This window comes from Lolium rigidum, chromosome 2 (genome assembly GCF_022539505.1).
Source record: "Lolium rigidum isolate FL_2022 chromosome 2, APGP_CSIRO_Lrig_0.1, whole genome shotgun sequence".
Classification (NCBI taxonomy): domain Eukaryota; kingdom Viridiplantae; phylum Streptophyta; class Magnoliopsida; order Poales; family Poaceae; genus Lolium; species Lolium rigidum.
In genome coordinates this window covers 44,292,884-44,364,972 of record NC_061509.1, presented here as the reverse complement: position 1 = coordinate 44,364,972, position 72,089 = coordinate 44,292,884, and the positions used below count along the sequence as shown (strand labels likewise).

The following is a 72,089-nucleotide window of genomic DNA, read 5'->3' as shown; positions in this document are numbered from 1 at the left end:
AAAATTCGTCTTTACGGACTGTTTTGTTTTGATAGATTCTGCCTTTTATTTCGCATTGCCTCTTTTGCTGTCTTGGATGGATTTCTTTGTTCCACTGACTTCCAGTAGCTTTGGGCAATGACCAGAAGTGTTAAGAATGATTGTGTCACCTCTGAACATGTGAATTTTTGATTATGCACTAACTAGATCTGGCCATGGGCAGCCCGGCCCGAGCGGCCCGGCCCGACCCGGCCCGAAAAACTCGGGCCTGTGCCGAGATATGTTGGCCCGAGACCCGGGCTGGGCCGGGCCTGGGTAGCCCGAAAAGTGAGATTAAGCCTACGGCCCGGCCCGCGGCCCGACGGCCCGGTGGGCTTGGTGTGTTTTTGGCCGGGCCGGGCCGGGCTTGGGCCGAATTTTTTTGCGTCGGGCCTACCTCGGGCCGGCCCGAGGCCCGGCCCGGCCCGACACATGCCCAGGTATGGCACTAACCCTCTAATGAGTTTGTTTTAAGTTTGGTGTGGAGGAAGTTTTCAAGGGTCAAGAGAGGAGGATGATATACTATGATCAAGAAGAGTGAAAAGTCTAAGCTTGGGGATGCCCCCGTGGTTCATCCCTGCATATTTCAAGAAGACCCAAGCATCTAAGCTTGGGGATGCCCAAGGCATCCCCTTCTTCATCAACAATTTATCAGGTTTCTTCTCTTGAAACTATATTTTTATTCGGTCACATCTTATGTGCTTTACTTGGAGCGTCTGTTTGTTTTTGTTTTTGTTTTTGTTTGAATAAAATCCGATCTTAGCATTCTTTGTGTGGGAGAGAGACACGCTCCGCTGTTGCATATGAACACATGTGTTCTTAGCTTTATTCTTGATGTTCATTGCGAAGGTTGAACTACTTCGTTCATTGAGATATGGTTGGAAACGGAAAATGCTGCATGTGGTAATTAGTATAATGTCTTGAATAATTTGAAACCTTCCAGAGCCGCCGCCATTGCGAAGCCAAGATCTGGGGGACAGGAGTCTCTGTTCCAGCACGCCGTCGGGACGGGGAAGTGCCCCCGGAAGGCATCTCCATCGACACCACCGCCATCTTCATCACCGCTGTTGTCTCCCATGAGGAGGGAGTAGTTCTCCATCGAGGCTAAGGGTTGTACCGGTAGCTATGTGGTTAATCTCTCTCCTATGTACTTCAATACAATGATCTCATGAGCTGCCTTACATGATTGAGATTCATATGAGCTTTGTATCACTATTCATCTATGTGCTATTCTAGTGATGTTATTAAAGTACTCTATTCCTCCTTCATGATGTAATGGTGACAGTGTGTGCATCATGTAGTACTTGGCGTAGTTTATGATTGTGATCTCTTGTAGATTATGAAGTTAATTATTACTATGATAGTATTGATGTGATCTATTCCCCCTTTCATAGTCTGTCGGTGACGGTGTGCATGCTATGTTAGTACTCGGTATAATTGCAATGATCTATTATGCACTCTAAGGTTATTTAAATATGAACATCGAATGTTGTGGAGCTTGTTAACTCCGGCATTGAGGTGCTCTTGTAGCCCTACACAATGAATGGTGTTTGTCATCCAACAAGAGAGTGTAGAGAAAGTAGTATTTGTTTATTCAGTTATGTGATCAATGTTGAGAGTGTCCACTAGTGAAAGTATGATCCCTAGGCCTTGTTTCCAAGCACTGAAACTCCATTTATTTACTGTTCTGTTGCATGTTTACTCGCTGCCATCTTTATTTCAGATTGCTATTACCACTCATATTCATCCATATTACTTTTATTTCACTATCTCTTCGCCGAACTAGTGCACCTATACATCTGACAAGTGTATTAGGTGTTGTCAACACCCGGATTTTTAAGTCCAGATGCCTGTTATGCCATACATCGCAATCCCAGGAATATTGTTGTTGCGAGACATAACAGTTGAATATCATAAGTCATCATTCATTACATACCATAGTCGTCTTACAAATAGATCATATGATTCAATATTACACAATAGTTGATCTATTGATCAACGAACATCACAAATACATAGCGGAAGCGTAGATAGAAGGGGACTCTATAGTCCACAGGCCAACGCTTGACGTCAGGAGTAGTCCTAGTTGTCGTAGACGTCCTGCTGTCCATCATCTTCATACTGCTGCTCCTCTTCATAGTATGGCCATTTGAATAGCCAGGGACACAGCCGTGAGTACTTTAAAGTACTCGCAAACTAATACTAGTGTAAGTACTATCAATTCTAGTAAAGGGGTGCTAAGCTCTAGTTTCTTTTGCATAAAGCCAATTTTAGTTCACAAGTGTTTGAAATAAAGACTCTTCATGTGCTAACTAACTCAAGTGGGAACATTAGTGTCATTCCCACAACTCTGTTGTGATTCAAGTCAAATTCACCATTCACCTTTCCAGCTCAAGTCACAAATCATATGTCACATTTTTGAAAATGGTCTCGATGACGGAACAAGTATGGCCTTTCCAACCGTCCATAACCGTGGACGCGGCTATTCGAATAGTTTTACACTTCGCAGAGGTTGCACACTTGTGCAACAACATTTGATTACATCCGTCGAGAATAACCCCGAATAATCGTAACTCAAGTACGCGGATCATCAACCATAACCTTTCACTTACATACCCTAGTATAGGCACCTCTCCCCATGAGCTTGGCCTCCCAGTGAAGACCAACCGTCAACCTGGGAACTGCACATGGCTTGGGCCGGACATTCACCTCGTTTCACGTCATTTCTCATCATTTCTTTTGTTGTAGAGGCAGCTTTCGGCATAACCCCGATGACGCTTGTTTAGAGGGAACCCATACTAAGATACATAAACTTCCAGTTAAGCCCTACCCATAATCAGGTATTGTGGGGGTACTTGTAAATTGGAATGGTATCGCATCCGAACCCAACCATCAGTTTTTGTAAAGTTCACCATGTCATTCACCAGTCATATTCACCTTCAAAATCTTTCAATAGAATGAATCATCATTCCAAGGTTTTCAAAGTCATTTCCTTTCACCTGTTCCCATCTAGAGTAGTCAATTTTATTTGTTAGCACTAGCAACTAGTCATGAGGGGTGCTAACTAGCTTTGATGGCCATAGGCTAACCTTGATGATCTTGTTCTACTCTAGACCAAGTGAATCATGAATCAAAAAGTAACTTTGATAAATTAAAACCAAATAAAACTTGTAAAGTAAAACTTGTAAGTAAAAACTTGGGATGGGCTTGTGGTAAGAAAGGTAAGAATCATGGTGCCTTGCCCCAAAGGGCTTTGCACTTTGTAAGAATATTAGCTTACAACAATAGAGCTTGCAATGGTGTTAGCTTGCCTTGGTTGGTGTAATGATCAAAATGTTCCTCCTTCTTCTCCGTAGATGTTCTCGTCGTCTCCTTCGTAGCCTTCGGTACTAGCGTCTATAAACGAATACGAGGATACAATCACCACACAAAACTTGCATGCTAGACTAAACACACTAAAGATTCACACAAACCTATGCTAGCATCACATCTCATTAGCATGGTGATTTACTTTGTTTTATTTTAAAGAAAAATAATTTCCTCTCATTATAATTTGTAAATGATAGTTTCCATTTAGTTTTTGAGGAATAATTTCCTCTCATTATAATTTGTAAATGATAGTTTCCATTTAGTTTTTGAGGAATAATTTCCTCTCATTGAATCTTCTTAAGATTTAATTTCTCAAACAATCAGGCGTGAAATAATGTTGACCTAAGTCAACCATTCATCATCATCCTTTGAGAAAATGATTTAAATGAGGTAGAATACCTCATACTATTTAACAATGCTTAATATGATTTAAAATCTCCAAGTATTTCATGTGAGAGTATTTGACCAGGGGTCCAAACTTCATATGAAAGTACTTGGGACAAGATTTAAATGAAGTGAAACACTTCATATAATTTGCATAATAGTTTTGGACAATATCAACTAACTAAAATAGCCATATAGTCCTTTATTTAATTTGGGCCATGATCACTCAAGGTAACCATACCATATTTTTGCATAAACAATTAGTGTAAGTGAAATGTGAATTATAGCCATTGGATTTACTTCAAAATTCAAATTGGTTGATTTTTAAGATTTATTTGAAGTCACAAAAGTCCCTGCCTTGTTATTTTTTCTATTCAAAATCTACACAAGCTATAAGATTGAATCCAGTGGGGTTAGTTAGATAAATTTATAAGGCTTCCAGAACATTTTGATTTACTAAATTTGGACTTGTAGATTTGAAACTATTCAAAAAATGGCAAAAGGTCAGTATTGAAATCTCACTGAAACAATTTAATTTGAAAATTGCTAATGGGCTAGGCGGGAAAAGGAACGGGCCGATTTGGTTTGAAACTGAGGAAACCAGCCTAGTAGCGCTGCGGGCCAGCTGACAAAGGGGCCCGCACGTCAGCGACTTACTCTTACCGAAACGGTACCGGTGATCGTGAGCCGTAGGATTAGAGGAAGATCCGACGGCCGATCGTCGTCGTCGTCGTCGACGAGAGGGGCGGTGCTGGCACGGCGGAGTAGGGGGTCGGCGGCGATCCTGGGCTCCGGCGAGCGGCGGCGTTGACGCGAGGCGACGTTGTCGACGACGGCGAGCTCAACGGTGGTCGTGGGAGCTCCGGGGATGGACGAAATCGACGGCGCCCTCTGCAGCTCCGCCGCGGACTTGAGCGAGGAATTGAGGAGCTACCGGCGACAATGCGGTGAGGTAAGGGGTGGAGGAGGATCAGAGAGAGGAGGGAGATTGATTGGTGTGAGAAATGGAGGTGGGATCGTCCTCCTTTTATAGGTGCGCAAGGTGGCCGTGGGGTGTGCGGCGTGGTCAACAGCGGCGCGGCGGCTCCGGCGAGGGAAGGGGGTCGGCGAGATCAGCGCTAGGTAGACGATGTCAGGGCGGTGCTAGGGCGCTAGCTAGCTAGGTGGGGGACGGTCTGGCGAGCGAGCGTGATGACGATCTCTAGCGGCACGGGCGCGGGAGAAACGGCGATGTGGTCGTCGGTGCCAGGCGGCGCGAGAGCACGGGCGCGTGTCTGGCGGTCTTGTGTCGCTGCGGCGAAGCTCGACGTGCAACATGGGGGTCCGGGGGAGGCGCAAAGGGATGGGGCGGCGCGTGGCCGTGGTGCGCGCCGGCAGACACGGGATGGCATGGCCATGCCGCTCGTGTCGCGCCAGGACATCGCGGGCATGGGCATTGTGGTCCACCATTTGATGTTTGGCGCCCATGAGCATGATCTGGGATCAAGGGGAGTCAAATTGACATGGTGGCAGGGTTTGGTGGTGAGGGAGAGGGAGAGAGGCATGTGCACTTGCAAGGGGGCCGGCATGGGCATGGACATGGCTAGGTGTGGCCTCCTCTTAGGTTTTCGTGCATGGTGTAGGGAGAGAGGGGACAGGGGAACAGGTAGGGGCCTAGTGGTGGTCAAGGTTGGACAAGAAACACTATTTCAAATAGTGTTTGCAATTATGCCTATTTGCAAATTGCAAGTTTTGTCAAAATTTGGTTTGTGCACTTTGGTTCAAAAATTTGAAAATGGAGGATTTGGATAAGTTGCAATTGACCAGAGACAAACATGTGTGGTGGTGGAATTTAAAAAAATCAAAGAATAGCAAAAATTGGCAAAGTGAGATTGTTGTAGTTGATAAAAAGTCTCAACTTTGCATGAGTACAGAATTTGATCCAAGATGAATTTGGCATGGTGGTCTTTACCAAAGTTGTTCACCTTGATGTGTTCTTGGATGACATGCAAAGAATTGGGAAAGTTTAGTTTGAAAAACTTGAAATGCAAGGGCTCAAAGTAGTGACCAGAATATAAATGGCAGATTTGACTATTATTGTATGTGAGCCAATTTTGAATTTGAATTGGATTTGATTTGTGTTTCTTTGATTCCAAAAGTTGTAATATGTGTTTAGTAGCATAATACAACTAATGGTGAAGGCCAAATTGGTCTAGGTCCAAGATTTGGAAAGATGGCATAAGCCATATGTGAGGGTTTTGTGATTTTCTAACTTTTATTCTTTTCTTCTCCTTGTCTTCTCTTTGAAAAGAGTGAGGTTTAGTTGGTGTTAGATTGAGTTGGGTAAAAGGTTCAAACCAATTTAGGACAATGGGGGTGCCTAGGTTAATATTTGATATTTTGGCTAAGTGCCACATATACCTCTATGCATATGTTTGATTTTATTTTGTTTCTCACTTGAATTGGTTGGTAAGTACTTGATTGAGTGTGTTGAGGTATTTCCAAACCATCTACCAAGGTAGACAAACAAAGTTTTAGCATTTGCAAAAACATAGCCATAGGCTTGCATATGCCTTTTTCTTAATTAAGACCATTTCTTTTTTTACTTTGTTTTTCAAAGATTGGTGACAAGGGGGATGAGGTTTAGGGTTTGGTAAGTTTTGCAATGGTTCACCACCATTTAGCAAAGTAAGAAAGGTAGGGTTAAAAATTTACACATTAAGGCTACATGCCCACATATGTCTTTTTATTTTGGTTTCTCAACATAGATCCAAAAGATTTTTTTGAGAAGGTTAGGGTTTAGGTTTTTTCTTATTTGATTTCTTTCTCTTTTATTTTATTTGGTTGGTGATCTTCACTTGATCACTTTAGGGTTTTAGGGTTTAGCACATAAGCATAATAACACTCATCATGGCAAAACACAAGTATTAGGTATGAGCACTCTATGTAAGAAAAGTTTTTGTTGGTTCTCATTTTTGGAAAAAAGGAAATTCATTTTCTCTTTGTTTTAAAATTTGGGGTGTTACAAACCCTTCCCCCTTAAAAAAATCTCGTCCCGAGATTTTAAGAAAAGTTAGGTTCCTAAGAGAGATTGGGCGATATGATTGAACAGAAAAACATACTTGGCATGGCCTGAGGTGCTTCTTGGGCTTCTGTGGCAGTCATGTTGTAGAGGCGGCCGTTGTTGTTGTTCTGGTTCCTTCTTGCGGCAAAGCGGCGCTGGTTCTGAGCAGGTGTAGCGGTGTTGGCGGCAATCTTGGCTAACTTCTTGGGGCATTCATTGGAGTAATGACCTACAGTTCCACATTCATAGCAGGTTACCGTTGACTTGTCCTTTTGGGCAATGGGTACAGCATTGCTTCCAGTCCTTGGGGCATTGTTGGCGGCTTTCATCGGGCACTTTTTAGAGTAATGACCAGTAACACCACATGCATAGCAAGTCACCGTGGACTTGTCTCTGGGGGCATGGTTGGGTATTGGGATGAGCTGCTCCAGGGTTGCTATCCTCACGCGGAGGCGAGCAATGAAGTAGTCCTTCTTGGCGTGCTGATGGCAAAGTGCCTTGCGCTCCATTGCAAGAATGTTGATGGTGTCAATGATCTTGGCGTGCTCAATGTGCAGCTGGTTGGCCTGGGCACGGGAGTTGTTGCGGGTTGGTGGGGCCATCTGAACATCGAGGTAGATGATAAGATAAGAGGGAAATTTCTAGGGTTTGTTTGGTTTAACGTTCAAAAAGTTCAAAACTTGAAAACTTGAGTAGTGTTGAGGGGGTAAAAACCAGCAACACTTTTTCATTCATACCAAACATCACACATTACAAAGCTAACACACCGTTGGTTTTAAGAACCATTCATTCGCTCTACGATACAAGGGGATCCTGATACAAACTCACACCTACTCAAGTGATCAAGTGAAACTACTACTCATCATCCACCTCTATCGGGATGTGGTCATCCTCTCCGGCTTCCAGAAACTCGTAGTCTTCCATATCCGTGTTCTCATCTTCTTCGAAGTCCTCCTCATCACTCAGGAAGGTTGCTCCTCCCTGAATGTCTTCACCTTCTTCTGCTAGCTCCATCAGCTGGTCCTCTTGGGCCTTGACAATTGCCTCCAAGGATACTATCTTTGCGCGGAGGCGCACAATGGTAGCGTCCTTCTTGGCACGCTGCTTGCAAAGTGTCTTGCGCTCATAGGCAAGGATCCTGACGGTATCAGTCCGCCGTGCTAGGTGGACGCGAATCTGGTTGGCGTAGATGCGATAGTTGTCCAGCTCCTTTTGGGTGTCGTGCAGCATAGTATCCAGGTGCTCCACGTGATATTTCAGCTCCGGGTGGGGTGACAGTGCCCTGGGTCCTCCAATGGAGTCATGCCTTGCAAAGTGAGCAAAGCGAGTCCCATAAAGCGCAGTCACATGCTGCTCACACAGACGGGCAAGTGCTTCCTGCATGGCTCTAGCTAGTCCATCTAGCCAGTTGCTTTCCATGACAGAGAAATGGATCCTCATAGAAATAGGAGACTCCTTCTTGCCTCTGGAGATCCGCAGTGATAACCCACTGCAGCTTCCCTTCCGGCTGGTGGTCCATTTGAGTTCCAAGGAACTCCGGGTGCGAGCGCCCTAGATACTCGGACAAAGCGTCTAAGTCCTGCTCGAAGCGCATGTTGCCACCATTCCCCAACCGGTAAAACTTGGTGTTGTGGGGCAACGCCATCTGAAAGAGAATTGGATGAGTAAGTTAGAGATGTGAACAAGTGTGACAAAATTTTATGTAGGTTCATAAGGAAGAGCATGGCTTCTTATTTCAAAAAGGATCTCAAAGCTAAGAGTGAGAATAAGTTTTCATAAATATTCCCTTCATTTGTTTTGGAAACTAAGTTTTTTAGACGTCCATTCTAACTAGGGTCTCCTAAGGTCAAATAATGGCTCTGATACCAACTTGTCAACACCCGGATTTTTAAGTCCAGATGCCTGTTATGCCATACATCGCAATCCCAGGAATATTGTTGTTGCGAGACATTGATACGTCCCAAACGTATCTATAATTTCCTATGTTCCATGCTACTTTTATGATGATACTCACATGTTTTATACACATTATATGTCATTATTATGCATTTTCTGGCACTAACCTATTGACGAGATGCCGAAGAGCCGCTTGTCGTTTCTGCTGTTTTTGGTTTCAGAAATCCTAGTAAGGAAATATTCTCGGAATTGGACGAAATCAACGCCCAGGGGCCTATTTTTCCACGAAGCTTCCAGAAGTCCGAAGAGGAAACGAAGTGGGGCCACGAGGTGGCCACACAACAGGGCGGCGCGGCCCAAGCCCTGGCCGCGCCGGCCTACTATGTGGGCCCCTCGTGACGCCCCCTGGCCTGCCCTTCCGCCTACATATAGTCTTCGTCGCGAAACCCCCTGTACCGAGAGCCACGATACGGAAAACCTTCCAGAGACGCAGCCGCCGCCAATCCCATCTCGGGGGATTCAGGAGATCGCCTCCGGCACCCTGCCGGAGAGGGGAATCATCTCCCGGAGGTCTTTTCATCGCCATGATCGCCTCCGGATCGATGTGTGAGTAGTCCACCCCTGGACTATGGGTCCATAGCAGTAGCTAGATGGTTGTCTTCTCCTCATTGTGCTATCATGTTAGATCTTGTGAGCTGCCTATCATGATCAAGATCATCTATTTGTAATGCTACATGTTGTGTTTGTTGGGATCCGATAAATATTGAATACTATGTCAAGTTGATTATCAATCTATCATATATGTTGTTTATGTTCTTGCATGCTCTCCGTTGCTAGTAGAGGCTCTGGCCAAGTTGATACTTGTGACTCCAAGAGGGAGTATTTATGCTCGATAGCGGGTTCATGCCTCCATTAAATCTGGGACAGTGACAGAAAGTTCTAAGGTTGTGGATGTGCTGTTGCCACTAGGGATAAAACATCGATGCTTTGTCTAAGGATATTTGTGTTGATTACATTACGCACCATACTTAATGCAATTGTCTCGTTGCTTGCAACTTAATACCGAAGGGGTTCGGATGATAACCCGAAAGTGGACTTTTTAGGCATAGATGCATGTCGGATAGCGGTCTATGTACTTTGTCGTAATGCCCCGATTAAATCTCATAGTACTCATCATGATATTTGTATGTGCATTGTTATGCCTTCTTTATTTGTCAATTGCCCAACCGTAATTTGTTCACCCAACATCTGTTTATCTTATGGGAGAGACACCACTAGTGAACTGTGGACCCCGGTCCTATTCTTTACATCCGAAATACAATCTATCGCAATTGTTCTTTACTCGTTCTTCGCAAACAAACATCATCATCCACACTATACATCTAATCCTTTGTTTACAAGCAAGCTCGGTGAGATTGACAACCTCACTGTTACATTGGGGCAAAGTACTGTGATTGTGTTGTGCAGGTTCCACGTTGGCGCCGGAATCCCTGGTGTTGCGCCGCACTACACTCCGCCACGATCAACCTTCAACGTGCTTCTTGGCTCCTACTGGTTCGATAAACCTTGGTTTCTTACTGAGGGAAACTTGCTTCTATACGCATCATACCTTCCACTTGGGGTTCCCAACGGACGTGTGCTTTACGCGTATCAAGCTAAATTTCTGGCGCCGTTGCCGGGGAGATCAAGACACGCTGCAAGGGAAGTCTCCACTTCCAATCTCTTTACTTTGTTTTTGTCTTGCTTTATTTACTACTTTGTTTGCTGCACTAAAACAAAACACAAAAAAATTAGTTGCTAGTTTTACTTTATTTACTGTCTTCTTTGCGTTCTCTATATTAAAAACAAAAAAAAATTAGTTACTTGCACTTACTTTATTTAGTTTGCTTTATTTACTACTGTTAAAATCAATACTCCTGAGAACACTAAGTTGTGTGACTTCACTAGTTAGGCTTAATGGAAAACAACAAAAATATTAGAGATCTTTATAGTATTTATCTTGAATTAGGACATGATGTGTTTGAAGAGAGAATTAAAAAACCCATGGAACTTTATATGCATGCTAATGGGAATGTTATTAGTATGAATGCTTTGAACACCATTTTGCTAATGCTATGGAAATTTCTAAGCTTGGGGAAGCTGGTTTTGATGAGCATGACATTTTTAGTCCCCCAAGCATTGAGGAGAAAATTTTCTTTGATGATACTTTGCCTCCTATTTATGATGATTATAATGATAGTGGTCTTTTGGTGCCGCCTACTATGGAGAGTAAATTTTATTATGATTATACTATGCCTCCTACACTTGATGAGAATAATAATGATAGCTACTTTGTTGAATTTGCTCCCACTACAACTAATAAAATTGATTATGCTTATGTGGAGAGTAATGATACTTTCATGCATGTGAATAAGAATGTTTTATGTGATACTTATATTGTTGAGTTTTTTCATGATGCCACTGAAAGTTATTATGAGAGAGGGAAACATGGCTATATGCATCTTAATAATATTAAGTTTCCCCTCTTTGTGTTGAGAATTTTGAAGTTACTCGTGTTTTATCTTCCTATGCTATTCACTTTGTTCTTCATGAATTTATTTGTGTACAAGATTCCTTTTCATAGGAAATGGGTTAGGCTTAAATGTGTGTTTGAATTTGCTTCTTGATGTTCTCTTTTTCTTCAACTCTTATTTCTTGCGCGAGCATCATTAAAATTGCTGAGCCCATCTTAATGGCTATAAAGAAAGAACTTCTTGGGAGATAACCCATGTCTTTATTTTGGTACTGTTTTGTTGTGTCTTGGAAGTTGTTACTACTGTAGCAACCTCTCCTTATCTTTATTTTATTGCATTGTTGTGCCAAGTAAAGTCTTTGATAGTAAAGTCAATACTAGATTTGGATTACTGCGCAGAAACAGATTTCTTGCTGTCACAAATTTGGGCATGGTTCTCTGTAGGTAACTCAGAAAAATCTGCCAATTTACGTGCGTGATCCTCAGATATGTACGCAACTTTCATTCAATTTGAGAATTTTCATCTGAGCAAGTCTGGTGCCTCTAAAAAATTCGTCTTTACGGACTGTTCTGTTTTGACAGATTCCGCCTTTTATTTCGCATTGCCTGTTTTGCTATGTTTGATGGATTTCTTTGTTCCATTAACTTTCAGTAGCTTTGTGCAATGTCCAGAAGTGTTAAGAATGATTATGTCACCTCTGAATGTATGAATTTTCAATTATGCACTAACCCTCTAATGAGTTTGTTTCGAATTTGGTGTGGAGGAAGTTTTCAAGGGTCAAGAGAGGAGGATGATACAATATGATCAAGAAGAGTGAAGAGTTTAAGCTTGGGGATGCCCCCGTGGTTCATCCCTGCATATTTTAAGAAGACCCAAGCGTCTAAGCTTGGGGATGCCCAAGGCATCCCTTCTTCATCGACAACTTATCAGGTTCCTCTAATGAAACTATATTTTTATTCAGTCACATCTTATGTGCTTTACTTGGAGCGTCTGTTGTTTTTGTTTTTGTTTTTGTTTGAATAAGATCGGATCCTAGCATTCTTTGTGTGGGAGAGATACATGCTCCGCTGTTTCGTATGAACACATATGTTCTTAGCTTTATCTTTAATGTTCATTGCGAAAGTTGGACTATTTCATTCATTGTTATATGGTTGGAAACGGAAAATGCCGCATGTGGTAAATGGTATAATGTCTTGAATAATGTGATACTTGGCAATTGTTGTGCTCATATAGATCATGTTTAAGCTCTTGCATCATGTACCTTGTACCTATTAATGAATAACTACATAGAGCTTGTTAAAATTTGGTTTGCATGATTGGTCTCTCTAGAGTCTAGATATTTTCTGGTTAAGGTGTTTGAACAACAAGGAGACAATGTAAAGTCTTATAATAGTTACAATGTGTTCATATGTGTGCTTTGCTGCACCTTTTATACTTGAGTTTGCTTCAAACAACCTTGCTAGCCTAGCCTTGTATTGAGAGGAATTCTTCTCGTCCATCCAAATCCTTGAGCCAAAAAACCATGCCATTTGTGTCCACCATACCTACCTACCACATGGTATTTCTCCGCCATTCCAAAGTACATTACTTGAGTGCTACCTTTAAAACTTCTATTCTTTGCCTTTACAATATATAGCTCATGGGACAAATAGCCTTAAAAACTATTGTGGTGAAGAATATGTACTTATGTATCTTATTTCTTAATAAGTTGCTTGTTGAGCGGTAACCATGTTTCTGGGGACGCCATCAACTTTTACCTTTGTTGAATATCATGTGAGTTGCTATGCATGTTCGTCTTGTCTGAAGTAAGAGCAATTTTCATGATCAAATGGTTTGAGTATGCATACTGTTAGAGAAGAACATTGGGCCACTAACTAAAGCCATGAATCATGGTGGAAGTTTCAGTTTGGACACAAAACCTCAATCTCTTATGAGAATATTATCTGTTGTTGAATGCTTAAGCATTAAAAGAGGAGTCCATTATCTGTTGTCTATGTTGTCCCGGTATGGGTGTCTAAGTTGAGAATGATCAAAAGCGAGAAATCCAATGCGAACCTTCTCCTTAGACCCTTGTACAGAGCGGCATAGAGGTACCCCTTTGTGACACTTGGTTGAAACATATGTTATGCAATGATAATCCGTGTTAATCCAAGCTAATTAGGACAAGGTGCGAGCACTATTAGTATACTATGCATGAGGCTTGCAACTTATAAGATCTCTTATACATAACACATATGCTTTATTACTACCGTTGACAAAAGTGTTTCTTGTTTTCAAAATGAAAAGCTCTAGCACAAAAATAGTAATCCATGCTTCCCTCTGCGAAGGGCCATTCTTCTACTTTATTGTTGAGTCAGTTTACCTACTTCTTTCTATCCCAGAAGCAAACACTTGTGTAAACTATGTGCATTGATTCTTACATGTTTACCTATTGCACTTGTTATATTACTTTGTGTTGACAAATATCCATGAGATAAATATGTTGAAGTTGAAAGCAACCGCAGAAACTTACATCTTCCTTTGTGTTGCTTCAATGTCTTTACTTTGAATTTATTGCTTTATGAGTAACTCTTATGCAAGTCTTATTGATGCTTGTCTTGAAAGTATTATTCATGAAAAGTCTTTGCTATATGATTCATTTGTTTACTCATTATCTTCATCATTGCTTCGAATCGCTGCATTCATCTCATATGCTTACAATAGTATGATCAAGATTATGATAGCATGTCACTACAGAAATTATCTTTGTTATCGTTTACCTACTCGAGGGCGAGTAGGAACTAAGCTTGGGGATGCTTGATACGTCCCAAACGTATCTATAATTTCTTATGTTCCATGCTACTTTTATGATGATACTCACATGTTTTATACACATTATATGTCATTATTATGCATTTTCCGGCACTAACCTATTGACGAGATGCCGAAGAGCCAGTTGTTGTTTTCTGCTGTTTTTGGTTTCAGAAATCCTAGTAAGGAAATATTCTCGAAATTGGACGAAATCAACGCCCGGGGGCCTATTTTTCCACGAAGCTTCCAGAAGTCCGAAGAGGAAACGAAGTGGGGCCACGAGGTGGCCACACAACAGGGCGGCGCGGCCCAAGCCCTGGCCACGCCGGCCTACTGTGTGGGCCCCTCGTGATGCCCCCTGACCTGCCCTTCCGCCTACATATAGTCTTCGTCGCGAAACCCCCTGTACCGAGAGCCACGATACGGAAAACCTTCCAGAGACGCAGCCGCCGCCAATCCCATCTCGGGGGATTCAAGAGATTGCCTCCGGCACCCTGCCGGAGAGGGGAATCATCTCCTGGAGGTCTCTTCATCGCCATGATCGCCTCCGAATCGATGTGTGAGTAGTCCACCCCTGGACTATGGGTCCATAGCAGTAGCTAGATGGTTGTCTTCTCCTCATTGTGCTATCATGTTAGATCTTGTGAGCTGCCTATCATGATCAAGATCATCTATTTGTAATGCTACATGTTGTGTTTGTTGGGATCCGATGAATATTGAATACTATGTCAAGTTGATTATCAATCTATCATATATGTTGTTTATGTTCTTGCATGCTGATACGTCTCCAACGTATCGATAATTTCTTATGTTCCATGCCACATTATTGATGTTATCTACATGTTTTATGCACACTTTATGTCATATTTGTGCATTTTCTGGAACTAACCTATTAACAAGATGCCGAAGTGCCGATTGTCGTTTTCTCGCTGTTTTTGGTTTCGTAAATCCTAGTAAGGAAATATTCTCGGAATTGGACGAAATCAACGCCCGGGGGCCTATTTTGCCACGAAGCTTCCGAAGACCGAAGACGAAACGAAGTGGGGCCACGAGGTGCCCAAACCCTAGGGCGGCGCCCCCCGGCCGCGCCGGCCTATGGTGTGGGGCCCCTGTGCCCCCTCCCGACTTGCCCTTCCGCCTACTTAAAGCCTCCGTGACGAAACCCCCGGTACCGAGAGCCACGATACGAAAAACCTTCCGGAGACGCCGCCAACGCCGATCCCATCTCGGGGATCCGAGGAAATCGCCTCCGGCACCCCGCCGGAGAGGGGAATCATCTCCCGGAGGACTCTACGCCGCCATGGTCGCCTCCGGTGTGATGAGTGAGTAGTCTACCCCTGGACTATGGGTCCATAGCAGTAGCTAGATGGTTGTCTTCTCCCCATTGTGCTATCATTGTCGGATCTTGTGAGCTGCCTAACATGATCAAGATCATCTATCCGTAATTCTATATGTTGCGTTTGTTGGGATCCGATGAATAGAGAATACTTGTTATGTTGATTATCAAAGCTATGTCTATGTGTTGTTTATGATCTTGCATGCTCTCCGTTATTAGTAGATGCTCTGGCCAAGTTGATGCTAGTAACTCCAAGAGGGAGTATTTATGCTCGATAGTGGGTTCATGTCTCTGTGAATCTGGAGGGGTGACAAGAACCTCTAAGGTTATGGATGTGCTGTTGCCACTAGGGATAAAACATTGGTGCTATGTTCAAGGATGTAGTCACTAGTTACATTACGCGCAATACTTAATGCAATTGTCTGTTGTTAGCAACTTAATACTCGGAGGGGGTTCGGATGATAACTCTGAAGGTGGACTTTTTAGGCATAGATGCATGCTGGATGGCGGTCTATGTCCTTTGTCGTAATGCCCAATTAAATCTCACTATACTCATCATGATATGTATGTGCATGGTCATGCCCTCTTTATTTGTCAATTGCCCAACTGTAATTTGTTCACCCAACATGCTGTTTGTCTTATGGGAGAGACACCTCTAGTGAACTCGTGGACCCCGGTCCAATTCTCTTTACTCGAAATACAATCTCATCGCAATACTTGTTCTACTCGTTTTCTCGCAAACAATCATCTTCCACACAATACGGTTAATCCTTTGTTACGAGCAAGCCGGTGAGATTGACAACCTCACTGTTTCGTTGGGACAAAGTACTTTGGTTGTGTTGTGCAGGTTCCATGTTGGCGCCGGAATCCCTGGTGTTGCGCCGCACTACATCCCGCCGCCATCAACCTTCAACATGCTTCTTGGCTCCTCCTGGTTCGATAAACCTTGGTTTCTTTCTGAGGGAAAACTTGCTGCTGTGCACATCATACCTTCCTCTTGGGGTTCCCAACGAACGTGTGAGTTACACGCCATCAAGCTAAATTTCTGGCGCCGTTCCCGGGGAGATCAAGACACGCTGCAAGGGGAGTCTCCACTTCTCAATCTCTTTACTTTGTTTTTGTCTTGCTTAGTTTTATTTACTACTTTGTTTGCTGCACTAAATCAAAATACAAAAAAATTAGTTGCTAGTTTTACTTTATTTGCTATCTTGTTTGCTATATCAAAAACACAAAAAAATTAGTTACTTGCATTTACTTTATCTAGTTTGCTTTATTTACTACTACTAAAATGAGTAATCCTGAAGTTGAAGTTCGTACGTTTAAGCAACGAGGGGGAGAATGTTTGAGAGATGCTTGGTATAGAATTAGCGATGCCCATAATAGATGCACTAAGAAACACTCCGCCATTATTTTACTCAGGAATTTTTATGTTGGAATCTCTAGCTGGAATAGATATGTTCTTGATAGTCTCGCAAAAGGTGACTTCCTAAGTACTCCTGCATTAGAAGCTAGTTGCATTATTGAGAGTTTATTTGGAATACCCCCTGTTGATAAAGTTAAAACTGAAATCTCTCTTGAAGATGTTATGAAAAAATTGGAAACCATAGAGAAAATTTTTCCAAGTATTGAAGCTGAATTGGGAATGTTACTTGATAAAACTGATAAACTTGATAAATCCTTAGGAGGAATTGATGAAAGAATTAGTGTCCTAGGAACTTGTGTTGTCCATGATGATCAAATTAATAGGATTGATGAACTTGAAAAGGCTATGGGAACCTTGGGTTCAACATTTTCTTCTCTTAAATATAAGGAGAAAGCTTATGTGGGTAAGGAGCAAAAGTTTATGTATGTCTCTAAAGTGCCTAAACCAAAGAAGTATTATTATAGGCCTAAAATTGACAAAGCCCTTAGTACCACTGCGGATGGGGGAGCTCATAATAACGACACACCACCCTTTGATAATACTTGATGCACACTTTCTGCGCCTAGCTGAAAGGCGTTAAAGAAAAGCGCTTATGGGAGACAACCCATGTTTTTACCTACAGTACTTTGTTTTTATTTTGTGTCTTGGAAGTTGTTTACTACTGTAGCAACCTCTCCTTATCTTAGTTTAGTGTTTGTGCCAAGTAAAGTCTTTGATAGAAAAGTAAGTACTAGATTTGGATTACTGCGCAGTTCCAGATTTCTTTGCTGTCACGAATCTGGGTCTACCTCCCTGTAGGTAGCTCAGAAAATTAAGCCAATTTACGTGCATGATCCTCAGATATGTACGCAACTTTCATTAAATTTGAGCATTTTCATTTGAGCAAGTCTGGTGCCATTTTAAAATTCGTCAATACGAACTGTTCTGCTTTTGACAGATTCTGCCTTTTATTTCGCATTGCCTCTTTTGCTATGTTGGATGAATTTCTTTGATCCATTAATGTCCAGTAGCATTATGCAATGTCCAGAAGTGTTAAGAATGATTGTGTCACCTCTGAATATGTTAATTTTTATTGTGCACTAACCCTCTAATGAGTTGTTTCGAGTTTGGTGTGGAGGAAGTTTTCAAGGATCAAGAGAGGAGTATGATGCAACATGATCAAGGAGAGTGAAAGCTCTAAGCTTGGGGATGCCCCGGTGGTTCACCCCTGCATATTCTAAGAAGACTCAAGCGTCTAAGCTTGGGGATGCCCAAGGCATCCCCTTCTTCATCGACAACATTATCAGGTTCCTCCCCTGAAACTATATTTTTATTCCGTCACATCTTATGTGCTTTGCTTGGAGCGTCGGTTTGTTTTTGTTTTTGTTTTGTTTGAATAAAATGGATCATAGCATTCACTTTATGGGAGAGAGACACGCTCCGCTGTAGCATATGGACAAGTATGTCCTTGGTTTCTACTCATAGTATTCATGGCGAAGTTTCTCCTTCGTTAAATTGTTATATGGTTGGAATTGGAAAATGATACATGTAGTAATTGCTATAAATGTCTTGGGTAATGTGATACTTGGCAATTGTTGTGCTCATGTTTAAGCTCTTGCATCATATGCTTTGCACCCATTAATGAAGAAATACATAGAGCATGCTAAAATTTGGTTTGCATATTTGGTTTCTCTAAGGTCTAGATAATTTCTAGTATTGAGTTTGAACAACAAGGAAGATGGTGTAGAGTCTTATAATGTTTTCAATATGTCTTTTATGTAAGTTTTGCTGCACCGGTTCATCCTTGTGTTTGTTTCAAATAAGCCTTGCTAGCCTAAACCTTGTATCGAGAGGGAATACTTCTCATGCATCCAAAATACTTGAGCCAACCACTATGCCATTTGTGTCCACCATACCTACCTACTACATGGTATTTTCCGCCATTCCAAAGTAAATTGCTTGAGTGCTACCTTTAAAATTCCATCATTCGCCTTACAATATATAGCTCATGGGACAAATAGCTTAAAAACTATTGTGGTATTGAATATGTAATTATGCACTTTATCTCTTATTAAGTTGCTTGTTGTGCGATAACCATGTTTATCGGGGACGCCATCAACTATTCATTGTTGAATTTCATGTGAGTTGCTATGCATGTTCGTCTTGTCTCGAAGTAAGAGCGATCTACCACCTTATGGTTAAGCATGCATATTGTTAGAGAAGAACATTGGGCCGCTAACTAAAGCCATGATCCATGGTGGAAGTTTCAGTTTTGGACATATATCCTCAATCTCAAATGAGAAAATTATTAATTGTTGTTACATGCTTATGCATAAAAGAGGAGTCCATTATCTGTTGTCTATGTTGTCCCGGTATGGATGTCTAAGTTGAGAATAATCAATAGCGAGAAATCCAAATGCGAGCTTTCTCCTTAGACCTTTGTACAGGCGGCATAGAGGTACCCCTTTGTGACACTTGGTTAAAACTTGTGCATTGTGATGATCCGGTAGTCCAAGCTAATTAGGACAAGGTGCGAGCACTATTAGTACACTATGCATGAGGCTTGCAACTTATAAGATATAATTTACATGATATATATGCTTTATTACTATCGTTGACAAAATTGTTTCATGTTTTCAAAATCAAAGCTCTAGCACAAATATAGCAATTGATGCTTTTCCTCTATGGAGGACCATTCTTTTACTTTCAATGTTGAGTCAGTTCACCTATTTCTCTCCACCTCAAGAAGCAAACACTTGTGTGAACTGTGCATTGATTCCTACATATTTGCTTATTTCACTTATTATATTACTCTATGTTGACAATATCCATGAGATATACATGTTACAAGTTGAAAGCAACCGCTGAAACTTAATCTTCTTTTGTGTTGCTTCAATGCCTTTACTTTGAATTATTGCTTTATGAGTTAACTCTTATGCAAGACTTATTGATGCTTGTCTTGAAGTGCTATTCATGAAAAGTCTTTGCTATATGATTCACTTGTTTACTCATGTCATATACATTGTTTTGATCCCTGCATTCACTACATATGCTTTACAAATAGTATGATCAAGATTATGATGGCATGTCACTCCGAAATTATCTTTGTTATCGTTTTACTCTGCTCGGGACGAGCAGAACTAAGCTTGGGGATGCTGATACGTCTCCAACATATCGATAATTTCTTATGTTCCATGCCACATTATTGATGTTATCTACATGTTTTATGCACACTTTATGTCATATTTGTGCATTTTCTGGAACTAACCTATTAACAAGATGCCGAAGTGCCGATTGCTTTGTTTTCGTCGTTTTTGGTTTCAGTAAATCCTAGTAAGGAAATATTCTCGGAATTGGACGAAATCAACGCCCAGGGGCCTATTTTGCCACGAAGCTTCCAGAAGACCGAAGACGAAACGAAGTGGGGCCACAGGGTGCCCAAACCCTAGGGCGACGCGGCCCCCCCTGGCCGCGCCGGCCTATGGTGTGGGGCCCCTGTGCCCCCTCCTGACTTGCCCTTCCACCTACTTAAAGCCTCCGTGACGAAACCCCCAGTACCGAGAGCCACGATACGAAAAACCTTCCAGAGACGCCGCCAACACCGATCCCATCTCGGGGGATCCAGGAGATCGCCTCCGGCACCCTGCCGGAGAGGGGAATCATCTCCCGGAGGACTCTACGCCGCCATGGTCGCCTCCGGTGTGATGAGTGAGTAGTCTACCCCTGAACTATGGGTCCATAGCAGTAGCTAGATGGTTGTCTTCTCCCCATTGTGCTATCATTGTCGGATCTTGTGAGCTGCCTAACATGATCAAGATCATCTATCCGTAATTCTATATGTTGCGTTTGTTGGGATCCGATGAATAGAGAATACTTGTTATGTTGATTATCAAAGCTATGTCTATGTGTTGTTTATGATCTTGCATGCTCTCCGTTATTAGTAGATGCTCCGGCCAAGTTGATGCTAGTAACTCCAAGAGGGAGTATTTATGCTCGATAGTGGGTTCATGTCTCCGTGAATCTGGAGGGGTGACAAGAACCTCTAAGGTTATGGATGTGTTGTTGCCACTAGGGATAAAACATTGGTGCTATGTTCAAGGATGTAGTCACTAGTTACATTACGCGCAATACTTAATGCAATTGTCTGTTGTTAGCAACTTAATACTGGAGGGGGTTCGGATGATAACCTCGAAGGTGGACTTTTTAGGCATAGATGCATGTCTGGATGGCGGTCTATGTACTTTGTCTTAATGCCCAATTAAATCTCACTATACTCATCATGATATGTATGTGCATGGTCATGCCCTCTTTATTTGTCAATTGCCCAACCGTAATTTGTTCACCCAACATGCTTGTTTGTCTTATGGGAGAGACACCTCTAGTGAACTGTGGACCCCGGTCCAATTCTCTTTACTGAAATACAATCTCATCGCAATACTCGTTCTACTCGTTTTCTCGCAAACAATCATCTTCCACACAATACGGTTAATCCTTTGTTACAAGCAAGTCGGTGAGATTGACAACCTCACCGTTTCGTTGGGACAAAGTACTTTGGTTGTGTTGTGCAGGTTCCACGTTGGCGCCGGAATCCCCGGTGTTGCGCCGCACTACATCCCGCCGCCATCAACCTTCAACGTGCTTCTTGGCTCCTCCTGGTTCGATAAACCTTGGTTTCTTTCTGAGGGAAAACTTGCTGCTGTGCACATCATACCTTCCTCTTGGGGTTCCCAACGAACATGTGAGTTACACGCCATCACATGCTCTCCGTTGCTAGTAGAGGCTCTGGCCAAGTTGATACTTGTGACTCCAAGAGGGAGTATTTATGCTCGATAGTGGGTTCATGCCTCCATTAAATGCGGGACGGTGACGTGAAAGTTCTAAGGTTGTGGATGTGCTGTTGCCACTAGGGATAAAACATCGATGCTTTGTCTAAGGATATTTGTGTTGATTACATTACGCACCATACTTAATGCAATTGTCTCGTTGCTTGCAACTTAATACCGGAAGGGGTTCGGATGATAACCTGAAAGTGGACTTTTTAGGCATAGATGTATGTTGGATAGCGGTCTATGTACTTTGTCGTAATGTCCTGATTAAATCTCATAGTACTCATCATGATGTTTGTATGTGCATTGTTATGCCTTCTTTATTTGTCAATTGCCCAACTGTAATTTGTTCACCCAACATCTGTTTATCTTATGGGAGAGACACCACTAGTGAACTGTGGACCCCGGTCCTATTCTTTACATCTGAAATACAATCTACCGCAATTGTTCTTTACCTGTTCTTCGCAAACAAACATCATCATCCACACTATACATCTAATCCTTTGTTTACGAGCAAGCTCGGTGAGATTGACAACCTCACCGTTACGTTGGGGCAAAGTACTCGTGATTGTGTTGTGCAGGTTCCACGTTGGCGCCGAATCCCTGGTGTTGTGCCGCACTACACTCCGCCGCCATCAACCTTCAACGTGCTTCTTGGCTCCTACTGGTTCGATAAACCTTGGTTTCTTACTGAGGGAAACTTGCTTCTATACGCATCATACCTTCCACTTGGGGTTCCCAACGGACATGTGCTTTACGCGTATCAGACATAACAGTTGAATATCATAAGTCATCATTCATTACATACCATAGTCGTCTTACAAATAGATCATATGATCCAATATTACACAATAGTTGATCTATTGATTAACGAACATCACAAATACATAGCGGAAGCGTAGATAGAAGGGGACTCTATAGTCCACAGGCCAACGCTTGACGTCAGGACTAGTCCTAGTTGTCGTAGACGTCCTGCTGTCCATCATCTTCATACTGCTGCTCCTCTTCATAGTCTGGCCATTTGAATAGCCAGGGACACAGCCGTGAGTACTTTAAAGTACTCGCAAACTAATACTAGTGTAAGTACTATCAATTCTAGTAAAGGGGTGCTAAGCTCTAGTTTCTTTTGCATAAAGCCAATTTTAGTTCACAAGTGTTTGAAATAAAGACTCTTCATGTGCTAACTAACTCAAGTGGGAACATTAGTGTCATTCCCACAACTCTGTTGTGATTCAAGTCAAATTCACCATTCACCTTTCCAGTTCAAGTCACAAATCATATGTCACATTTTTGAAAATGGTCTGATGACGGAACAGTATGGCCTTTCCAACCGTCCATAACCGTGGACGCGGCTATTCGAATAGTTTTACACTCTGCAGAGGTTGCACACTTGTGCAACAACATTTGATTACATCCGTCAGGAATAACCCTGAATAATCGTAACTCAGTACGCGGATCATCAACCATAACCTTTCACTTACATATCCTAGTATAGGCACCTCTCCCCATGAGCTTGGCCTCCCAGTGAAGACCAACTGTCAACCTGGGAACTGCACAGGGCTTGGGCCGGACATTCACCTCGTTTCACGTCATTTCTCATCATTTCTTTTGTTGTAGAGGCAGCTTTCGACATAACCCCGATGACGCTTGTTTAGAGGGAACCCATACTAAGATACATAAACTTCCAGTTAAGCCCTACCCATAATCAGGTATTGTGGGGGTACTTGTATATTGGAATGGTATCGCATCTGAACCCAACCATCAGTTTTTGTAAAGTTCACCATGTCATTCACCAGTCATATTCACCTTCAAAATCTTTCAATAGAATGAATCATCATTCCAAGGTTTTCAAAGTCATTTCCTTTCACATGTTCCCATCTAGAGTAGTCAATTTTATTTGTTAGCACTAGCAACTAGTCATGAGGGGTGCTAACTAGCTTTGATGGCCATAGGCTAACCTTGATGATCTTGTTCTACTCTAGACCAAGTGAATCATGAATCAAAAAGTAACTTTGATAAATTAAAACCAAATAAAACTTGTAAAGTAAAACTTGTAAGTAAAAAACTTGGGATGGGCTTGTGGTAAGAAAGTAAGAATCATGGTGCCTTGCCCCAAAGGGCTTTGCACTTTCCAAGAATATTAGCTTACAACAATAGAGCTTGCAATGGTGTTAGCTTGCCTTGGTTGGTGTATGGATCAAAATGTTCCTCCTTTTTCTCCGTAGATGTTCTCGTCGTCTCCTTCGTAGCCTTCGGTACTAGCGTCTATAAACGAATACGAGGATACAATCACCACACAAAACTTGCATGCTAGACTAAACACACTAAAGATTCACACAAACCTATGCTAGCATCACATCTCATTAGCATGGTGATTTACTTTGTTTTATTTTAAAGAAAAATAATTTCCTCTCATTATAATTTGTAAATGATAGTTTCCATTTAGTTTTTGAGGAATAATTTCCTCTCATTATAATTTGTAAATGATAGTTTCCATTTAGTTTTTGAGGAATAATTTCCTCTCATTGAATCTTCTTAAGATTTAATTTCTCAAACAATCAGGCATGAAATAATGTTGACCTAAGTCAACCATTCATCATCATCCTTTGAGAAAATGATTTAAATGAGGTAGAATACCTCATACTATTTAACAATGCTTAATATGATTTAAAATCTCCAAGTATTTCATATAAGAGTATTCGACCAGGGGTCCAAACTTCATATGAAAGTACTTGGGACAAGATTTAAATGAAGTGAAACACTTCATATAATTTGCATAATAGTTTTGGACAATATCAACTAACTAAAATAGCCATATAGTCCTTTATTTAATTTGGGCCATGATCACTCAAGGTAACCATACCATATTTTTGCATAAACAATTAGTGTAAGTGAAATGTGAATTATAGCCATTGGATTTACTTCAAAATTCAAATTGGTTGATTTTTAAGATTTATTTGAAGTCACAAAAGTCCCTGCCTTGTTATTTTTTCTATTCAAAATCTACACAAGCTATAAGGTTGAATCCAGTGGGGTTAGTTAGATAAATTCATAAGGCTTCCAGAACATTTTGATTTACTAAATTTGGACTTGTAGATTTGAAACTATTCAAAAAATGGCAAAAGGTCAGTATTGAAATCTCACTGAAACAATTTAATTTGAAAATTGCTAATGGGCTAGGCGGGAAAAGGAATGGGCCGATTTGGTTTGAAACTGAGGAAACCAGCCCAGTAGCGCTGCGGGCCAGCTGACAAAGGGGCCCGCACATCAGCGACTTACTCTTACCGAAACGGTACCGGTGATCGTGAGCCGTAGGATTAGAGGAAGATCCGACGGCCGATCGTTGTCGTCGTCGTCGACGAGAGGGGCGGTGCTGGCACAGTGGAGTAGGGGGTCGGCGGCGATCCTGGGCTCCGGCGAGCGGCGGCGTTGACGCGAGGCGACGTTGTCGACGACGGCGAGCTCAACGGTGGTCGTGGGAGCTCCGGGGATGGACGAAATCGACGGCGCCCTCTGCAGCTCCACCGCGGACTTGAGCGAGCAATTGAGGAGCTGCCGGCGACAATGCGACGAGGTAAGGGGTGGAGGAGGATCAGAGAGAGGAGGGAGATCGATTGGTGTGAGAAATGGAGGTGGGATCGTCCTCCTTTTAAAGGTGCGCAAGGTGGCCGTGGGGTGTGCGGCGTGGTCGATAGCGGCGCGGCGGCTCCGGCGAGGGAAGGGGGTCGGCGAGATCAGCGCTAGGTAGACGATGTCAGGGCGGTGCTAGGGCGCTAGCTAGCAAGGTGGGGGACGGTCTGGCGAGCGAGCGCGACGACGATCTCTGGCGGCATGGGCGCGGGAGAAACGGCGATGTGGTCGTCGGCGACAGGCGGCGCGAGAGCACGGGCGCGTGTCTGGCGGTCTTGTGTCGCTGCGGCGAAGCTCGACGTGCAGCATGGGGGTCCGGGGGAGGCGCAAAGGGATGGGGCGGCGCGTGGCCGTGGTGCGCGCCGGCAGACACGGGATGGCATGGCCATGCCGCTCGTGTCGCGCCAGGACATCGCGGGCATGGGCGTTGTGGTACACCATTTGATGTTTGGCGCCCATGAGCACGATCAGGGGATCAAGGGGAGTCAAATTGACATGGTGGCAGGGTTTGGTGGTGAGGGAGAGGGAGAGAGGCATGTGCACTTGCAAGGGGGCCGGCATGGCATGGACATGGCTAGGTGTGGCCTCCTCTTAGGGTTTCTGTGCATGGTGTAGGGAGAGAGGGGACAGGGGAACAGGTAGGGGCCTAGTGGTGGTCAAGGTTGGACAAGAAACACTATTTCAAATAGTGTTTGCAATTATGCCTATTTGCAAATTGCAAGTTTTGTCAAAATTTGGTTTGTGCACTTTGGTTCAAAAATTTGAAAATGGAGGATTTGGATAAGTTGAAATTGACCAGAGACAAACATGTGTGGTGGTGGAATTTAAAAAAATCAAAGAATAGCAAAAATTGGCAAAGTGAGATTGTTGTAGTTGATAAAAAGTCTCAACTTTGCATGAGTACAGAATTTGATCCAAGATGAATTTGGCATGGTGGTCTTTACCAAAGTTGTTCACCTTGATGTGTTCTTGGATGACATGCAAAGAATTGGGAAATTTTAGTTTGAAAAACTTGAAATGCAAGGGCTCAAAGTAGTGACCAGAATATAAATGGCAGATTTGACTATTATTGTATGTGAGCCAATTTTGAATTTGAATTTGATTTAATTTGTGTTTCTTTGATTCCAATAGTTGTAATATGTGTTTAGTAGCATAATACAACTAATGGTGAAGGCCAAATTGGTCTAGGTCCAAGATTTGGAAAGATGGCATAAGCCATATGTGAGGGTTTTGTGATTTTCTAACTTTTATTCTTTTCTTCTCCTTGTCTTCTCTTTGAAAAGAGTGAAGTTTAGTTGGTGTTAGATTGAGTTGGGTAAAAGGTTCAAACCAATTTAGGACAATGGGGGTGCCTAGGTTAAGATTTGATATTTTGGCTAAGTGCCACATATACCTCTATGCATATGTTTGATTTTATTTTGTTTCTCACTTGAATTGGTTGGTAAGTACTTGATTGAGTGTGTTGAGGTATTTCCAAACCATCAACCAAGGTAGACAAACAAAGTTTTAGCATTTGCAAAAACATAGCCATAGGCTTGCATATGCCTTTTTCTTAATTAAGACCATTTCTTTTTTACTTTGTTTTTCAAAGATTGGTGACAAGAGGGATGAGGTTTAGGGTTTGGTAAGTTTTGCAATGGTTCACCACCATTTAGCAAAGTAAGAAAGGTAGGGTTAAAAATTTACACATTAAGGCTACATGCCCACATATGTCTTTTTATTTTGGTTTCTCAACATAGATCCAAAAGATTTTTTTGAGAAGGTTAGGGTTTAGGTTTTTTCTTATTTGATTTCTTTCTCTTTTATTTTATTTGGTTGGTGATCTTCACTTGATCACTTTAGGGTTTTAGGGTTTAGCACATAAGCATAATAACACTCATCATGGCAAAACACAAGTATTAGGTATGAGCACTCTATGTAAGAAAAGTTTTTGTTGGTTCTCATTTTTGGAAAAAAGGAAATTCATTTTCTCTTTGTTTTAAAATTTGGGGTGTTACAAACCCTTCCCCCTTAAACAAATCTCGTCCCGAGATTTTAAGAAAAGTTAGGTTCCTAAGAGAGATTGGGCGATATGATTGAACAGAAAAACATATTTGGCATGGCCTGAGGTGCTTCTTGGGCTTCTGTGGCAGTCATGTTGTAGAGGCGGCCGTTGTTGTTGTTCTGGTTCCTTCTTGCGGCAAAGCGGCGCTGGTTCTGAGCAGGTGCAGCGGTGTTGGCGGCAATCTTGGCTAACTTCTTGGGGCATTCATTGGAGTAATGACCTACAGTTCCACATTCATAGCAGGTTACCGTTGACTTGTCCTTTTGGGCAATGGGTACAGCATTGCTTCCAGTCCTTGGGGCATTGTTGGCGGCTTTCATCGGGCACTTTTAGAGTAATGACCAGTAACACCACATGCATAGCAAGTCACCGTGGACTTGTCTCTGGGGGCATGGTTGGATATTGGGATGAGCTGCTCCAGGGTTGCTATCCTCACGCGGAGGCGAGCAATGAAGTAGTCCTTCTTGGCGTGCTGATGGCAAAGTGCCTTGCGCTCCATTGCAAGAATTTTGATGGTGTCAATGATCTTGGCGTGCTCAATGTGCAGCTGGTTGGCCTGGGTGTTACAGGTGTGTTGGAGACACAAGAGACTTCTTGTATCGTGATTGCAGGGTTGCTTGAGAGGGATATCTTTGACCTCTTCCTCCCTGAGTTCGATAAACCTTGGGTGATCCACTTAAGGAAAACTTGCTGCTGTTCTACAAACCTCTGCTCTTGGAGGCCCAACACTGTATACAGGAATAGAAGCACACGTAGACATCAAACAGCAACAACCACTAGTTGCAACTGGTGATCGAAACAATGCATGTAAAAAGGCATATGGATTTTCGTCCAATGTGCGTATTTGCAAACCCATGAAACTGACCTCTCACATTTGAGGCTCTAGCATATATCCTTGCCCTCGCAATTAAGACATAGATAAACCATGTTTGGTAAACATAGCATCCAATGCTATCTTAAGATAAGATGATGTAGTATCGGGAAACCTCTCAATCACTTCACTTTTACCATTGACATACCTACATGAAAAAATTAGTAAGTGACATTTGGTAACAAGGACGAAACGAAACATTAATACGGAGGTTTGTACCCCTCAAAATCACCTCCATTTTCTCTTTTATTGATGTATCACTAGACTCTTCAACAAGCACCGCGAAAAGATGCCCTTTCAATTCACAAATAATTATATTCCTTGTCTCATGTGCACAAGCTTTGACTAAATCGTTTTGTATTTCAGGGGCAATCATTTCACAATTCTTGGGAGCATTTACACCAAGAACACTTGCAGCTTCGGGATCTTTATTTCTGTACCATTCCAGCATCTCTAGAAAGTTTTCCTTATTTCTTGAGCTTGAGGATTCATCATGTCCACGAAAGGAAAGATCTTGCAAAAGAAGAAAACTTGCCATACCTAAAACAAGTCCACGAAAGGAAAGATCTTGCAAAAGAAGAAAACTTACCATACCTAAAACAACAATTAAACAAGCTTTATATTTCTCCTCTTTCTCTATGCTTTTCTCAAACCACACATATGCCACACTTTGTCTCTAATTTTTGAAATCAGTGGCACGCTTCCTTACCTTGTTATGAGCACTATCAGGTCCTCCAACATGATCATTTAAAGTTTCAAGTACCTGCCTCCAATTAAGATAACCATCTTAATTTAATTAGTAAATGTCTCATTTTCCCAATTACCAATCCTTGCGGATTTAAAGAGATAACAATTAAAGATATAAGCAACATCCTTTTGCACGCTATATTATAACCAATCAAATCTGCCAACCCATGTTTTTCTAAATTGCCTCATCTGACTCCCTTGCAATTTTCGTGGAAAAAACATTAGCACGTGGTTGACATGGACCCATAAATAAATATGCTCTCTTAGCTTCATCTCTAATGTTTGGATCAAAGTCATAAATTGGTTTTTCAAGCCATGGATCAGCAACAATATCATCCATATTAAGTCCAATGCGTACTCTTTTTGTGTTTTTAAATTCTTAGTAGAGGCATCTTTTCGGAATACATCTCTCTATCCTAGAAATTGACAGAATAATATGGTCAGTAAAAAGCAATTTTTCTTTTTTGCATATCCGGTAAAGATACAAGAGATTGCATCAAGCGTCATCGCCTTGGAATGGAAGACGCGCGCAACGCGCGAGCCAGATTTTTTTCGAAATGGGGATAAAAACTCCGGCTTCTGCATCGTGATGACGCACACTCGTGATGATGCACACGGCTTTTTATTAATAAGTCTCGAATTCAGTAGATATTACAACTCAAGCATGGCCAAGAATTAATAGAAAAATCAACCAGCGAAAAAAGCACAACATACTATCACTACACATCAACGTAGTCACCTAGTATGTCGCCAGCTAACCTGGCACAAGATATCACGAGCGACCATCTGGAGTCGTGTGCATCCAGAAGCCATGACATCCCGCTACCCCTCCGGCGAAAGGAGGTCCATAGCTGAACCCGATGTGGCACCATATGGATAACCTGCAAGAAGTTAAAATATTGTTTTTTATTAAAGATAAAATCATTTCGCACCCCTCCATATAGACCAACATAAAGCAGAGACCGCAATTCAGATTAATACCTTAAATTATCTATCTACTCTATTTAACCAATTAACAAACATGCGCCAAAGAAATTTACGCTCGAGATGGATGGAGCGAAGGATGAACATCACGAGGGGTTTTCCGGGCTTCCTGTCCTTAGCTGGAAATCTGCTCACCGCCTTACGCCACCATCCAGAGAGAGGCTCAGCAGGAAGAGTCAGGTTCGCACCTAGGCGGGCGTTGGCTCATGCCCAAATGTGCTGAGCGCAAACCTCATACGTTCTGGAAATATCCTTTTGGGAGATTTAGGCAGCAACCATCATCCCAAAAGCTTGTTTGTGCTCAAGCACCAATCTTCTAATTACAAATTTTTAACTTTCAAAACACCAACCACCATCCCTTGCTAGAAAACTTCCTCTCCATCTTAACCAAACCCTCATTGATTTATTTTAAAATCTAAACAAGGGCATGTAATTTTTTTAGATAAAAGGGATTTTCTCCCCGATTTCATTAAGGAAACCAAGATTTGTTTCTACAAAGACCACAAACCAGACCACCACACACACCCCACAGACACTTAAGGTTTTACATACCGACAGAGATCGAGATATAAACCTAGGTTCACTTGAAACAGCAGAAAAAGAAAAGGAAGAGTTGGAAATACAACAAACAGACATTTGAACAAAGCAGCACTGCCCCTCACAGCCAGACTTCTGCTTCATGTCAGCTTCTTTCTTTCCTCCCTCATCCATCCCTTCTCTCTATTTCTTTTTTATTCTCCTTTTTTTCCCCTACATTGTCAATCTTGGCGTCCAGGCGACCCAACACCTCCTTGCTCCAAAAGCTTATTTTGCTACCTTTTACAACACCTTAGCACAGAGCTCCAACCTGTTTCTAGCCTCCTCCTTCACCTGCAACAAACTCCACGTATTAATATAAAAACAAATTTTCAGAGTAACTGCAAAAGGTTCATCAGGTCATTTTTTGTCAAAGCAAGCTAAGTTTCTTGTTTTCCATATACTCCAAATAACAGCAGCAATCCCTACTGTAACAAATTCTCTCTTCTCTCCCCCAAACTTTTTCAACCAAGTGGATATGCATTGTTCAGCAGTTTCAAATTGGAAATTCAAGCCAAAAGTGCAACTGACTACATTCCAAATGTATCTAGCTAGGGGACATTTGAAGAAAAGATGATTAATAGTTTCATTGCATCCGCAAAAAAGACATTTCTTCTCACATTTACCCCCTCCCCCCCTCTGCAGCAGGACATCCCTAGTGAGAATACTTCCTTTAAGCACTAGCCATAAGAAAGTTTTGACTCTGAGTGGTATCTTCCTTTTCCACAGAAACTTATAGGGTACAACTTCATTGCACTGCATTGTTAAATACATACACTTAACTGAAAATTCACCTGTGGCCGTCAATTTCCAGACCAACCTATCAGGGTCATTATTCAGTGTCACTTTTTCTAGCATTTTTTTTCAGATTCACCCACTGTTCTCTGAGTTCACCCACCATTACTCTTCTAAATCTGAGCATCTCTACACCTACATCAAAAACTTCCTTAACCTTGGCATTTCTGTTCATGGACAACAAAAACAATCTTGGAAAGATTTTGGACAGGCAGGAAGATCCTATCCAGTGATCTTCCCAAAAACTAGTTTTTGATCCATCCCCAATTCTGACTTTACAATGCTGCCAGAAAGTTTTTTTTAATCTCCATCAAACCTTGCCAAAAATGTGAATCTCCGTTTTTGGTGATCACCTGGCAGAGAGTATACTTCTGGAGATATTTCTTTCTAAGAATTGTTTGCCAGATACCATCTTCATTGAAAAGCTGCCATAACCATTTGGCTAGTAAATCAATATTAATTTTTTCTAAGTCCAAACTCCCTAAGCCACCTTGGTCTTTTGGCAGACATACTGTCTACCAATTTACTAAGTGGTATTTCTTTTTTATCTTCAGTCTCATCCCACAAAAAATTATTCCTAATCTTGTCCAGTTTTTCTCTCACACCAACAGGCAACCTATAAAAGGAAAGCATGTAAAGTGGAACACTTGTCAGAGATGAATTGATTAGAGTAACTCTCCCACCCATCACCAACATTTTCCCTTGCCAAGGTCCTAGTTTGTTTCTCATTTTCCCTTCAGTAGGCTCCCAATCTGAATTTTTCAGCCTTTTTTGTTAATTGGAACTCCCAAATATTTCATTGTCAACAAACCAGATTTACAGGTGAAAATTCTTTCAAAATATTCTTTTCTATCTGTGTCCTCCCCTAGACAATAAATCTCACTTTTATGAAAATTTATTTTAAGCCCTGACATTTGCTCAAAAAGACAGAGAATCACTTTCAAGTTTCTAGCCTGGTCCAGATTGTCTTCAAGGAGGAGGATTGTGTCATCTGCATATTGCAGAATAGACACACCTCCTTCCACAAGACTTGTACCAAGTCCAGTCAGTAATCCCTCCCCTTGAGCTCTCTTTACAAGAATTGCAAGAATATCAACAGCAAGGTCAAAAAGGATGGGGGAAAGCGGGTCACCTTGCCTCACTCCCTGGTATGTGGAAAAGTAGGTCCCTATTTCCCCATTAACATTGATCCCCACCTTACCACTAGTTATTGTGTCTTCATAATCAAATCAATCCATTTAGATGGAAAACCCTTAGCTTCCATAGATTGATAAAGGAAAGGCCATTTGACCTTGTCAAAGGCTTTTTCAAAATCAATCTTGAAAAGCACATCAGATTTTTTCTTTTTGTGTGTGTCATTTAGAATTTCATGCAAAACATTAACCCTTTCCATAATATATCTCCCTTTAATGAAAGCAGTTTGATTTAAAAGTACAACCTTCCAAATCACCTGAATGAGTCTATTAACTATGACTCGTGTGATAATTTTGAAAGACACATTTAAGAGGCATATAGGCCTGTACTTTTGAATCCTATCAGCATCATTTCCTTTTAGGATTAAAGTGATAGTGCCATAGTTCAATCTTGCAATATCCAGTTCTCCTTTCTGGAAATCTTCAAGCAAACCAAAGAGGTCTTGCTTCACTAATTCCTAGTTTTTCTGGTAGAACTCTGCATTAAAACCATCTGGACCAGCTGCTTTATTAGGTGACATTTCAAAGATAGCTTTCTTGAGTTCTTCCATTGTAAAAGCTTTCAGTAACAGTTCACAATCTTCATCATTGAGCTTCTCCATTCCTGCTTCCCTAAATCTGATATTATTTAGATCAGGATTGCCAAAGAGTTTTTTATAGAAATCAGTGATATATCTCTTAAGATTATCCTGACCTTCTATCAAACCTTCATCCTGATTTAAATTGACAATTAAAGTTCTCCTCCTTCTACCATTTGCATTGGAGTGATAATACCTGGTATTGTTATCTCCCTCCAAAATTTCTTTTTCTTTTGCTCTCTGGATCCATTTAATTTCCTCTTCTCTAATAATGCTTTCCAGCCGATTCTGTAGCAGTTTTTTTCCTCTCCATCTCAGTTTGAGTTAGTCCATGAATTTCCCCTTTCTTATCAATTTCATCTAATTGTATTGCAAAAGCTCCTCTCTTCTTCTTATATTCTCCTTCAGTATTTAGATTCCAACCTTTAAATCTTCCTGAGGCAGTCAAACCTTTTTTGCCAAATGTCAATTTTTTCCTCCCTAAGTAGGTTCTACCCCATACTTCTTTGATAATTTCTTGGAGGTCAGGCCTTAGAAACCAGCAATTTTCAAATATGAAAATAGGCTTTATTCTAGGTTTGTCTCCTGATTTAATCAAAATAGGAGTATGGTCAGATAACTCACTAGGTAAAGTTGTTGCACACACCAAAGGAAAATTATCTTCCCATGATGGTGAAACAAGGACTCTGTCTAGAAGTTCATAGGTGGGATCTTCATGGTTGTTACACCAAGTGAATTTCCTACCTGAAAGTTTAATCTCCATCAGACTACCCTGCTCAATTACAGCATTAAAACAGGGGACTCCATCTATTATGTCCTCCTGGTTTATTATTCTCACTATCTTTCCTTGTCATATTAAAATCACCAGTAATTAGGATAGGGTATGCAGATTTCCTTATGACATTCACCAATTCCACTAAGAAATTAGCTTTGCCATCTTGTTGTGCATCCCCATACACTATCACTAAATTCCAGGTGAAATTATCAATTTTGCTAGCTATAAGGAATCTAACAAAATAAAACCCTTTTTGCTTTTCAATCACATCATAAGTTTCTTTCCTAACACCTAAAAGAATACAACCAGATCTCCCTCTTGCAGGAATACCATCCCAGTGAAACTCAATCCCTCCACTTATTTCTTCAAGAAATTTAGTGGGATAATCTTGCTTCATTGTTTCCTGTATTCCTACAAAGTCAAGATTATGATCTTTTATGTGTTGCCTAATATAGCTTTTTTTACTTTCTTCCCCAGTGCCCCTACTATTCCAAGTAAATCCACTAATCATTCGGATTCTTTCTTTTTCTTCCCGTTTCTACACACTTTCTTAGTTTTGATGGGGGTTTTGCAGTGAAACTCCATAGGAGCCACTTTCTCCCCCACCAGTTCCCCTCCATCATTATAAATAGTAATCAAGTAATCTGAGAGAGCCTCACAGTCTTCCTTGCCCACTCTTAGGATATTCAGTAGAACTTGGTCAACAGCATCTAGCTGGTTGTCCATATCTACTGAATGTTCCATCTCCTCAGAGTTTCCATTTTTACTCATAAAAATATTAACCCTGGCCTGCTCCTGTTCTCTTATTAGAGCTAGGTTTGTATCAATCATGTCCAGAGTAGTACCCAAATCTATCCCAACCTTGCTAGCAATGTCTAAAATACTATAATCAGAGGTGTTAGCAAGAGTGGGAAGAGTGTCACTACCTTGTGATGACTCAAGGGCATGTAATAAAAAGATATATTTTCCAAATGGGGAGATGAGGAATTAATTACTTCTCCCGGCTAAATCCATCAGGATGTTTGAGATATGATTTCCTCCACAATTTCAGATCTCTAGGACGCGTTTGGTTACCTGCGCCCCTTGGCTCGCATTGGCCCAACAATTTTCGGACCGTTTGGTTCCCTGGACGCACTGCGTTCTTGCATAGTGATGCGTGCAATTAACACACGTCCGTTGGGAACCCCAAGAGGAAGGTGTGATGCGTACAATAGCAATTTTTCCCTCAGTAAGAAACCAAGGTTTATCGAACCAGTAGGAGTCAAGGATCACGTGAAGGTCGTTGGTGACGGAGTGTAGTGCGGCGCAACACCAGGGATTCCGGCGCCAACGTGGAACCTGCACAACACAATCAAAGTACTTTGCCCCAAAGTAACAGTGAGGTTGTCAATCTCACCGGCTTGCTGAAAACAAATGATTAACCGAATAGTGTGGAAGATGATGTTTATTTGCGAAGAATAGTAAATAACAAGTGCAGTAGATTGTATTTCAGATGTAAAGAATGGACCGGGGTCCACAGTTCACTAGTGGTGTCTCTCCCATAAGATAAATAGCATGTTGGGTGAACGAATTACAGTTGGGCAATTGACAAATAAAGAAGGCATAACAATGCACATACATACATCATGATGAGTACTATGAGATTTAATCAGCGCATTACGACAAAGTACACAGACCGCTATCCAACGTGCATCTATGCCTAAAAAGTCCACTTTCAGGTTATCATCCGAACCCCTTCCGGTATTAAGTTACAAACAACAGACAATTGCATTAAGTATGGTGCGTAATGTAATCAACACAAATAACCTTAGACAAAGCATCGATGTTTTATCCCTAGTGGCAACAACACATCCACAACCTTAGAACTTTCTCATCACTTGTCCTGCAGATTCAATGGAGGCATGAACCCACTATCGAGCATAAATACTCCCTCTTGGAGTTACAAGTATCAACTTGGCCAGAGCCTCTACTAGCAACGGAGAGCATGCAAGAACATAAACAACATATATGATAGATTGATAAACAACTTGACATAGTATTCAATATTCATCGGATCCCAACAAACACAACATGTAGCATTACAAATAGATGATCTTGATCATGATAGGCAGCTCACAAGATCTAACATGATAGCATAATGAGGAGAAGACAACCATCTAGCTACTGCTATGGACCCATAGTCCAGGGGTGAACTACTCACACATCGATCCGGAGGCGATCATGGCGATGAAGAGCCCTCCGGGAGATGATTCCCCTCTCCGGCAGGGTGCCGGAGGCGATCTCCTGAATCCCCCGAGATGGGATTGGCGGCGGCTGCGTCTCTAGAAGGTTTTCCGTATCGTGGTTCTCGGTACAGAGGGTTTCGCGACGAAGGCTTTAAGTAGGCGGAAGGGCGGAGTCGGAGGGCTGACAGGGGCCCCACACGCTAGGGCGGCGCGGGCCCAGCCCTGGCCACGCGGCCCTAGTGTGGCGGCGCCTCGTCGCCCTACTTCGTGATCCTTTCTGTCTTCTGGAAGCTTCGTGGAAAAATAAGACCCTGGGCGTTGATTTCGTCCAATTCCGAGAATATTTCCTTTGTAGGATTTCTGAAACCAAAAACAGCAGAAAACAACAACTGGCTCTTCGGCATCTCGTCAATAGGTTAGTGTCTGGAAAATGCATAATAATGACATATAATGTGTATAAAACATGTGAGTATCATCATAAAAGTAGCATGGAACATAAGAAATTATGGATACGTTTGAGACGTATCAAGCATCCCTAAGCTTAGTTCCTACTCGCCCTCGAGTAGGTAAACGATAACAAGGATAATTTTTGAAGTGACATGCTATCATAATCTTGATCAATACTATTGTAAAGCATATGAGATGAATGCAGCGATTCGAAGCAATGGTAAAGACAATGAATAAACAACTGAATCATATAGCAAAGACTTTTCATGAATAGTACTTTCAAGACAAGCATCAATAAGTCTTGTATAAGAGTTAACTCGTAAAGCAATAAATTCTTAGTAGAAAGCTTTGAAGCAACACAAAGGAAGATATAAGTTTCAGCAGTTGCTTTCAACTTCAACATGTTTATCTTATGGATAATTTTCAACATAAAGCAATATAACAAGTGCAATAGGTAAACATGTAAGAATCAATGCACACCGTTTACACAAGTGTTTGCTTCTGAGATAGAAAGAAGTAGGTAAACTGACTCAACAATAAAGTAGAAGAATGGCCCTTCGCAGAGGGAAGCATGGATTACTATTTTTGTGCTAGAGCTTTTCATTTTGAAAACATAGAAACAATTTTGTCAACGGTAGTAATAAATCATATGTGTTATGTATAAGATATCCTATAAGTTGCAAGCCTCATGCATAGAATACTAATAGTGCCCGCACCTTGTCCTAATTAGCTTGGATTAACACGGATTATCATTGCATAACATATGTTTCAACCAAGTGTCACAAAGGGGTACCTCTATGCCGCTTCGTACGAGAGGTCTAAGGAGAAAGTTCTCATTGGATTTCTCGCTTTTGATTATTCTCAACTTAGACATCCATACCAGGACAACATAGACAACAGATAATGGACTCCTCTTTTAATGCTTAAGCATTCAACAACAGATAATATTCTCATAAGAGATTGAGGATTTGTGTCCAAACTGAAACTTTCACCATGATTCATGGCTTTAGTTAGCGGCCCAATGTTCTTCTCTAACAATATGCATACTCAAACCATTTGATCATGAAAATCGCCCTTACTTCAGACAAGACGAACATGCATAGCAACTCACATGATATTCAACAAAGGTAAAAGTTGATGGCGTCCCAGAAACATGGTTACCACTCAACAAGCAACTTATTAAGAAATAAGATACATAAGTACATATTCTTCACCACAATAGTTTTTAAGGCTATTTTCCCATGAGCTATGTATTGTAAAGGCAAAGAATAGAATTTTAAAGGTAGCACTCAAGTAATGTACTTTGGAATGGCAGAGAAATACCATGTAGTAGGTAGGTATGGTGGACACAAATGGCATGGGTTTTGGCTCAAGGATTTGGATGCACGAGAAGTAATCCCTCTCAATACAAGGCTTAGGCTAGCAAGGTTGTTTGAAGCCAACTCAAGTATAAAACGGTGCAGCAAGACTCACATATGAACATATTGTAAGCATTATAAGACTCTATACTGTCTTCTTGTTGTTCAAACACCTCAACCAGAAAATATCTAGACTTAGAGAGACCAATCATGCAAACCAAATTTTAACAAGCTCTATGTAGTTCTTCATTAATAGGTGCAAAGTACATGATGCAAGAGCTTAAACATGATCTATATGAGCACAACAATTGCCAAGTATCAAATTATTCAAGACATTATACCAATTACCACATGAAGCATTTTCCGTTTCCAACCATATATCGATGAACGAAGTAGTTCAACCTTCGCCATGAACATTAAGAATAAAGCTAAGAACATATATGTTCATACGAAACAGCGGAGCGTGTCTCTCTCCCACACAAAGAATGCTAGGATCCGATTTTATTCAAACAAAAACAAAAACAAAAGCAAACAGACGCTCCAAGTAAAGCACATAAGATGTGACTGAATAAAAATATAGTTTCACTAGAGGTGACTCGATAAGTTGTCGATGAAGAAGGGGATGCCTTGGGCATACCCAAGCTTAGATGCTTGAGTCTTCTTGAAATATGCAGGGATGAACCACGGGGGCATCCCCAAGCTTAGACTTTTCACTCTTCTTGATCATATTGTATCATCCTCCTCTCTTGACCCTTGAAAACTTCCTCCACACCAAACTCGAAACAAACTCATTAGAGGGTTAGTGCATAATTGAAAATTCATATATTCAGAGGTGACATAATCATTCTTAACACTTCTGGACATTGCACAAAGCTACTGAAAGTTAATGGAACAAAGAAATCCATCAAACATAGCAAAACAGGCAATGCGAAATAAAAGGCAGAATCTGTCAAAACAGAACAGTCCGTAAAGACAAATTTTCAGGGGCACTTAACTTGCTCAGATGAAAAAGCTCAAATTGACTGAAAGTTGCGTACATATCTGAGGATCACGCACGTAAATTGGCAGAGTTTTATGAGTTATCTACAGACGGGGCTGCTCAATTTCGTGACAGTAAGAAATCTGTTTATGCGCAATAATCCAAATCTAGTATCAACATTACTATCAAAGATTTTACTTGGCACAACAATGCAATAAAATAAAGATAAGGAGAGGTTGCTACAGTAGTAACAACTTCCAAGACTCAAATATAAAACAAAAGTGCTGTAGTAAAATAATGGGTTGTCTCCCATAAGCGCTTCTCTTTAACGCCTTTCAGCTAGGCGCAGAAAGTGTGAATCAAGTAACATCAAGAGATGAAGCATCAACATCATAATTTGTTCTAATAATAGAATCATAAGGTAACTTCATTCTCTTTCTAGGGAAGTGTTCCATACCTTTCTTGAGAGGAAATTGATACTTAATATTACCTTCCTTCATATCAATAGTAGCACCAACAGTTCGAAGAAAAGGTCTTCCCAATATGATGGGACAAGATGCATTGCATTCAATATCCAAGATAACAAAATCAACGGGGACAAGGTTATTGTTAACCATAATACGAACATTATCAATCCTCCCCAAAGGTTTCTTTATAGCATTATCAGCAAGATTAACATCCAAATAACAATTTTTCAATGGTGGCAAGTCAAGCATATCATAGATTTTCTTAGGCATAACGAAATACTTGCACCAAGATCACATAAAGAATTACAATCAAAATCATTGACCCTCATCTTAATGATGGGCTCCCAACCATCTTCTAACTTCCTAGGAATAGAAGTTTCAAGTTTTAGTTTATCTTCTCTAGCTTTAATGAGAGCATTTGTAATATGTTTTGTAAAGGCCAAATTTATAGCACTAGCATTAGGACTTCTAGCAAGTTTTTGTAAGAACTTTATAACTTCAGAGATATGACAATCATCAAAATCTAAACCATTATGGTCTACAGCAATGGGATCATTGTCCCCAATATTTTGAAAATTTCAGCAGTTTTATCACAAACAGTTTCAGCAGTTTTAGCAATTTCAGGCAATTTTGCACGCTTTGCACTAGGAGTAGAAACATTGCCAACACCAATTATTTTACCATTGATAGTAGGAGGTGTAGCAACATGTGAAGCATTATCATTACTAGTGGTGGTAATAGTCCAAACTTTGGCTACATTATTTTCCTTAGCAAGTTTTTCGTTTTCTTCTCTATCCCACCTAGCATGCAATTCAGCCATTAATCTAATATTTTCATTAATTAGAACTTGGATGGCGTTTGCTGTAGTAACAATTTTATTATCATTATCCTTATTAGGCATAACTTTCAATTTTAAAAGATCAATATCAGCAGCAAGTCTATCAACCTTAGAAGCAAGAATATCAATTTTACCAAGCTTTTCTTCAACAGATTTGTTAAAAGCAGTTTGTGTACTAATAAATTCTTTAAGCATGGCTTCAAGACCAGAGGGTACATTCCTATTATTGTTGTAAGAATTACCATAATAATTACCATAACCATTATTATTAGCAGAAGGATATGGCCTATAGTTGTTACCAGAATTATTCCTATAAGCATTGTTGTTGAAATTATTACTTTTAATGAAGTTCACATCAACATTCTCTTCTTGAGCAACCAATGAAGCTAAAGGAACATTATTTGGATTAACATTAGATCTACCATTCACAAGCATAGACATAATCACATCAATCTTATCACTCAAGGAGGAGGTTTCTTTAACAGAATTCACCTTCTTACCTTGTGGAGCTCTTTCAGTGTGCCATTCAGAGTAATTTATCATCATATCATCAAGAAGCTTTGTTGCCGCCCCCAAAGTAATGGACATAAAGGTACCTCCAGCAGCTGAATCCAATAGGTTCCGCGAAGAAAAATTTAATCCTGCATAGAAGGTTTGGATGATCATCCAAGTAGTTAGTCCATGGGTAGGGCGATTCTTCACCAAAGATTTCATTCTTTCCCATGCTTAAGCAACATGTTCATTATCCAATTGCTTAAAATTCATTATGCTACTTCTCAAAGATATAATTTTAGCAGGAGGATAATATCTACCAATGAAAGCATCTTTACATTTAGTCCATGAATCAATACTATTCTTAGGCAAAGATAGCAACCAATCTTTAGCTCTTCCTCTTAACGAGAAAGGAAACAATTTCAATTTTATAATGTCACCATCTACATCCTTATACTTTTGCATTTCACAAAGTTCAACAAAATTATTAAGATGGGCAGCAACATCATCAGAACTAACACCAGAAAATTGCTCTCTCATGACAAGATTTAGTAAAGCAGGTTTAATTTCAAAGAATTCTGCTGTAGTAGCAGGTGGAGCAATAGGTGTGCATAGGAAATCATTATTATTTGTGCTAGTGAAGTCACACAACTTAGTGTTTTCAGGAGTATTCATTTTAGCAGTAGTAAATAAAGCAAACTAAATAAAGTAAATGCAAGTAACTAATTTTTTGTGTTTTTAATATGGAGAACAAGACAGTAAATAAAGTAAATCTAGCAACTAATTTTTTTGTGTTTTTGATATAAAGAGCAAACAAAACAGTAAATAAAATAAAGTAAAGCAAGACAAAAACAAAGTAAAGAGATTGGAAGTGGAAGACTCCCCTTGCAGCGTGTCTTGATCTCCCCGGCAACGGCGCCAGAAAAAGTCCTTAATGCGTGCAATTAACACACGTCCGTTGGGAACCCCAAGAGGAAGGTGTGATGCGTACAGTAGCAAGTTTTTCCTCAGTAAGAAACCAAGGTTTATCGAACCAGTAGGAGTCAAGGATCACGTGAAGGTCGTTGGTGACAGAGTGTAGTGCGGCGCAACAACACGGATTCCGGCGCCAACGTGGAACCTGCACAACACAATCAAAGTACTTTGCCCCAACGTAACAGTTAGGTTGTCAATCTCACCGGCTTGGTGAAAACAAAGGATTAACCGAATAGTGTGGAAGATGATGTTTGTTTGCGAAGAACAGTAAAGAACAAGTGCAGTAGATTGTATTTCAGATGTAAAGAATGGACCGGGGTCCACAGTTCACTAGTGGTATCTCTCCCATAAGATAAATAGCATGTTGGGTGAACGAATTACAGTTGGCCAATTGACAAATAAAGAAGGCATAACAATGCACATACATATATCATGATGAGTACTATGAGATTTAATCAGGGCATTACGACAAAGTACATAGACCGCTATCCAGCATGCATCTATGCCTAAAAAGTTTACTTTCAGGTTATCATCCGAACCCCTTCCGGTATAAAGTTGCAAACAACAGACAATTGCATTAAGTATGGTGCGTAATGTAATCAACACAAATATCCTTAGACAAAGCATCGATGTTTTATCCCTAGTGGCAACAGACACATCCACAACCTTAGAACTTTCTCGTCACTCGTCCCGCATTCAATGGAGGCATGAACCCACTATCGAGCATAAATACTCCCTCTTGGAGTTACAAGTATCAACTTGGCCGGAGCCTCTACTAGCAACGGAGAGCATGCAAGAACATAAACAACATATATGATAGATTGATAATCAACTTGACATAGTATTCAATATTCATCGGATCCCAACAAACACAACATGTAGCATTACAAATAGATGATCTTGATCATGATAGGCAGCTCACAAGATCTAACATGATAGCACAATGAGGAGAAGACAACCATCTAGCTACTGCTATGGACCCATAGTCCAGGGGTGAACTACTCACACATCGATCCGGAGGCGATCATGGAGATGAAGAGCCCTCCGGGAGATGATCCCCCTCTCCGGCAGGGTGCCGGAGGCGATCTCCTGAATCCCCCAAGATGGGATTGGAGGCGGCTGCGTCTCTGGAAGGTTTTTCGTATCGTGGTTCTCGGTACAGAGGGTTTCGCGACGAAGGCTTTAAGTAGGCGGAAGGGCGGAGTCGGAGGGCTGACAGGGGCCCCACACGCTAGGGCGGCGCGGGCCCAGCCCTGGCCGCGTGGCCCTAGTGTGGCGGCGCCTCGTCGCCCCACTTCGTGATCCTTTCGGTCTTCTGGGAGCTTCGTGGAAAAATAAGACCCTGGGCGTTGATTTCGTCCAATTCCGAGAATATTTCCTTTGTAGGATTTCTGAAACCAAAAATAGCGAGAAAACGACAATCGGCTCTTCGGCATCTCGTCAATAGGTTAGTGCCGGAAAATGCATAATAATGACATATAATGTGTATAAAACATGTGAGTATCATCATAAAAGTAGCATGGAACATAAGAAATTATGGATATGTTTGAGACGTATCACATAGCACGGGTTTTCAAGCACCCTGGGACAGGCCCCGGAGAAACGCCCGGTTTGACAGTTTCTCCAGGGCCAGGCTCCGGCGAGACGAAAATCGACAACGGCGTTCGCGCGGGAGCTCCGCCTCGGCATGGCGGGAGAAGCCAAAATCCCAGCGGCATTGCGCGGAAAAGGTAGGGGTAACCTCCCTCTTCGGTTACCCTCTCCATTAGCCCCCTCCCAGATTTTCCCTTCCCTCAAATTTCGCACCGACGGTGGCGGCGACCCAGATCTGGCAGCGCGCATCTCCCTTCGGTCTCCGGTGCCGGACCAGGGTCCTCTTCTCCAGCCGCGGCGGAGCCTGTGCACATTTGTGGCGGCTTTCGGCCGTGTCCATCGTCCGTCATGACGGAGGTAAGGGGAAACTCCTCTACTCTACTGTAGTGTTAGATTCATGTTCGTACAACTGGTTGGGTTCGATAAGACCGTTCGTAATGCATAGATCTTGTTTGAGTAGAGCGATCAGCTCCAGCTTGTGCATCACGCCGCAGCACTAATCGTTTGCATACAAGCATGAATCCTGATGGTGCACAAGAGAGAAGTTAGGCATGCTGCTTTTCCTCGTGTGACTTACGGGCCTATGTTACAACGAGATCAGGAGAGGATTGCCGACCTCAACAACATCTACAACTGCAATGACGTAGAGGCTATCCAGATGCTACGGATGAGAAGAGCTCCTTTCTATGCACTTGTGAAAATGTTCAGGGGTAGAGGACTGTTGACTGATAGCACCCACACAACTGTCGAAGAACAAGTCGCAATGTTTCTTCATGTCGTCGGTCATAACCAGAGGTTCAGAGTTATCCATAACACATTCAGGCGATCCACGGAGACTATCTCTCGGTACTTCCAGCAGGTGTTGTACGCAGTTGGGGAGCTCAGAGGTGAAATTATCAAGCCAGTATCAATGAACACACCATCCAAGATCAAGAACAACTACAGGTGGTTCCCCTATTTCAGGGTGAGTACAAAATCATGTTCCTTCTACCTATCATATATGTGGTACTGTCAGAAAAATGACTGTGTGCTAATTTTTGTACATGATTGCTTGGGGCTATTGATGGTACTCATGTCACTGCAAAGGTACCGAGATCAATGTCTGCAGCATTCCGCGGGAGGAAGCACTACACCAGCCAGAACGTGCTAGTAGTTGTGGATTTCGATATGAGGTTCACCTACGTGCTTGCTGGGTGGGAGGGTTCAGCTCATGATGCGAGCATCCTGGCCGACAGCTTGTCAATGCCTGATGGGTTGCAAATCCCTAACGGTAAGTTCTACCTTAGAGATGCTGGATATGCATGCCGATCTGGAATTCTACCTCCCTTCAGGAAAACAAGGTACCACCTCAACGAGTTCTCTGCGAAGCACCGACCTCTGAATGCGAGAGGGTTGTTCAATCTCAGACACTCAATCCTTAGAGTCACCATTGAGAGGGCCTTTGCTGCATTCAGGTTTAAGGTTCTTGACCAGAAACCGTTCCACACGTTTGACACTCAGGTAAAGCTGGTCCTTGCTTGCTGCATTCTTCACAACTGGATCCTAGGTTGGGGCGAGGATGAGTTCTTCGAAGAGCTTGTCACTTTTGATGAAGTAGAGACCGGCCATGGCGTGGACGCAGGCGACAATGATGCCTGGAAGGTGAAGAGGCAAGAGTGGACAGACGCAATGTGGGAAGCCAGAGGCAACACCACCATCTGAGAAGAAGTGAAGAAGTGAAGAAGAAGAAGAAGAACCCCCCTATGATCCCCTGTTTTTCGAACCCCTTTTGATCCCCGTATGTTGAACGACCCCGTTATGATAAACTGCAATTCGTAGTAGCTAGGGAGCATCGTGTTATGAACTACCATTCGTAATAGCTAGGGATGATCGTGTTATGAACCATTCATAGTAGCTAGGGAGCATCGTGTTATGAACTGCTCTGCTTCGTAAGTTTGCAACTATCATGAACTGTGATTTCTGTGTGATGGAAGGTGAGAGCATGGTAAAGCTACCTGTCATAGAGAAGAGGTAACCTTAGGCATGCCTGAATGGTACCAAACAAGACTAATATCATCTCCATCAAGATTTGGGCTTGGCTGCCAGCAAACAAATAGAAAGTTCTTTTTAGCCTAGCCGATGCAGCCCGACCTATCAAAAAACATGCCAATTTCAGCCTGTGGCTCGTTCTGGCCGCGTGCTTGCACCGCTGCACCAGTGAGCCACGAATCAGGCCCAGACAACCAAACGCCCCTAGCTAATTCTTAGACTGGAGCCACAGTGCCACACACAGGATCCGCACAACTTTCTGGCTAGCTATCGTGCATTGAGCGTAAGACGGAACGAAACGGGTGCACCACATTAGTGCTGTACGTGATCGAACGACATAACTTCTCGCCCATGCACGGAAGTGCAAATGGCTGCATTGAACTTACGTACTCGAGGAGACGGGCCAAATTAATTTGTACGTTTCACTGAACATGAAGAGGTTAGATCGGGTGTGGTATATAAACACGTGTGGTATCCGGCCTGGACCGACTTCTCTCATCCTCTCCCACCCCGGCCGGCCGTAATGGCTTTCGCCGGCGTCTCTCTCGTCGGCACCGATGGCATGCTGAGCCCGTCCACCGCGTCGCCCATCGACGCCGGCGCCGGCAGCGGGTACCACCTGCTCGCGGTGGAAGGCTACTCACGCAACAGGGACGCCCTGCCCAACGGCGAGCACGTCCGATGCCGCACGTTCTTAGTCGGAGGCCACCGCTGGTATCTCAAGTACTACCCCAACGGCTACGACTCCAGCTGCGCCGGGTACATATCTGTCTCCCTCGCCCTTGAGGAGGCCGACGGCGGCTATGCGCCGGCGGCGCGCCCCGTGAAGGCCCAGGTCGCCTTCAGTTTCATCGACCAGACCCGGCTGCAGGTGACGGCGAAGATCCGTGGAACCAGAATCAAGGACTTCAGCCTCAACCCTGAGCACTGCTACGCTGAGGCAGTGAGAAGGGATATCTTGGAGAGATCGAAGCATCTCAAGGACGACAGCTTCACCATCCGGTGCGATGTTCTTGTCTTCGCTGAGGAGGGTGCTCGCCGCGCTACTTTTACCGCAGCGCTGCCGCCTGACATGCAGAGCCATTTCAGCGACCTCCTCTTGACCGAGGAGGGAGCCGACGTCATGTTTGAGGTCGGTGGCGGCGGCGACAAGTTCCCGGCGCACCAGTGCATGCTGGCAGCCCGGTCCGACGTCTTCAAGGCACTGCTCGTCGGCGACAAGAACAACCGCCCTAGCGCGCCGGGAACCGTCGTGAAGATAGATGACATCCAAGCAAAGGTGTTCAGTGGCTTGCTTGCTTTCATCTACACCGACGCGTTCCCCGACTGGCACATGGGCAGCCTGGAAAAGGATCGAGCTGCTGAAGGAGAGACTGAATCCGGAGAGGATGGAAGAGAAGTATCTGATGAGTATGTGATGTGGCTGCTGCACCTGTTTGAAGCCGCGGATCGGTACGAACTCCCAAGGCTCAAGTCGATCTGCGAAGAGATGCTGGTCAGTCGTTACATACGCGTGACCACTGTGGCGGACATCGTCGTCGTGGCTGAGAAGATTGGTAGCGGCTGGATGAAGGAGGTGTGCTTAGAGTTTATCAGAGCGCATACGAGTTTGCACGCAGTTTTCAGTGTGGATGGTTTTGAGCAGATGATCCGAGAGTGCACTCCCTCCGGTCTCAAGGAGCTCATCTCCAAGTTTGCTGCATAAATCTATACTCAAGAAACCTATCTGCACGTTTCATCTATAGTTCTACATAAATAAATCTCTAGGAGAATTAGAGTGTGCAGCACATCCTTTCTCGAAGAGCTCCTGTCCAAGTTGCGTCTCAACGTATGATTCGTAACTCCATATATATTTCCATTCTGAAGAGTTAATATGTCGTCAACTATCTGTACTATCCGACCCTTGTTATAATAGTGTGCCGATCATCTAGTACCTACTACTACTGTTCTGGATTTGTACCAGATGTTCATATGCTTAGCCTGGTACTATTTGGTCATACATATATGCATCTGAGATAACATGCAGAGTTAAGATAGTTTTATGTTAGGCGCATGCATGAAGTCTTGTTTGCAGACAAAAACAGATCAGCGGTACAAAGTATTGACAACAAGATAGATATGTTTTCCTAAGTCAGCCACAAATCAACTTAAGAGTCTTGTTTATATACTACGATATACATAACTGATGTTTCTTTGTCAAAGTTATTTGATCATGCATTTATAGTGTATCTGCTTATGAAATTGACCACTTTAAAACACATTTAGCATCATTGTCATAGTTCATGTTCATGACATCCATGTACACTGAGCACAAATGATAGATACAGGTTAGGTTACCAATGCGAGGAAACAGTAGTGTACAGCTCAGTACATACAGGTTTACAAAAGTACAGAATGATTATACCGTCATAGCCTTTACAAAGAGTATCATCAATATCCAGTCATTTACAGAACCAGCCTAGTACTCTAGTAATCATCCCTGCCTTAAGCTGATTTCACGAAATTGTGTGCCTTTACTATGCATTAACATGGAACTACTCCACAAAGTTTCAAACTTTGCTCCCAGATCCTGCATCAAATGGAATGAACAGGGTCATGAGAAAAAATATATGACAGGTCACAGTGTGGTCTATGGACAAGAAACCAAATGGAGAAATCAGGTTGCTACTGTAGATGATAATGTGTGGTCGTGAACAACTGAATAATGTGGAGAAGCACATTCCATCACAGGAAAGGAAAACTGCATGTGTATGTAGTTACTGTTTTAGCAAACTATTCGTCTTTCTAGTGTCATCAATAGTTCTAAAAAGAGACATGTCAAGCTGAGACTTAAAGAAAATGTAACAATGTGAACATGTAGAAGCAAGCACACATATACAATAATCAACACTACTAATTAAAGGGCACCACACGTAGGACTGGTAGTGCGAACAAAAAAAAACCCCTCATTCACAATAATTATAGAGTGAATTCCACATTTTACCCTCTAGTTATGCATCTGTGACACTAATTACCCTCATCAAGTGGAAATCGTCATGATTGCCCCTTTTAGATGCTTTGGACTCTCATTTTCTAATGTGTGTCCATTGGGCAAGGTGTGAGGTGAAAATAACAGGACGACGACAAGGAATGGAATAGGGGATTAGAGAAGTCTGCACACAATCGTTGACGACGCCCTCTGATCTTTACACATTTTGTCGCACCACATTGACGTAACATTATGGTTCTTTCTAACAATACAAAAATAAGCAAAATGCTAACCTGGGGTAAAACTGAGTTCAAAGTCCTAGATAGGATATTTCGGTAGAAATACCACTAAATGAGGTAATATCTATCACAAATGCACAACTCACAGTAAAAATTGGAACTCACTCATAAGTATATGACATATAAAATAAACTTGTAATTCAGATTATATAGAGAAATGAAGAGCATCACAAGTAGCGCTGATAATGCAAACAAAATGATGAACCAAAAACATGTATTAACACTTTCCCTCACCTTTGTGCTGTAATCTATCTAGCCTTTACTTTTCTCGCCCTCAAAGTACTTGAAGACACCATATCCAGTCGTACCTCCGAGAAACAAGAGCACTGTTGGAGTGAACGATGGATAAAGGAACTTGACTAAATAGTTGTCCCATTCCGAGGGCAGAAAACCTGCATGCCATAAGAAGGTTCAGACATGATTACTACCGGAGTCAACAATTCTACACAACCAAAAGTCTTGGTTGCCCTTAGCAATAGAATGTTGTTGTAAAATGGCACATTTAGAACTAGCCAAGGGCCAATGAGTTTTACGCAACAGTCAGCATCGTACAAGCTATGATTCACTTAACAACTTAACGTCATCGAATACTTAAACAATATCATGGGAAACATGAAAAGTGCATCTAACATTATTTTCACACCAGACGCCACAAAAGTTAGTAATGCATAACTCTGGATTACAGTGCTTCTTAACTCCATATCATCGCACCCACAAAATTTGCAATACATACGAGCAATGCCCAAAATCCCCACAAGACAAGCTTAACTCGGATTGCTAGGACAGTTCACCCGTTTCAGTTCTACTAGTAGACAGCATAGCTGCAGGTCTGCGTCGAAATCGGCGAATGGATTACCGGAGGCGGCGAGCGCGAGGCCCTGGACGAGGATGATGGCGCCGAGGCCCAGCCACGCGAAGAGGAAGGCGCTCTCGGTGATCTGCCGCTGCCGCACCTCCTCGTCCGACGGGCCCTTCCCGCCGCCGCCGGGGTTGAACCCGGCCTCCGTGCGCTGCTGCTCGAACAGCGACGCGCTCCCCGCCGGCGCGCGGCGGACCACCACGTCGGGCGGCGGCTCCAGCGACTTGCCCTTGCCCTTGCCCTTGTTCTTGGACTTGGACTTGCTGGGCTTCTGCTTACCCGAACCCGAGGCCGCCAGGGCGCGGAAGAGCGGGCGGGGGCGGGATGGGGCGGGGGATAGGAGGTGCGCGGCGGAGAGGGAGGTGGCGGAGGCCGTGGCCATGGCGACGGCGACGGCGTGCGGTTGCCGGCGCGTTCGAGTTATCTCTGGCTCGGCTCACTCTGGGAGTGAGAGGTGGAGGTGCAGGCGACGAGGTGCGTTGGTGGGCTGGGCCGTGGAGAATGGCGATTTGCTTTGATTTCGGCCTGTGTAGTTGGTCTTGTGAAATGAAACACAGTTTAATCACCCTCATTGTTCTAAAAAAAAGTTTAATCATCCTCAAAAAAAAAATAGTGGAGCCCCATGAAAATCAAAGTGAGTCCCAGTTTGTTTCGAGAGGTGAAGTCCAGTTTGTTTCAGCACAAAAAACAGTTTGTTTCATTTCGGCTTTCTTGTAGTGATCTATGATCTGCGTTTTGCTAAATATCAATCTAGAAAAAAATATTATATCAGTAAAAATGATGTGATATCAATTCGAAGACCGGTCAGATAACAAGTCCCATGATTAATATGTTACTTCCCTAAACAATTTTCCACTAGAAGGTCATCAAATGTAAGACAATTCGCCAATAGAAGTTCATGCTCGGGCGGTTGCCAAGCAGCAAGGCAGTCGGACCGCCCCTTATATATGATACCCATTTGTTCAAATACCGATATGATTCCTAAAGAAAGTATATCCATGGTCCCTTAACTTCTAACATTCATAAGGTTACTCCCTCCGCAAGTTCAGCCCCTCCATTCAAATGCCAAAACGTTATAATCTATCCAAGTGTCAAAACAGTCAAGTTTCATTCGGGGCAGTTTTAATGGCTAGTATGCGGACAACAATTTCTATTTCACAACAGTCAAATTTCATTTGCGGCAGTTTTAATGACTATGCGGCAACAATCTCTTTCTTTCGTATAGGTGGACCCCAATTAACAAAAGGTGAAAAAAAAACATAGTCTTACTAGTAAAATTAGTAGAGATATTATGAATTCCTAAAATGCGCAGGAATCATAAATATTCTTGTAATGATGGAAAATCGTTTAATCTCCAAAAATATATCCCCACTTTTTTATTCTGAAAATCCCTTGTTTTTATCAAATTTTTTTTTTCTTTCCCAAATCCTTATTTTTCGCATTCCGTTTTTTCTTGTAAATGTATTCATCATACGAATTTTTTGTAAAATACCTTTTTGTTCCTCAAATAAAACTATATTTTTTATGAGGATACTTAGATTTTAATTTCTCCAAATTTTCCTTGAATTGCCGAGTTTCAAAAAGGAAGAGAACTTCAATTATGCGTCATCTCTTGCTTGTGGTTATACATACAATCTAAATGGTTGTTTGGATTTGGCAGCTTTAGAGTTAGTCTTGCGGGAATGACTTTTGGTAGGATTTATAACAAAACTAGTTTTAGTTAGTTCCTTTGTTAGATCTCGTTTAGGAAAACAAAACTACATTTCGAGCTCGTGCTAATAATATGGGTGCACTTGTTTCATTATAGAAAATTGTCTAATAGTAGAATTTCAAACTACTACTAGAATTCTACGGATTAGGGAAACCAAGTGGTCCTTACACTAGCCGAACATGGTTTTAGTTAGTTAGACTCTTAACATACATAGAGAAAAACTGGTTTCCCAAATTCTCCATAATGGCATAACCAAACAACCCCTAAGTGGGTCCAGCGCCTACATTCTGGATATTGCCAATGGCGGCAGGATGACGTCAATGGTGGGCCATGCAGCAGTTGGTTGTGGCGCCAGGATGACGTGGCGACGTGTCACTGTTGGCTGTGGAGGCAGGATGACATGTCAACGTGCCGCCACGCAAAGTGGCGGCAAGGCCCGCCTCGCTCTACGGTGACCGTGGCTGGCTAACGTGCCGCCACACAGGACGGCGGCATGCCTGCCGCCAGAGCTGATGGTGGCATGTGCCACGTGTTGCCTAGCAGGCCCTGCAGCCATGGAGAGGTGGCCCTTTTTACCAATTTCATTTATAGGTGGTCCTTCTTGACAATTTATTGGGGCACGTGATAATTTCTGACAAAAATTTCGCTTATGATACCGTTATAGGCGATACACATAGCATGTGTGTACATAGTTAATGGTATGTGACTGTGACTAAAGGTGATGTGTCATCTTGATTTTGCACATGTCAATGTACTACTGATGCTACAGAGTAGCTTAGATGAGGTGAATAGCGATGACAACATTGGAAGTCCTGGACGGGATTGACACAAACACGATGTAACCTATTCCTACTTGATTATATTGATAGATGTGTTTACAAGTTGTCGGAGCTATAGATAGAGTCTAAGGTGGACGAATGTGTTCACCGCTACTATCTCCTTGCCTAGCCTTATACATATGATTTGACCTAGGTTTACATTATCCCTGCGAGTCACATAACCTTACGATTATCCGCCATTCAATACTTGACTTGTTCTTCATGTTGGTATCTGGCAGATCGATTGGATCTTCACATCATCATAGATCCTTGCGAGTAGGTCCAGCAGGGAGGTGTCGACTAGTACAACGACTCACTCTGGTGAGCCTATCCGGTTGAATATTCCCTGGTCAACACCAAATAGGTTGTTACATAAACAAGTGACATTGCATCATTGGAGATATGATTTATTTGAGAAGCTCGGGTGATTAAGCTTACAAAACCATGCATACCAATTTAATTACAATATATATGTACCGTGTCGAATAGCATGATACACATGTTGTTTTAAATGTCAACTAGGTATACCGGCCAACATATGATTTTGCTATATGAAAGTCGCCATTAGCAACCCGCAAAAAAAAGTCACCATTAGCAAACAGGGAGCACCATAATCGCAAAGGGGAAGCAGATTTAGTTGACCACCGCCCTAAACTTTAGGGAGGTAGACGGTGGTCCTCCATGTTGGTGCGCATAGCTATGGCAATTTCTTATTGCAACGTTTAACACACTCGAGCCTGCACACGCAAACTTTTGGTAGCAGCCATACCCATTAGCTGTCCCTTGACTTGAGACACACAGATGCGCGTCGCACCAACTGATTAGACAAAGCAAGCAAATAATTGGTTAACGGGGAGTTAGCTTCTGCACTGGGAACCCCCAAGCAGTACCAAAATTTATAAACTACTCATAGTGTTGATCCCGTCATCATGTAAGTACGATCTCATTTGTATAATGGCGCACTACTTAATTAACTAGTGCGGTGATTTGGGCAGAACTTACGAACTCCTTATGGTGGAGTGTATGGATCACCCGTTTCTGTCCTTTGGTAAGTGCAAAGGCTGCTATCACTACAAACTGCTACGGTACAAAAGTGAATTGTGAGGTGATGGCAAAGTGCCAAGTGTGCTACATAAGCTTATATATTTTTCCTTTAAGCCTACCTTTTACCTGTTTGTCGGAAATGGTAGACAAAATTCACATTTTCGAAAATTATATGTCCATTTGAAAACATTCTCTGAAACTTCTGCGTCCAAAATTACATGCCATGAGCCCATGAGCATACACGTATATAGATAGACATGTACAGATGTACTGATGTACAAATACAGAGAAGCTACTGGTGCCATTTGTGAATTGATCAGAATTTATATAAGCAAATCAAATAAGCCCTGTGCAATTTTTTATTTTAGGCATGATGATGATGTTCAGTTGGTAAGGCACCAACTCTACGGATCAATAACAAGCAGGGCTGGTCTCTGCCGTTCTTTTTCGGTTGTCTTCTTGGCTGGCCAATGGTCACACTAGACACTACCCTTATTGGACTAGCTGCGTGTACGTGGCCACATGTGATTGGATGATGTCAAAAATAGGGCCCCGCCGGAATCGACACGCGCCACCTCGGCCTCTCTCCCCAAATCGCCTTATCGCTTGGGGCAGGAGCCCTCCACGTCTCTGCACCAGGTCCATAGGCCCAATGCTCACATCACAAGCATGGTCTACTGTATTTGGCCTTACGTACGTGTGAGGAAAAGAAAAACCAGTGATGGAATGTGGATAGAGTGATGATTTTTTAATTGGTTCATGGTGGACTATTAAATGTTATTCATCTATTAAATCAGGGTATATAATTGTATTTTCTAGTTGAGTTGTATCACCCGGGTGGAAGTATATCGGTGCCTTTTTTTTGCAGTTGGACATGTTTGCGCTATTGGTTCAACATACTGTTTTACTTTCGATTTGCACTTGAACCTTGTACGGATGCAATTGTTTTATTTATAAATAAAAGGGGCGAAAGCCTCTTTTGAGAAACATAATTTTCTAAGAGAGTTAAAGAAAATGTAGATAATATAAAATTTACTTGTTAGCATAACCAAACAATAAATTACCTACTTTTATTTAATTCTAAATTACAACATATGAATGGGAAATTCCTATCGTTGGATCATTCGATTGGAAAGATAATTTTCTAGTTTGACATGAATGTGCTCCACTTTTTTTTTATCCGCCGGTCAATATATAAGCCTTGACTATTATAAAAATGGGAATGGAATTTCATAGTCTCTACGAAAGCTTAGATACCTTTAGACCATCTTTTGTACCTTTGAGGACCAACATGGAAAACATATTAAGCACTCATGTGAAAATGACCTTTTAACCAACAATGAATTGACCAGAGCTTATATTATATCAGTCAGTTGTCACCCACCTCTTCTTAATTAATCACATCGTCTCAAATCCTCCTCCTCTTTTTCAGGTATGGATATGAAGCACATTTTTTTATCACATAATCTTTGAAAAAACACTAGGGAGGCCAAAAGGTCCAGATTGGAAGTAAGCAGCCTATGACTACAAATTTTTCTTACTACCACAATTGTTTTCTGAAACTATGTATTTTCCAAATAAAAGACCAAGACAGAATAGAAAAGGATAGAGACAAAGTCCATGCACCGTGACCACACAGCAATGAGCACATCCCAACTCGTGCACCACACCTTACCATTCCTCTCCTCCACCAGAGAAACCAATAAAAGAGAAGATAGGGAGCAAAAAATCGAGTCTTTAATCCTCTCCGATAGGCCGCAAAGCCCATTCCTTTCTCCCCTTGCCGCAATCCACAACTCCGCCACCGCCCCCGCCACCGCCTCCGCCTCCGGCTGCGGCTCCGATGGGGTACGTGCTGTCGGCGGTGGCGAGGGTGCTCGAGCAGAAGACGGCGTGGGGGGCGGCCTGCGAGATGGCGCTCCTCGCCGGGCCGCTCTGGGCGGCGGCCCTCGTCGGCCTCCTGCTCGGCTGGGCCTGGCGCCCGCGCTGGGCGGCCGGCATCGTCGCCACCGCCGACCCGCCGCAATTCACCACGCTCGACTTCTGGAGGGGCCAGCTCCCCGCCCGCCTCCGCGGCTCTTTCGACTACTTCGCCGGCACCACCACCACCGACGCGGCGGGGCAGCGGCAACAGGAGGAGGAGACCTCCCTGCAAGGGTACGTGCCTAGTAGTCTCGCGACATGTTCGGTGAAATGCGTGCCTGGTTCTTCTTGGTGTGGTGGGGGTTGCTGTGGTCAAACCCGTGTTCTTTACTGGTGATTTGGCGAAATTGGAGTGGCCTTTGACGACGGAAAAGCTTGACCTGCGGCTGCTTTGCCTTGACAGGTCATCGGAGATGGGGAACGAGGAGCTGGCGGTGGGGAAGGATGACCTGGTGAACCTCTGGAGGCTGGTGGAGGGCAACGACGGTGGCCCGGCGTGGATCAAGATGATGGAGAAGGCGCTGCCCAACATGACCTACCAGGCTTGGAGGAGGGATCCACCGGTGAATGATACTTCTCAGTAGATTATCCTTGTTCATGTTAAGTACAGTACTAAATTCCAATGTCGGTGCTAATTCTCGGTCTGTACCTGGATGAAATCAGAATCGGCCTTCCCAATACCAGAGCAGCACAATCTTTGAGAATGCAACGCCGGATGAAGTGAGGGACTTCTTTGGGGACGATGAGTTCCGCATGACCAACAAGTGGGATGACATGCTTATCTCTTACAATACGCTGGAGGAGTGTCAGACAACCGGGACGATGAAAGTGCATTGGGTTCGCAAGGTAGAGATGGTCTTGAGATGGCGAATCAGCTCTATGTCCTGCCATGTTCTCAGTTTGTAAATTAAGGTTTGCTTTCTTGCTTGCAGTTCCCTTTCTTCTGCAGTGACAGGGAGTACATCATTGCTCGCCGGATATGGAAACTTGGAGGCGCGTACTACTGTGTTACAAAGGTAAAACACACTCTGGAATATACTACTCATGTTGTTCATTCACGATGCTTCCATTTATTTTGGGGGCTTGAGGATGGGGTTTACAGGAGAATTGTGCTTGATCTTTAGCATATGATGTTGCTCACAGAAATTGTGCAAAGTTACAGTTACATCTTTGCAATGTTCGACTGTATTTCATTAATTGGCATAGAAAAATATGTTTAGCCCTTGTTATTAGAAGAATCTATGGCAAGATTTCCGAATACAATAAACTATTGTTTTAAACCCCTGCTGGGAGAATCTACAGTCTTACTGCTTTTACATTTGCGCAAACAAATTAATTACGCTGACAAAAGGTTGTTTTCATACTCATCATCCAACTCAGTTAGGAATAGGCACAGCTAGGTGAATTTATTGGTATTGTTGACTGGAAAACGGCACATTTGTGCATACCTGATAAATGATAATGAGATGTCACATATATGAAGATCAGCTTTTGTTTGTCAAGCGTGCTGATATCTTTTCCCAAGGATAATGACCTGAGGCCACTTCTCCATCCTCTGAGTACATTTAGTAGGACAGACTTCTAACATCATTTAAGTCTTGTTATTAATGGTGAGTTGTTGATAGGCAGAAGTCTCCACTTTTTCATTTTCACTATTATTTGTTTGAAAGCAAACCATGTGGATAGCTGGAGAACCTCTAGTATTAAGTTATCGTTAATAAGGATAAGTACACAATACAAATGAAGAAATAACTGGAAAGAGTTGGTACATCAGTGTCAAACTTAAAATATGTCCATGTCAGTTCTGGTTGTAGTTTATTCCATGGCATGTTCCTCAGCTTAACTTAACATCATCTCATTTAAGACATGTGGAAGTACCTGTGGGTTAGAGCTTATTAGTACCTGGACAGCATTTTATAACTAAACCCATGTTTCTTTGTCATGGTCGTGTGCCTGATATAGCAAAAGCTATCTGACATTGATAACGATGGTGCGCCTTATTGAAATTTTCTGCGGACTAACATGCATGCTCTGTCATTGTACCTTTTTCTCTTTTGGTATTTCAACTCTCTCCTTTTGCTATTTTTGTGCATGTACTGTACATATGGTATTCGTACCGCTGTTTCTTCATTGCACATCTTTTTCTTTTCGTATCTCCTGAATTCATTGTTCATTGTTCGATCAATTGATGTGCCAATGATTTTATTTTATAGCTTCATTGAACTGCCTGGTCTACCTGGATGATAGTTCCCTCTTAGTTGCTTTTGTAGCTATTTAGGCACATGCATAGTAAAATAAACTAAGAAGCTGTCCTCTAGTTCGGATTTCCCTGAATGGAATTATGTAAGGCGGAAACCAAGTGTCTCAACATTGTTGTTTTGGTTATTACCCAGCATAAAATTATTCAGTACAATATTTCTCAAAGCTCAGAGATATTTCATCATCCTCAAGAAAGGATGACTTGAGAAGAGGTGCAAAACAACAGAGATATAATTTCTTAATGATCAGCAGTCTGGACTCTTAAGGCAACTTCACCTTGCATGAGCGAATCACTAGAATATGCCTATGTGCACATGTGTATTACACTGACATGATATACTCCCGCTCAGCTATTTATCTGTCCCTCTTATGTACCATGATGCAGGGTGTGCCATGTTCATCCATCCCGCGGCGCAACAAACCTCGCAGAGTAGATTTGTATTACTCAAGCTGGTGCATCCGTGCAGGTAATTCTTTCCCTTCACTATCTTATTTCTATTTTAGTAGCTTTCCATTTTAGTAGCCAGAGGTGAAACGAAAACCTTTTGAATAGTGAGCTGGCTGAAGCAAAATAACAATTGATACAGGAAAGGTAAAATGACTGAAAAGTAGACCAGTTATATTCTAGAAATTAATGAAAGGAACACCCCTTTCTTCCTTTCATTCTTTATCTGTTCCTTCAATACTTAGAATTTCTTTTGTTCTGATCATGGAACAGTGGAGTCAAGACGAGGGAATGGTGGATCTACTGCCTGCGAGATTCTTTTGTTCCACCATGAGGATATGGGCATCCCCAACGAGATTGCAAAGATTGGTATCCGGCAGGGCATGTGGGGATGTGTCAAAAGAATTGAACCTGGACTTCGTGCCTATCAGAAAGCCAGGGCTGCAGGGGAGCCACCTTCGAAGAGCGCCTTGATGGCACGGATCAATACCAAGGTCGGTGACAATTTTGTTCGAGCATTGGAGTCCAACAGTGACCAATCAGATATCATGGAAGCCGAAGAGAAACCTGTGAAGAACCGCGTTGCGAGGTTCCTTGTGCTCGGCGGGGCTGTGGCTTTGGCGTGTACTCTTGACCAGGGGCTCTTGACAAAGGCTCTCATCTTTGGCGTTGCACGGAAGTTCGTGGGGCAGAGGAATGCATTGTAATTATCTGATCTTTCTCGCAATCCTCTGAGCCAATTTGCATGGAGAGAAAGGAGATGATCTCGCTAACCTGTAGCACATGCCATTGACGGCAGATGAAGTACATTTGGTGGTGTACATATGCTGCCGGCAGCTGATGGGAGGGAGAGGGAGAGGCGATGTAGTAAAGAAAAAGTGTACTTTTACATTCCGGAGAAGGGAATCCCAGCTATATATGAATTTTATCTTTGCTTATTGCAACAATCTTCTATGTGAACTGGACCGCAGAACCCGTACATCAGAATGTAATTACTACCTTTTGTTCTCCATGTAGTATGTAGTTGCTGTTCCACTTTAATGAAGAAAGCGCGCGATCCGTTTACTATGAAGATTGTTCAGTTTTTAGATGGAACTCATGTAAATGCAATCCTTTTGATCAAAAAATAAATAAATTCAGTGCAGTATTTAGATCTTGCGGAAGAGGTCTTCTGATGTTTGATCTGTCAGACCTGATCCTATGGCTACAGTTTCTCAGTTTTGAGATTGATTTAACTGTAGTACTACTAGTTGTGTATGCCACCATTGCTCATGCCCTAACATGTCTTTCACAAGCAAAAGCAAAAGAAAGGGACAGGAGAAGGATGTTGGAAAAAAGGAGGTATCATCAGGAAACCCGCTGTGAATACTCGCCCTCGAGCATCCCTACGGGGCAAAAACCTGATGATATTTTGCTCCCCCTAAACAACACAAAGTTCAGCTAAAACTGCAAACTACAAGTTCATACATCCACCAATATCCAGAAACAAAAGCAGGTATTCTCATCCCGCAGTGAGCCTCAAGTACTTGGACCTTCCAATTCCAGCAGCTTCGGAAACTTTCGTCCTTGATCCAGCTCCAGCTACCCCAGACACCTTGCGCACGAGCTGATCCGCACCAGCACAAATTGCTTCCTTCTCCTCATCATTGTAGAGCCCCGCCTAATGTTTCAAAAACGAACACACTGTGAAGATAATCGTAACAGGAGATCTGAGGATGAAAGGTAATCTTGTTTCTGATGGTCGAACCAACAACAACAGCTAGCAGCTGAGCGGAATTGCATAGAGAACTGATCGAAGCACTGCATTGTAAGTTGGGTGTCCGTGTTGTTTTACTCCCACTAAATCTGGACCTGGTCGTGTTGCTCCTCCTCCCCACCTCATTTTCACCCCTTCATTCACCCAAATTAAGTTGTTAAACTTAATTTTCTTGATAGGTAAGTAAGGTGAAGCTTTCTAGCTCAATCCCCGACTCAATCTCTCAACGTTTTTCCTCCCAACACTCTCGGTCTCGCCGTATCGGTAACTTTGTTGGATATGCTTTGTGTGTGACCGCTTCCCGGTCGTCTTGCACATGTGTGTGTGTGCACATATATGTTATGCGAAGCCTCCACATGTGTTGTGCATGCGTGAAGCCTCACGTGCATGCATGTGTGTGTTGTATGTGAAGCCTCCACATGTGTATGCGAAGGCTTCACATGTGTTGTATATGTGAAGCCTACATGTGCTGCATGTTTTTATTTGCAGGGATTTGAAATGCGAGTTGCCAATATTTTGCCGAAACGTTGATTCATTTCTATTTCGGTGAAAAATGGGCATACTACGCATGTACATATGTCCTATTTTTAGGGAAGGTCATGCTAATTTTTTCTTTTGGTACTAAAATATCTATTTTCTCTATGCCCCACAGGCGACCATGGTCCGCATGATGAGCGAAGGCGTTGTGGCTAGGTTTTGAAATCCACGACGGTCGAGATGATTAAAAATAACCAAACGGAGATAAGATGTCCGTGTCGAAGATGCAAGCTGACGAGCCTTATGGACCCTAAAGCCGATATGGTGCGGGACCACCTTCTCGTGCGTGGTTTCATGGATGGCTATCGGTGGGAAGGTGATGAAGATGATTATGAATTTATCCATGGGATTTCAAGAAATAAGAAAGGGGGTGATCACAATGTAGAAGATCCCGGAGATCATGATCACAATGTAGTAGATCCCGGAGATGATCACAATGTAGATATCTCGGAGATGATCATGATCACAAAATGTAGGAGATCCTGAACCTGATGAGGAAGATCAAGATGGAGATCAAGATGGAGGTCATCATGATGATCATGAAGATGAAGACGATGGACCATCGTCAATGGACTGGGTGCAGGACCCTTATCTTCAAGAGCTGCTTCTCAAGCAATATAGTACTGGTAGATCTGTAATAATACCACCACGAGGGCAAACTAAGCTAAACTATAGCACACTACATGGAACTATTCGGTTTTGCAATAGCATACCGAGATTAATTATTTTCACATGTACTGATTTTCATATTAGTGAATTAACCAGTGAGCTCATTAATCATCAATATGAAATTAACTTAGGCCGACCATGCATCATGTTCCAGGTTGTACCAATGACAACCATGCATTGCACATTATATGTGTATTAGCTGCCTATTCATGTTTTGCAGAAGTGTATACTCATTTACTTCTACATTTCTTGTAGCTACATTTTTTTTAGAAATGGGTATTACCCGGCCTCTGCATCAAATAGATGCACACAACCCTTTATTAAAACAGTTGAACTGTAGCAGTCTTAATAGTCTTACAAACGTCACCTCAACGATCACATACTTGTAGCTACATGCCTCAGGTGGATCCAACAACATGGAGCTCTGCGGGCCATCCACTCAGAATGGGAATGAAAACTTGATGACGCCTCCTACAGGGCACTAGTAGGAAAAACCTCATCAGTGGCGCACCAAAAATGGATTCTGTGACGCATGGGAGGTGCGCCACAGAAACGTCGCCACAAAAATAAGGTTTCTGTGGCGCACCTGCCCATGCGCCACAGAATTAAGGTTTCTGTGGCGCACTTGTTCTTAGGTGCGCCACAGAAAAGCGTGCGCCACAGAATTGGTTTTTAGTGCGCCACAGAATTTGCTTGTATTATACACGATTTTGTGCTGCCTGCTATACACATGCAGTTTATAGACAGCAATACAGATACACAGATACACAGGTTATATACCGCAACATTCAGATATAATATAAATATCATGTACATTGCACAGATATAACATAGACATCATCATCACATTACTTAGAGCCCGATCGAGATACATATATAGTGGCAAGTGTCAAATGTTTTGCATACAACTCTTAATTCATACAAAATTCACAATTTCGAGATACAAAGTAGTCTTCATCCGGTTCCTCCTTTGCTCCGTCATCTCTACCCACCAGGCTCGCTTGCATCGGGGTCCTTCATCCAGTTCCTACTATGATGAAAATGGAAGAAAGTGAGACCAACAAGTCCGATGCACAAGAGAAATGGAATAAATGCCTCATACATTGTTGGTCAACACAAATATTAACATTCAGGGACGGTGTAAGTGAGACCAAGTCCGATGCACAAGAGATTGATATTTGTGCTATCTTACCGAGGCTCACTTACGCCGCCCCGAGTGTACGGTGACCAAACATTTTAATCATCGGCATTTTGAAAATCTCAAAGCAAATGGAATGACAAAATGGAATAAGTGCCTCATACATTGTTGGTCAACACAAATATTAACATTCAGGGATGGCGTAAGTGAGACCAAGTCCGATGCACAAGAGATTGATATTTGTGCTATCTTACCGAGGCTCACTTACGCCACCCCCAAGTGTACGGTGACCAAACATTTTAATCATCGGCATTTTGAAAATCTCAAAGCAAATGGAATGACAAAATGGAATAAGTGCCTCATACATTGTTGGTCAACACAAATATTAACATTTAGGGATGGTGTAAGCGAGGCCAGAGTAGGATGCACAAGAGATTGATATTTGTGCTATCTTACCAGGCTCACTTACGCCACCCCGAGTGTACGGTGACCAAACATTTTAATCATCGGCATTTTGAAAATCTCAAAGCAAATGGAATGACAAAATAGAATATGTGCCTCATACATTGTTGGTCAACACAAATACTATGGTCAGAAACCATAGTTGCAGTATACACCGCCGTATACTTTGCAGAAGGGCCCCCTTTCCCCGGTCGGCGTTCCGTCAACGGGTGCTTGACGACACAACAACGCCGATCTGCATCTCCGGCGCAGAACCACGCCGGTCCTCGCTGTCCGGTGAACGAGTCCTTGATGCAAAGACCGTGCCGGCCTGCCCGGCATTATGCCGGGCCGTGTTGCCGCGCTTCAAGCCGTGTGTCCCGCGCCTCGCATCTGTTCGCCTTCTTGCCCGGTGAACCAATAGGCTGATCGTTGGAATAAGGAAACCGATGACAGCCGGTTGCAAGATTAAATTGCGATCGGCCGTCATCGGCTTCCTTATTCCAACGATTAGTCTATTCGTTCACCGGGCAAAAGGCGAAGAGTGCAGGGCGCGTGATCGACACGGCCCGAAGCGCGACAACGAGGGTCGGCATGATGCTAGGGAGGCTGGCACCGTCTTGGCATTAAGGACTCGTTCACGTATCGGACGGCGAGAGAAGAAAAGTGGTGCTGCGCCGGAGAGGCATGTCGGCGTTGTTGTCTCATCAAGGACTCGTTCACGGAACGGCGGCCGTGGAAAGGGGGCTCGTCTACAAAGTATATTGCGGCGTATAGGTGACCAAACATTCTAATCATCGGCACTAAAATGGAAGAAAGGCCAATGCAATTAAGAAGTAGCTAGTATGAACTAAATGGAATGCCTCATACTTTGTTGGTCGAAACAAATATGAACATCCCGGGATGGCGTTAGTGAGGCCGGGTAGGATGCACAAGAGATTGATATTTGTGCCATCACACCAGGCTCACTAGCGACACCCGGAGTGTACGAGTGATCAACCAACCATCTAATCATCGACAAGTACAAAAACACCACCAAACCAACAACCATGGTGACATAAGTCAAGATGCTCAAACACACATAGCATGCATGGAGCGAGATGCTCCAAAGGGATTATTCATCACTTGGTAGTAACCAAGTGATGCTTGGCAAGAGAGAGGCCAAGCCTGAGCTAGTCAATCCGAGTAGAGATGGATATGCATAAGTAAGCAAGAACACATAGCCTATCCAAGTTAACCGAGATAAAACCAACCTTGACGACCAAGCTTGAATCACCTAGCACCACCTAGCCTTTTAAAACCATCGAAACAGTCCTTTTTCTTCAAAGGATACCACAGTGGCATTCATTTACATGATCCCCTACGAGTGGATATCTCTAATTTCATCAAAGCCAACAAGAAAAAGAAATATATCATTACTCGAGTTGAGTTCAAAACAAAGCTAGGGTCCATAAGGGATTACTCATCACTTGGTAGTAACAAAGTGATGCCTGGCAAGAGAGAGGCCAAGCCTGAGCTAGTCAATCCAGTAGAGATGGATATGCATAAGTAAGCAAGAGCACATAGCCAATCCATGTTAACCGAGATAAAACCAACCTTGACGACCAAGCTGAATAACCTAGCATCACCTAGTCTTTTAAACCATCGAAACTTCCCATTTTCTTCAAAGGATACCATAGTGGCATTCATTTACATGATTCCCTACTGTGAATATCTCTATTTGGATAACATAAGCAATCCACACCGAGTAAACAAGTCCTCATCACCTTATACGGGTTCAAACTTTGGATTTGTTTCCAACAAAGGTTGGAAAACAAATCAAATCCATTTAGTTTAAGCTGAATCATCACCAACACATGGTTCATTAATAAGAAGTGACAAGCATAGCACCAATTAATCAAGCAATATAGCAGCATCAGTAACAAACATAGCACCAATTAATCAACTATAGCTCCATCGGTAACAAGCATAGCAGCAATTAATCAAGCAATAGCAGCATGACCTGCACATGACACTTTACTAAAGCCAAAGCTTCGATAAAGCAATCAAGGCTTTCATGCAGTTCTTGACGAGCAACAACTGCAAGCAATGGGATCATAATTCAATCCCTGTGCACATACAAGGTGATAAGCGAGTTAATTACAATTGCATTAGACATCAATTGCAACCTGGCACAGGTGAAGATTGAATCACCCAATGTCCAGAACCAAGCAATTGCATGGATTCGAGTTACCATAGCAAGACAATCAAAGTAGCGAGATAGCTTCACTTGGCTGCATAGAGGAGATACTCGAGTAACAAACCAAGCCGACAAAGGAGGGAGAGAGTTCTCCCCCTCTGCGCATAGAGGAGATACCGAGAAACGAGCATCCGAGCATTTCATCGAGCACCTTGCTCGCGCGGGAGAGGAAGAGGGAGGGGAGGGCAGAGGTGGAGCTCACCGAAAACAGGGGTGGAGGAGGAGTTTGACGACGATGGCGGGGGTGGAGGAGGTGGAGGACGCGGCGGCTCGGCCTCCTCCTTGATGCGGCGGCGCCGGACCCTCCTCCTGCACGCCTTGGCCCCTCCTCCTCCACGCCGCAGCGGCATGTGCTGCTGGTGGCGGGGATGGGTGGAGCGTGGGGGCATGCGCCCCTCGCGGAGGAAGGCGGCGGCGACGGCGACGACCATGGCGGCGCGCCTTGGTACGGATCGGAGGGGGAGAAGGGAGAGAGGCGGCGCGGCGGTAGAGGGGATGAGGGCGCGGGGAGGGGTACGGGGATAATATAAGTTCCCCTATTTCCGTGGCGCACCAGCTCAAGTGCGCCACAAAATCAACAACCCTGTGGCGCACCGGAGCAAGTGCGCCACGAAATAGTTATTTACGTGGCGCGAGCAGGCCGTGTGCGCCACGAAATACCTACGCTAATAATTGGGAGTGCCAGGATGTGGGCCCCACATAGTTTCTGTGGCGCAAGGTTCAGCAATGCGCCACAAAAATAAGCTAGTTTTGTGGCGCACACAGTCTCGTGCTCTGTGGCGCATTCAAAACGGTGCGCCACAGAACTAAGCTTCGCCTATAAGGGTTTTCCTACTAGTGGGGGGACAACCTAGCTTCAACAACCTCAGCATCGTCCGCCGGCTTTGACACCTACACTTAGTGCCACTCGCCCCTCTAGGTTTGTACTCTCATTCTAGTGACTTGCAGTGCTATCTTTCCTTAATTCTCAAAATTTATTTGCCATGCCCATTTAGTTTTATAGTTTCATTTCCATTGTTACATATTACTTGTCAAAATTTACTTTCTATGTTGTGTTGGTTTGTGAATCTCATGTGTTTGCTTTCTAACTTGTAGGATGTGCACGAAGGATGAACTCTTGGAGCTTCGGGGCTCCGGATGATGTGTCAATGTATTATGAACCTATATATGCACTATTTGTGGTTATGGAACATGTATTATGCACTATTTGTTTTTTCAAGGATACGTCATGGAAAGACGTATCGGTTTCATAGAAGGAGTGGCCAAGAAGCCAAAAAATACAACACACCTCTGGCACAAATGCCACAGGTGCACCCACACTAACCCCAAAGGCTAGCACACACACCTAAACAACTACTCGCGACATCTCCACTTCTCTACCGGTACAAGCGTGCCTCTAAACAACTTAGCAGCTCGCCAAAGCTCCGCCTCCTCTGAGATCTTGCGAATCACCACGGCCCTGGAAGGGGCCATACCTTCGAAAACTACGTCATTGCGGTGACGCCAGAGAATCCAGCACACAAGCACCACCGCTGTCCAGAGGTCCCTGTCACCTCCCAGGCCCCCCTTCTTATCCTGCAGCCAGTGGACGAGGGTGGAGTCTGGCTGTGGCATCCAGTGGAGCTTGCCCCAAAGGCGTAGAAACACAGCCCGGACCTCGCGCGCTAGGACGCAACCCATGAGAAGGTGGTCCAGGGTCTCGTCCCCCTGATCGCAGAAAGGGCAGGACGCCGGGTGTGGAAGTCCACACCGACTAAGCCTGTCAGCCGTCCATCACCTGTTGCGCGCTGCAAGCCACATGAACACTCTGCAGTTTGGTGGTGCGCGCGATTTCCAAATCTGCAGAGCACCAGCCATGTCCACTCTGGCGCCGAACATCCCCTCATAGCAGGATCTGGCGGAGTAGGAATTGTTACTCTCCCACCGCCATCTGAAGCTGTCATCCACGCCCTCTGCAAGAGTGATCTGTACCAACCGATCAGCAAGTGCGAAAAGCTCCCTGCCAGTCCCTCTCGGACCCGTCGTTGTTTGGCCGCACGTTTCGGCACAGCGGCAAACAAGTTTGGGGCAATGTCGCTGATCCGTCCATCAGGCAGCCAGTTGTCTAGCCAGAAAAAGGTGGACGCACCGTCCCCTACCATTGAGTACGTGGCGCCTTCGAAGAGGTGCTTCGCTAGCTTAGGAACTTGTATATTTAGTTCCTTCCACGGCTTCGTGTCGTCAACCCGTTGAAGCCAGAGCCATCTAGTCCTCAAAGCTACATTCATCATTCTCAAGTTTGGAATACCGAGACCGCCCCAAGCCTTGGGGGTGCAAACCTTGTCCCACGCCACCAGACAATGGCCACCCTTCACATCCTTCCGTCCTTTCCATAGGAAACCCCTGATTATCTTCTCAATCGCAATGATGGTCTTGACCGGGATGTCGAGGGACATCATGGAGAAAATAGGCATCGCCGATAGTGTGGATCGGACAAGTTCCAAACGGCCCCCTTTGTCGAGGAGCGACGCCTTCCACCCTGGGAGCTTATTCGCTACATTGTCCACGAGGTATTGAAGCTGGGCCGCAGAAGGCTTCCTCAAAGACAACGGTAGCCCCAGGTACTTTTGCGGGAAGGGTTCCACCGGGCTCCGCAATTCCTGTTCCACCAAGGCCACGTGAGCGTCCGTACATCGGATGAGGTTGGCCGAGCATTTGGCGATGTTGGTACGCAGCCCCGAGGCTGCCCCGAAATCCTCAATAACCGCCATGAAGGTCCTGAAATCCAGCACGGAGGGCCACAGGAAGGTCACAACATCATCCGCATAGATGGATGTACGATGACGCAGTCCTGTTGGTGCAAGCGGGCTCAACAATCTCTCCTCCGTGGCCTTCTGGATCATCAGGTGCAGAACCTCCATTAGCAAAATGAAGAGCTGCGGGGATAGAGGGTCGCCCTGTCTGAGTCCACGCCTATTGGCAATACGCGAGCCCGGTGTGCCGTTGAGCAAGACACGTGTCGAGGCCGTGGAAAGGAGCGCACAGAAGCACGTGAGGAGCCTCTCTCCAAAGCCCAACTTCCGGAGAACATCCACGAGGAAAGGCCAATCCACGGTGTCAAAAGCCTTGGTGATGTCCAACTTCATAAGTACAACCGGGATGGAACTACTGTGGAGCTTGCGAGCAGTCCCCTGGACCATCATGAAGTTGTCATGTAGGCACCGTCCACGAACAAAAGCGCTCTGATGGGCGCCAACCATCTGCGGGAGGACCGGGGCAATCCGATTTACCAGAACTTTCGCCACCCACTTGGCGACCCCGTGAATAAGGCTGATAGGCCTAAAGTCTCGCACCTCCTCCGCCCTGGCTTCTTAGGGAGAAGGGTTATCAGGGCTCCATTGACGGCACCGAATCCACGACAATCAAGTCTCGACAAGGAGTTGAAGGCGTCCATGATATCCTCTTTTGATGATGTCCCAGCAAACCACAAAAAAGCGCGGTGAGAACCCGTCAGGCCCTGGGCACTTGTCCAGAGGCATATCCTTGATGGCTTTCCATACTTCCGCCTCAGAGAACTCTCCATCTATGTGCTGGAGGTCAAAGGAAGGAAGCCCCAGGTAGTCCAAGTCGAGGGTGAATGGCCTGTCAGCTCCGGTACCCAGAAGATCATCAAAGAAACTATCCACAGCCTCAGCCTTGTCTGCGTGCTTTGTGATGCGCACGTCGTTGACCATGAGATGTCCAATAAAGTTTTTTCTCCTCCTATGACTCGCGTGCAAATGGAAGAAACGCGTGCAAGCGTCACCTTCCTGAAGCCAAAGAATGCGGGAGCGCTGCCTCGCTATTGTTCTTTCCAGGGATGCCAGACCCAGCAACTTCTTTTTTAATAGTCGTCTCAGCGCCCTCTCCTCTGGAGATAAAAGGCGGGACTCCATGGCCACGTCAAAACGCAGGATCAACTCTGTCTCCATAAGGATTTGCATCTTCATGCTGCCAATGAATTTCGAGCTCCAATGCACTATTTGTGGCTATGGAACATGTATTATGCATTATGTGTCAATGTATTATGTAACTATATGTTGGCTTTGATGCAAATATACTGTTGTGGTGCCACTGTTGTTGGCTTTGATGCAAATGTATAAATAGTTCTATTTTAATTGCAGGGATTCTTGCAAACAATAAAAGAAAAAATAGTGGGTCTTTTCCGTGTGCCAGCACACGGCAAAGAAACCAAATGACCTATGCTGTGTGCTAGCACACGGCAAAGAAGCCACGCGTCGCCGACCCGTACACCTGGGAGGAGTCTTTGCCGTGCGTGTCTTGCACGTAGCACATGGCAAACTATGACGCACGACATAGCTGCGGCACACGGCATAGAAGAACACACGGCGCAGCTGCGGCACACGGCATAGAAAGACACACGGCGAAGGGACGGCTCACGGCGAAACATATGCGCACGGCAAACTGTACTGGGAGGGCGCACGGCGAAGGCTCGCCTCACGGCAGACTGTGCGCCGGACCTACCATAAGTGGTTCTGTCGATGGCAGGACGTTATTAAGTGCTTTACTGTGCCGTGTAGCTCAGCACAGCACACGGCAGAATCTCTTCCGTGCGGGTGTGTCGAAGCGCACGGCAAAGATCCTTTGCCGTGGCCTTCTCTGCCGTGTGCACTTTGTCGTGCGCAAACACATGGCAAACACTTTGCCGTGTGTATTGAGCGTTTTGCCGTGTGTTCTGGGCACACGGCACATGCCCGTTTTCCGGTAGTGCTCATGGCGTATATATGGTCTTGTACCGGGAATTGAATACAATCAGAAAAGCGAAATCTGGGGCCGGGAAGCATATATGGCATATATGTAATTACCGAAGAACCGGAAGATCTGACTTAGGTAATATATATGGTATGTAGTACGGAGTACACAGTTGTAATATCCGCAGTACTGGCATATGCAGCCACTAGCTAGATTCACCACACCAAACATGCATGCATGGCGCAGCCACTACGGGAAATGCACAAGGGACCAACGGCCATATCCTATACCAACAGTTTTTTATCGGGACCGTCGGCATAGGACACGTTCCTAGCAGGCCACCAGAATGGCCGTCAACACATGATTACCGTTGGCACAGTTCCAGCCTTCGGCACAGCTTAGACTTAGCCGTTGGCACAAGTTAGCAGCTGGCATAGTCAGAGGCGCCATGAGGACGAGCAAATGTCGTCATCTCCGTGCCGACGGCACATTTGTTTTTTCCTTTTTTTCCCTCTTCAGCCTATCACCTTTTCAGTTTTCAAACAAATATAAGAAAATGTTCAAAAAATTTTAAAATAAAATTCCTTATGATGGCCATGTATTTTGTGTTCTAGTTATTAGGAAAATTAACAAGCATGAATTTCAATATGTTATGCAAAATGACATCAGGTTTTGGTAAAACGGCTTTTCTGGTTGCATATGACCTCCGATGAAAATGTATCTACGAAATTTTTTACATCCAATTTCAACGCCTACGGCCGTTTACCGTTTTTTTACAATCCTCAAAATAAAAAAGGAAATATAACTTTTTCAGCTTTTAGATTTTGATAAAAAAATAAAAACATGAATCTATTTTATTGTTCAAGATTTATTATTACTTATCTTATTCATTGTTGTTTACTTAAATAATTTTTTAAAATTTAAAAAATAAAGATGTGTGACATCATGGTCAAAAGGATAATAGGATTGATAGGCCGATATTATCAACAAAGCAGACTAAACTCTACCGAAAGCTTATCCAGAAGGAACGAAGAAGTTAAGCTTACACTGGTGGAAAAACAGGCTTCCGGGAAGCCCCATAAGTCGCGAAGGTAAAGGAACCGCGACTAATGGGGTCTTTAGTCGCGGTTCGTGTGGCGAACCGCGACCAAAGGCTCCGGGCCCAGGGCGCACGGTGGCCAGCTGGTGCACGTGGGGGCTTTAGTCGCGGTTGGCCAGCCCAACCGCGACTAAAGGTGCCCGAAGGCCTTTAGTCGCGGTTGGCCAGCCCAACCGGGACTAAAGCCCCTCCCCTATATATACCCATCCAGCAGCCAACACTTAGCCATTTGGAGCCATTCTCTTCACAAACTTCACAAGTGAGTGTTAGGTTTGCTTTTGGTTCCTCTTATGCACATAAGGTGTTTGATGAAATGCCCCAAGAGCATGAAACAAACATGATATGAAGTGTTGGAGTCACACTTGAGCTTTCTCATTTATTTTTTCCTCCTCGATCGCGGTTAGCAACTTGAACCTTTGATGTGTCATTGATAAAATATGCATGTGTGTGTAGTTCATTGTTTAATTTATATTGTTTGTAGCTAGTTAGTTTAACAAATGCATGATGGTTAATTATATATTTTATATTATAATAATGCAGATGAATCGGCAATGGATGTACGGTAACCGACTCTCCGGCGAGTTCAGTACGGGTTTGAAAGATTTCCTCGTAGTGGCTAATGCGAACAAGCAGGGGGGTTTTGTTATCTCGTCCATGTGTTAAGTGTAAGAATCGAAGGGTTACTCTTCCTCAAGAGATGTTCACATGCACCTGCTTCGGCACGGTTTCATGCCAAGCTATAATTGTTGGACCAAGCATGGAGAAAGAGGGGTTATAATGGAAGAAGATGAAGAAGGGGATGATTTCAATGATGAAAGCTATCTTTCTCATTTCGGTGATACTTTCATGGAGGATGCTGAAGGTGAAGGGGAAGGTGAAGAAGAGGCACGTGATGATCCCGTTGATGATCTTGGTCGGACCATTGCTGATGCACGGAGACGCTCGCGAAACTGAAAAAGAGAGGGAGAATTTGGATCGCATGTTAGAGGATCACAGGGAAGGCGCTGTACCCCGGATGCGACGATGGTCCGAAAAAGCCGGGCTGCACACTCGGATTTGCCGAGATGGAAGGCACGGGCAGGTGTAGCTGACTCGGCATTTGAAAACTTGCTGAAAATGTTGAAGAATATGTTTCCAAAGAATAACGAGTTGCCCGCCACTACGTACGAAGCAAAGAAGGTTGTCTCGCCCTCTAGGTTTAGAGGTTCGAAGATACATGCATGCATCAACGATCGCATCCTCTACCGCGGTGAATACGAGAATTTGAATGAATGCCCGGTATGCACTGCATTGCGTTATAAGATCGAGGCGATGACCCCGGTGACGATGTTGAGGGCCGGAAACCCAGGAAGAGGGTTCCCGTCAGGGTGATGTGGTATGCTCCTATAATACCACGGTTGAAACGTCCGTTCAGGAACAAAGAGCATGCCAAGTTGTTGCGATGGCACAAAGAGGACCGTAAGTCGGACGGGGAGTTGAGACACCCCGCAGATGGAACGCAATGGAGAAAGATCGACAGAGAGTTCAAAGATTTTGCAGCTGACGCAAGGAACATAAGATTTGGTCTAAGTACGGATGGCATGAATCCTTTTGGCGAGCAGAGCTCCAGCCATAGCACCTGGCCCGTGACTCTATGCATCTACAACCTTCCTCCTTGGTTGTGCATGAAGCGGAAGTTCATTATGATGCCAGTGCTCATCCAAGGTCCGAAGCAACCCGGCAACGACATCGATGTGTACCTAAGGCCATTAGTTGATGAGCTTTTACAGCTGTGGGGCAGACCCGGTGTCCGTGTGTGGGATGAGCACAAAGAAGAGGAATTTGACCTACGAGCGTTGCTTTTCGTAACCATCAACGATTGGCCTGCTCTTAGTAACCTTTCGGGACTCGTCAAATAAGGGATACAATGCATGCACGCACCGCTTACATGAGACTGAAAGTGTACATTTGCCAAATTGTAAGAAGAACGTGTACCTTGGGC

At 43.3% G+C, this 72,089-nt stretch overlaps 2 protein-coding genes across 3 annotated transcripts; one reads left to right on the top strand and one right to left on the bottom strand.

Moving 5' to 3' along the window:
- Positions 1-47,525: 47,525 nt before the first annotated feature.
- LOC124686337 (protein LPA2-like) lies at positions 47,526-49,680 on the bottom strand. Of its 2 annotated transcripts, none has more exons than XM_047220301.1 (3): positions 49,296-49,680; positions 48,674-48,831; positions 47,526-47,741 (listed from the first exon to the last, which is right to left on the bottom strand). In XM_047220301.1, exons 1-2 carry the CDS (start codon positions 49,678-49,680, stop codon positions 48,692-48,694), a joined length of 525 nt encoding a protein of 174 aa, XP_047076257.1. In that variant the 3' UTR covers positions 47,526-47,741; positions 48,674-48,691. The 2 variants fall into 2 exon arrangements, with proteins under 2 accessions (XP_047076257.1, XP_047076258.1); XM_047220302.1 differs by having other exon boundaries at positions 47,644-47,728; positions 48,673-48,831.
- Positions 49,681-54,630: 4,950 nt separating this feature from the next.
- On the top strand, positions 54,631-58,657 carry LOC124691675. The gene is made up of 6 exons (XM_047224951.1): positions 54,631-55,028; positions 55,198-55,357; positions 55,458-55,640; positions 55,727-55,810; positions 57,439-57,520; positions 57,772-58,657. Exons 1-6 carry the CDS (start codon positions 54,715-54,717, stop codon positions 58,203-58,205), a joined length of 1,257 nt encoding a protein of 418 aa, XP_047080907.1. The 5' UTR covers positions 54,631-54,714; the 3' UTR covers positions 58,206-58,657.
- Positions 58,658-72,089: the final 13,432 nt, after the last annotated feature.

Excerpts from the sequence above, each read along its gene's own strand:
- LOC124686337 (XM_047220301.1), bottom strand. The coding sequence starts at position 49,680 with ATGGCCACGGCCTCCGCCACCTCCCTCTCCGCCGCGCACCTCCTATCC. Across the intron at positions 48,832-49,295 it reads CCTCGCGCTCGCCGCCTCCG|GTTTTCTGCCCTCGGAATGG; the intron begins GTAATCCATTCG and ends TATGGCATGCAG.
- LOC124691675 (XM_047224951.1), top strand. The coding sequence starts at position 54,715 with ATGGGGTACGTGCTGTCGGCGGTGGCGAGGGTGCTCGAGCAGAAGACG. Across the intron at positions 55,811-57,438 it reads CGTACTACTGTGTTACAAAG|GGTGTGCCATGTTCATCCAT; the intron begins GTAAAACACACT and ends ACCATGATGCAG. Across the intron at positions 57,521-57,771 it reads AAGCTGGTGCATCCGTGCAG|TGGAGTCAAGACGAGGGAAT; the intron begins GTAATTCTTTCC and ends ATCATGGAACAG.